The sequence below is a fragment of the Pelophylax lessonae genome (genome assembly GCF_965119305.1).
Source record: "Pelophylax lessonae genome assembly, chromosome: 4".
Taxonomy (NCBI): domain Eukaryota; kingdom Metazoa; phylum Chordata; class Amphibia; order Anura; family Ranidae; genus Pelophylax; species Pelophylax lessonae.
Genome location: NC_138771.1, coordinates 615558306 through 615630394, shown reverse-complemented (window position 1 = coordinate 615630394; position 72089 = coordinate 615558306). Strand labels below are relative to the sequence as shown.

Below are 72089 nucleotides of genomic sequence, written 5' to 3'. Positions count from 1 at the left end.
TGGCTTAGTTGATGTGTGGGCCTACTCGCACTGCATGAGGGGCTGTACCTTTTCTTGTGTATGCGCTCACCAATGCCCAGGACCAGGTGGGGCCTCGCTCATGTGGAACTCAACATAAAGGCAGAACCTCGGATTAGAAGTAAGCTGTACACCCCACGCAGGTGTGTAACAACATGCAGAGTTCTATTGAGAAATGCTCCATCCCATATCGCTGCACACTTTTCCTTCTAAATGTAACGTTTAGAGGAATACACCACTGAGCCTGTGTCCCGCTCCACCAGCCCAGCTTTCCTCACTCCCAGTGACAGAATGGGGTCCTGCTGTGATCTAAGCACAGACCTCATGCGCGCCCTTAATTAACTCCTTCAGCTCTCCCCTACCGTACAGCTAGGCTCATGGGGTCTCTGTGCCGAAGGTTTGATCCCAGTTACTTTTGGGGAAGAGAGGGAGCCAGAGCACCGACCCCCTCGCTCCTGGAGGACCTGCCTAGTACCATTCTTCACTGTGTGGCTGCTATTACATTTTCACCAGTCCATGGTTACCGATAGCATGCCAACTCCTCTGTTGAGTTAACCCTTTGTGGTGGCCTTCCATTCCTTCCTCTTCACCCCATATGTGCTTTATAGGCCTTGTTCTTTCGATACGTCATTTACTTCCATGCAACCCTTTTGAAAAACGTCAGTCCAGGCTTGAAACAGTTGATAATGCTTCACTGGCCTACTCAACAATACAGTCCAACAATGCAGTAACAGTTCTTTTCTAACTAAATAGACACAGGCTGCCCGGTGAGTACCTTCCCAAAAATAAGAGTCCATAAGAGGTGGAGCCCTGGCTCAGAAATTCTTTCCTAATGTGTACTGGAGATGTTGCTGGTGGCTACATCTTTAGGCTTGGCCTCCCGATTCTTCCCATGCAGGTCCCGGCAAAAACCTCTCTGAGCAGAGCCATCACCCTTTTTATCTACCGCACAGGGAGGAGGGCAGAGCCCAGAAATGCCCAGGAAAATGTAGAGAAATGTAAACCATTTATTGGAAAAATAACTAAAGTTCATATGCAAAGAAAAATTCACAGTAGTAATTACAGATGACTAAGTGCAGATGTAAGCCAAACTCACTTGCAGTTAATGGTAACATAGGCACTTAGACGTGGGTCCAGCAGGATGACTCGAATCCCAGGCACTCCGGGATGGTGAATGCAGGGATCGGGTGGGCTTATTTTAAAGCTTTTTTAGTGCTTGTTAAGAAAATGCAACTTTTTCAAAATGTTTATTGCCTTGTCATAGTTCTACTTCAAGTATCTGACTTGAACTTCCTATTTCATATGTTCCAACGTCTTATCAAGTAATACTGGGATTATACTGTATACTGCAGAATCAGTTCCCAAAAACTGGTATGGTTTAATGTTATGCAATCAGGGATGAGCTTGGCGTCAGTCTCAACTGGGTTCTGTCCAAATGTGGAAGTTAGTTGTGCTGCTGGCCAAATGAGCTTCAGGCAAGCTGTATACAAGTTATGGGTGCTCATGACATCTTTGACCTAATATGGTCACATGGCCAAATGAACACAAAGTCAATGATGTATTGAAGATCCCTGTCCCCTCGTTATGTGCAGCTATAGATCAGGGAATCTCCCACCTTCAGCTTATTGGGACGTTGGGGATGCCATCATATGACAACTTCCCATGGGTTTGGCAAACTGGGTTTGAACAGAGTTTAGATACATACCCAGCTCATCCTTTCATGCAGTCTACTATCTGTGAGCCCAGTGTATCATGGACTCATGTCCCCAAGCTGTCTCTGAGAATGTTGCAGGGAATGGTGTCATTATGTAGCATGTTTCTCTGCAGTATTCAGGACCTGCCTACCACTGAAGGAGGAATTGAGGACCAAAAAAAAAAATCAAAAAAGGGCATGTACTGTATGTAAAATAAATTTTAAAAAAAGGAAAGTCAGTGGGATGCACTTCAAAGAATGGGGGAACTGGAAAATTTTTAGGGGAGCTGTATTTGAACTTTAAAATGTAGCTTTATCAGCTTTATTTCCTACTTTTTATAGCAGAAGCTCTGGTCATGGTGCATCTAAGTAACAAGGAACCCAGAGCTGTGAACGGAGGAAAGATGACTTTACCATTACTGTAAAAAAAAGGAACTCCTTACGGTAAAGGTGATTTAGCTGTGATATTCCTTACCGCAAAAGCTGGCAATGACACATCTACTAAACATATCATAAATAGCTTAGATACCTTCATTAGAAGACATGGTATCCGCGGCTATATTTAGCTGAGGAAATTATAAGAGAGGTGAGACATTGATCCAGGGAACAGAGATGATTGCTATTCTTGTTATCAGGAAGGAATTCTACTTTCCCAGTGAGAATAAACTTGCCACTGACAATAAATGGAATTGCTTTGCTTTCTTTTCCAACAACATGGCTAAAGTGGTGCCGGAATTACACGCTTTCTTGGAAATGGTCCATGATACTGAACAGGAAACCGGTGACTCTCCAGGTATATTCTACAATTGTAAACGACCTGGCATAATGCACGTGTCAACTCAACAGAATTAAAGAGAAACCGTGGGTTGTTTTCAGTAAATGCACATTCTAAGGAACTCATGTAACATTTACCAGAAAGTAATCTTTGATGTGACTTTTAAGCTTTAATTCCCCTGCTTCTTCCCTTTTCTTCTAACCCATTGTTCAGTCCGTAGCTTTAACCTCCCTGGCGGTATGATTGTTTCGGATTTTAGGTGCTGAAAGCGGTACCATTATTTTTCTAGTAATTCTTAAGAACGAGCAGCCTAAACCAACTATTTACATATGATTTTCTTTTTTTTTACTGTGCGTTCTTCTTTATAACATCTCGGGTACGATATATATATATATATATATATATATATATATATATATATATATACAGTGGGGAACGGAAGTTTGGGCACCCTAGGTAAAAATCTGTATTAATGTGCATAAAGAAGCCAAGGAAAGATGGAAAAATCAAGAAAAGGCATCAAATTACAGATTAGACATTCTTATAATATGTCAACAAAAGTTCGATTTTATTTCCATCATTTACACTTTTAAAATAACAGAAAACAAAAAAATGGTGTCTGCAAAAGTTTGGGCACCCTGCAGAGTTAATATCTTGTACTGCCCCCTTTGGCAAGTATCACGGCTTCTAAACGCTTTTTGTAGCTAGCCAAGAGTCTTTCAATTCTTGTTTGCGGTATCTTTGCCCATTCTTCCTTACAAAAGTCTTCCAGTTCTTTGAGATTTCTGGGCTATCTGTCACGCACTGCTCTTTTAAGGTCTATCCATAGATTTTCAATTATGTTGAGGTCAGGAGATTGTGAAGGCCATGGCAAAACCTTCAGTTTACGCCTCTTGATGTAATCCCCCGTGGATTTGGAGGTGTGTTTAGGATCATTATCCATTTGTAGAAGCCATCCTCTCTTTAACTTCAGCTTTTTCACAGATGGCATCAAGTTCCCATCCAAAATTTGCTGAAATTTTATTGAATCCATTTTTCCTTCTACTCGTGAGATGTTCCCTGTGCCACTGGCTGCAATACAACCCCAAAGCATGATTGATCCACCCCCATGCTTAACAGTTGGACAGAGGTTCTTTTCATTAAATTCTTTGCCCCTTCTTCTCCAAACGTACATTTGCTCATTCCAGCCAAAAAGTTCAATTTTAATCTCATCGGTCCACAGAACTTGTTTCCAAAATGCATCAGGCTTGTCTATATGTTCATTTGCAAAGTTCAAACGCTGATTTTTGTGGTGAGGACGTAGAAGAAGTTTTCTTCTGATGACTCTTCCATGAAGACCATATTTGTACAAGTATGTCTTTATAGTGGAATAGTGTACCACAACTCCAGTGTCTGCCAGATCTTTCTGGAGGAATTTCTGGAATTGTTTTTCTCACAATCCTGCGAGCTGTTCTGTCTGATATTTTTCTTGGTCTTCCAGATCTTGCTTTAACTTCCACTATTCCTGATGACTGCCATTTCTTAATTACATTCCGAACAGAGGATACTGACATCTGAAAACGCTTTGCTATCTTCTTATAGCCTTCTCCAGCTTTGTGAGCGTCAACTATTTTCAGTTTCAGTTTTCTAGACCAGTGTTTCTCAACTCCGGTCCTCAGGGCACACTAACAGGCCAGGTTTGCAAGAAAACTGAAATACATCACAGGTGATATAATTTGCTGCTCAGTGATTGCAGTACTCTAGTCTGCATCACCCCAAGGTTATAATTAAAATCTGGCCTGTTAGTGTGCCCTGAGGACCAGGGTTGAGAAACACTGTTCTAGACAACTGCTTAGAAGATCCCATGGTGCTGATTGTTGGGGTGAGGTCATATGAGTCTGGGCATTTAAAACCTTTGAGATTGACATCACCTGGTCTTCCCAGACGATGATTGAGAACAATCCATGACACTGGCAGGTCTCAGCCTTGCAAAGGGGGCAGTGCATGCTATGAATTCTGCAGGGTGCCCAAACTTTTGCAGACACCATTTTTTTTGTTTTCTGAAATTTTGAAAGTGTCAATGATGGAAATAAAATCTAACTTTTGTTGACATATTATAAGAATGTCTAATCTGTAATTTGATGCATTTTGGAGATTTTTCCATCTTTCCTTGGCTTCTTTATGCACATTAATACAAACTTTTACCTGGGGTGCCCAAACTTTCGATCCCCACTGTATATATGTGTGTGTATATATATATATATATATATATATATATATATACATAAAAAGTACAGTAAAACTGCAGGAAAGGGCACTGGGGGGCAAACTAATGTGAATTTATTTTGTAATGTATCAGTGTGTTTGTGTGTTCTACTATTTGAATTTGCCACCGGTTCCACCCCCCTGTAACCGTCATGTCGCAGGAGACGGAAGCCGGGGCTCAGAGCATCAGGCGGAAGATCCGGCCGCCGCGCACTGCGGGGATGCATCGCTGGATCCCGGGGACAAGGTGAATACCCTCTCTTCCAGAATCCAACAATCTCCCTAGCGGTACCCCGAGTATGGCTCGTGGTTACCGCTAATGGCTCTGAAATTTCTTCCCGAGCCACACTCGGGAATACCACTAAGAAGTTTAAAGAAGGACTCCAGCTTGGACCGATGGAATTATGAATATAACATATCTGTGGGCTCCCTCTAGCATAGGCTTTCTCAACCTTTTCAACACAGTGGAACCCTTGAAATAAGTTCCTGGTCTCAGGGAACCCCTGTTTAAAGTTACTATAGCTACAAATCATAATAAAATAGTGTGATAGTCGGTGGGAAGAATGCTCCTCACACTTGTGGTCATTTGGAAAAATTATCCCCTTACAGATAGCTAAAAAGATCAATGTCAGTGGGAGCTTATTTGAGAGTCAGAATTTGCTCATTGCTCAAGGAACCCCTAGCAACCTCTGAAGTAACCCTAGGGATCTATGGAACCCTGGTTGGGAAATCCTGCGATAGAAACTGGAAATTATAGTAGTAGACACGTCTTCACCCTGTTTCTCTACCTTGTCCAATCAGAGAATACTGTGCATTCACTGAGAAACTGCAAAGTGATCTCTAAACATTACCCATGCCCAGCGAGCAACCTTCTGTGTTCACACTGCAGCAAGGCAGCCACTTAGCATGGGACCGGGAAGCTAGTGGAGATCACCAGAGACCAAATATTGCATTGACCCTAAGTTTCAGTTAAAGTGACAGCGGTCACCAGGACAAATAGAGAGGTTTAATCTCTACAGCAGAGGTTCTTGCCAATCCCCACTCTTCCCAAGACAAGAAAAAAGTTTCAAAATCAAATACACTGTATAGGAATGGCCTGGTGTATGGTAGTTTTGTGCATATTTTCTTCAATCACTATGGTCAGCAATTAAAAATTAGAATGTACCAAAAAAGAAAGTTTTCTTTTCTTTCTTTCTGGTAAATATGAAATATCGCATATGAATGCTGTACAGTCATAAGCACAGCCGACAGGTGGAGCATCTTCATATGTTTCCATGTTGAACTTAATACAAATATTAATTGAGTTAGCTCAGTGACTCTTCCCTTTCCTTGCCTCTCCCATCATACAGCTCCCTACCAGGGTTCAACCAAAGACAGCATGTCTAAAAGGAGTGAGCTTCTGCTGTGCTATCTTTCTTAAGAAAATACAAAATGGTATTTAGAGTTCTCACACCTTCATTCCTTTAGAATTACTTTTGGTAGATCTTTAAGTGATTAAGAGTCTGCCATTTTTAAATTAATCCATGGGTTTCTTTGTTTACCTGGGCTTTACAGTACATACTTATTTTTTCATTTATTACTGCCTGTAGGAGGGTGCAGGTGATTTTATCCACTGCAGGTGATGCTGATTGCAACTGCAACGCAGATGGGAAAGGAAATCCAGAGGAACCTGGTTCCTCTATGGTTTCCTTGGTCACAGGAAGGCAGCTACCTGATTGGATGGTTGCACCTCAGGAGACTTTAATGGCCATCTTGGGTAGGCAGAGTCTATTTAAGACCCCGGCTCCAGGGTTTGGCATGAATTTTGCGAGTGGCTGGAGTAGGGACAGGTTACCCGTCTGTCAGGGACAGTTCTTCATCAGGGAAAGGTTTCAGAGCAGCAGGGAAAGTGCAGGGAGACTTAATCCTTTTTGAAAGCTTCCCCATTTGGATATGGACCGATCAGGCTGCATTCCGCTCCTCGAGACAGATGCTTTTGGCACCCCTAAGTCTTACATAGTTACATAGCTAGTGAAGTAAAAAAAAGACATCAGTCCATTCTGTTCAACCTATGATGTACGTGTGTGTTTGCTGTTAACCGTACATTGTATACCCCTGTATGTTGTGGTCTTTAGGGTGCCCATCTAATAGTTTTTTGAAACTATCGATGCTCCCTGCTGATACGACTGCTTGTGGAAGAGAATTCCACATCCTTACTGCTCTTACAGTGAAGAACCCCCTACGTATTTTAAGGTTAAACCGTTTTCCTCTAGTTTTAGTGAGTGGCCACGTGTCTTATTGTATTCCCTTACTCTGAATAGTATGTTCCTTATGCTAGGGTCGCCAGTACAGTATTTGTACATTGATATCATATCACCCCTCAATCGTCTCTTCTCCAGAGAGAATAAGTTCAGGGATTGTAGTCTTTCCTCATAGCTGATGTTCTCCATCCCCCTAATTATTTTTGTTGCCCTTCTCTGGACTCTCTCCAGTTCCAGCACATCCTTCCTGAGGACCGGTGCCCAGAACTGGACAGCATACTCCAGATGTGGCCGGACCAGAGTCTTGTAGAGAGGGAGAATGATCTCTTTATTTCTGGAGTGAATCCCCTTTTTTATACATCCCAGTATTCTGTTGGCTTTGCTTGCAGCGGCTTGGCATTGCATGCCACTGCCAAGCCTGTTGTCTACCAGTACCCCCAAGTCCCTTTCCATCCTAGACTCACCCAGAGGTTCCCCCCTAGTGAGTAGCTTACTTTCTGGTTTCTGGCACCCAGGTGCATTACTTTACATTTTTCAACATTAAACCTCATCTGCCATGTAGTTGCCCACCCAATTATTTTGTTCAGGTCCGCTTGTAAGGTTTCCACATCCTGCATAGAAGATATTGGCATGCCTAGTTTAGTATCATCTGCAAATACTGAGATTGTACTAGATATCCCCTCCTCTAGATCATTTATGAATAAATTAAACAGGATTGGCCCCAGGACAGAACTTTGGGGGACCCCACTTTCCACACCCACCCAATCCGAGTACTCCCCATTAATCACCACCCTCTGTACTCTCCCCTGGAGCCAGTTCTCTATCCAGGTACTCACCTTATGGTCCATACCTACCTTCCTTAGTTTGAACAGTAAGCGTTTGTGGGGAAAGGTGTCAAAGGCCTTTGCAAAGTCCAGATACACCACATCCACAGGCTTTCCTTTATCTAGGTGGCAGCTCACTTCATCATAGAAGGTCAATAGATTGGTTTGGCAATTCTTTGGTCTCATTGCCGATACAACTTGGGAATGTTCCTGGTCTGGGTGGCTCCCCTCTGGGTCTGTTGTGTATTGCTGGACTGCTGTTACAGTATATTTTACTGTTACTGCACATGGACTCCATGTGTTTTCTGCCTGCCACTTTACGCTGCACCTACCCGCATGGCCATTAATTAGCCTTGAGCCTGTGTTCTCACTTGTGCGAATTGGACGTGAGTTTCTCTCCATACAATTCACATATCAGGAGCCTGTGACTGGCGCTCATTGGAGCCGTTTCACACAGCCCTGGGACGGCTGCAGAACAAATTGTACAGGAGTCCTGTGTTTCTTCTGGTCCTTTTCAGGTCTGGATTCAGCCACAAATTTGGACCAAAATTGGACCTGAAATGATGAACAGGGACGCATCGGACCCCTGCTATGAGCCGTTCTGCATGGAGGTGTGAACCTAGCCTGAGATTCAACATTCTTTATACCAGGGATGGCGAACCTATGGCACACGGGCCACAGCTGGCAGGCAGAGCCCTCTCGGTGGGCATGCGAGCTAAGTCCCGAGTCACATGACCTCTAGCTGGGCCGCCAATGATTGGTGCACTGAGAGAGATGAGGGTGGATTGAAAACCCCAGAGTCTGCAGTCCAGTAATTGCAGGTAGAGGGAGATCCTCTGCCATGTCCTCGGGGCAGGAGCTTCGCTACAGTTGACCCCAATCACCACACTCAGCTGACAGCCATCACCAGCTCTATATAACAGGTGGGTGGGCAGGTTGGGAGGAAGGGGCAGTGCTGTGCTTAGTAGAAAGTGTGGGCTGGTAACAGCTCTACAATGTACGGAGATTTACCATGTCAGTGACTTTGGTTCTGTAATCTGATGCTGGGTGGGTTGATGTAGTCTGAGCAGTGCTGGGTTTCACTGCTGCCCTTGGAGGATGGGGATTACTGGCGGCTCAGAGCGAGGTGTCGGGGGGGGGGGGGCGAGGACTCCTAGAGGGGCCATTACTGTAGCCAAACATGTGTGATCTCCTCCCAAGGATCGGACATATGGTGGGGTGAGTGGAGTTCTGTCCCCCCCCTCGTCTGGACGCAGTCACATGACCTCTGACACGCCACTCTGTAGACCTTTTGCAGTTTGGGCAATCAGGCTCAAAAAGGTTCGCCATCATTGATCACTGTTATATACAATATGTATTTAGAACATCTACTTTGAATTCCTGGAATATTAAAGAGTTCAGTGAGGATATTAAGACGTGTGATCATATTTATGGGATTACAGATATTAAGAAAGTAATATTAGTCTTCAAATGAAATACCAGAAGGATTATTGTAATACCAGTAAAATGCATTTGCAAGGATTGGCTTACTTCTACAACTAATGGATTGGAGCCAAAGTCAGTGCAGATATAAAAGACTCAAAGTAATGGAACTTTGTATTCATTAATAAATAATTTGATTCTTTTTAGGATGCAATTAAAGTTAGTACCTAAATATGACTTGATAAAAGCTTCTTGAAGTCCCTATACAGCAACATTTATGCCAAAGGAGAGGGGGTAGTGCAGGAAACCAATCAGGTATGCTGAATGAATGCAATTATGTTGACAAGGAACATTCTGATAGGTGGATAGAGCAGAATGAGTAAGTAGATGACCTCATCAGTCTGCTGCTGCTCTTTCACTGTCCGATTAGCAGGCTGGGAATTGAGAGAGGACACCACTGTATTTTCCTCAGTGTAAGTGGTATTATCATCCTGGCTGTGCTGTGTGATGGGGATGTGTGAAATCTCAGAAATTGAATCCTTTGTCAGGTAATACAGCTCCCTAATATGCATTTCATGTGCAGATTTTACTGCTGACTTGGAGTTCAGCTTTAATTTGGAAAATACAATGCAAGGGATGCTGGAAGCAGTCGTAAGATATTATTGGTAGTCCTTCTAATAACCTCTGGGGGTGCAATAGGAAAGAGGAAAGAGGGGGGGGGGGCGTGGCGACCACCAACTAGTATGGCCGCATCCCACCCGGCGAATCCCGAATCTACGGCCCGCAACAACTGCTGTTCACAACTCAGCTCTTCGGGAACGAGTGCGTGATCACTCCCCGCACACACCAAGGATGGCAAGACGGAAGACCGGAGCCCCAACAGTCCGCAAGCTCTCCGACTTTTTTCAGCCGGCGACTCCCAGTCTTCACCAAAATGGTGCCGGCTCCCAGCCATTGCCGCAGCGCGCCAGTCCTCTAGTGGCGGCCGCACCTGCATCATCAGACGGCGCCACAGCGAGCCCCGTACGGCACGGTTCACCGACCCAGATGCGATCATCCCGCACAGGGGACTCCTCTCCATCCACTCCCTCCACGCAAAGTCCTGCGAAATCCAGGCCTAGATGGGACAGCAGCCACGCGACCTATGAAGCACCGGACATGGAGGTGAGCACTCAATAATCCACCAGCCCTCTGCCTTGGGCCTATGTACCGCCTCCAGACCCCTTTGCTGCCATTGCCACCACAGGGCAGCCAGTGTCGGACACCACGCTCAAGGAGATGATGTCCATGCTTAACAACTCCATGCAGGCTAACATTGCTGCATCTGTCTCCTACTGCCAGAAAGAGCTGCATGGCTTGGGGGACCGGGTACACAATCTGGAAGACAAGATGGAGGAATTCACATCCTCCTATAATGTATTAGGAAAGAGGAAAGAGACCAAAAAAGTGCAGAGAGCAAAAAAGAAAAGATGAGGGGAAAAGAAGTGATGATAGGGACAACTTCAAGTGGAATTACACGTCATCTGAGCACCACAAATATAAAATGCTATTTTATTTATTTTTAATATTCAACGCAAGCTGGCCCATCCATCCATGTCGCCATGCTTTATTTTGCCATAGAATCACTTTGAAAAATACCCCCCTTGCATTTCTAACCGTGGCCATCTTGAGTAAGGGCAGATGATTAATGTAACATTTACTTCCTGGAATCTACCTGGCCTTAGCATAGGCATGCAAATAGGAGAGGGTGTGCTTAGCTGAGAAAGCCCCTCTTCCCCTATGAAGACTCCTGGGATGTGTGCAAGGGAGGATTGGGCAAGGGGGCAGGGGGGTAATTGCCCGCTGGGCTGCTCTGATGCCCCGTAAAAAGGCTGCACCACTCCTGCCACAGACATGCCTAAAGGATTCCTGGAGAAGAGAAGTAAAAAGTCCCCTCCGCTGACCTACTGAGTGCGGGAAGAAGACAAGGACAGAGCGCAGGCCTCCTCCCCCAGCATGGATGGTGTAAGCTGTGTCTGAGCAGAGGCTGGTTCCATGCCCCACTGGAGACTCTCCTCCCCTAGCCCCTAGCTAGCCATGACCGAGCTGTCCCAGCTCCCCCGAACCGCCCCCTGATGGGCAGGTTGGGAACTTGGATTCGGCTGCTGAGTAGAGAGTACCTGGAACGGAGCTTCAGGCTGGAATGGAGGTCAGGAGGAGATGGGAAAGAGGGGGAGTGGGAGGGTGGCCGAATCGCTGCACCATGGGTCTCTGGTTTGTACTTGCCCCTGGGCCAAAAGTTGCCAGTCAGACCCTGGATGTGTGACATCAATTGCCTAGGCATGGAAGCCAGGAAGTAACTGAAGAAATGTAAAAAAAAAAAGTTAAAAACAAGCAAATATTATTTACTTTCCTATCGATTAACTAATGCTAGCAGCATAGGATTTAAAAATGGTAAATGCTGATTGAGAGAGTGAAGTCTTGCTTTAATATTATTAATATGCTACAAGCTCCAAAACATTTCAATTTGAGTGCCTGGGAGTGTCCAGAGACCTCTGGGACCTTAACAACACCATGGTATCTGTTATCAGCACTGAGCTAAGGCAAGAGGTAAGACAGCCATCACATCACAACTAACTGGGCACCATCTGCCAACAGAGGAAGCGAATACAGGACAAACAGCAATCCCAGAGACATATGACAGATATATTTTGATCATGACAAACATCTATTGCTGAGTGGTACTCTGTAATTATATATTTTAAATTCTAGCAATTATTTTTGTGTATACATTTTGCCAAACATTTAGGTACATCCTAACATTCGGAGACACCATCTGCCAAGACAGGGATAGAATACAGGACAAATAGCAATCCCAGAGACATAAAAAAGAGATATATTAAGATTAGGACAAACTATCGCTGAGAGGTCCTCTGTAATGATATATTTTAGCTATTTTTGTGTATAAAGTTTGCCAAACTTTCATTACATTCCAATACCGGGGACACCATCTGCTAAGACAGGGAGAGAATACATGACAAATAGCAATCCCAGAGACAAAAGACTATATTGTTATAGCAACTCAGGAGTGGAGATATGGATAACTACAATTCTCTATTGCTGACTGTTTTTCTTTATTGAAATGTTTTACATTTTAACAGTAAATTTTGTGTTTAAAATTTGCCAAATGTTTCATTGCATTCGAACACTAAGGGGACACCATCTGGTAAGAGAGGGAGAGAATACGGGACAAATGCAATCCCAGAGGCAAAAGACTAGATTTTTATGACAACTCGGGAGTGGAGATGTCTTTATTAAAATGTTTTAAGGTTTAGTATTCATTTTTGTGTGTAATGTTTGCTAAATGTTTCCTTACATCCCAACACTAAACGGACACCATCTGCTAACATAGGGAGAGAATACAGGATAAATAGCAATCCCAGAGTCACAAGATTTGAGTGTTATACCAACACAGGAGTGGAGATTTCTTCATTTAAATGTTTTATATTTTAGCATTTATTTTCGTGTAATGTTTGCCAAATGTTTCCTTACATCTCAACACTCAAAGGGACACCATCTGCCAACAGAGGGAGCGAATACAGGACAAATAGCAATCCCAGAGTCACAAGACTAGAGTGTTATACCAACCCAGGAGTGGAGATTTCTTTATTGAAATGTTTTACATTTTAGCATTCATTTTTGTGTATAATGTTTGCCAAATGTTTCCTTTATGTCCCAACACTAAAGGGACACCATCTGCCAACAGAGGGAGCGAATACAGGACAAATAGTAATCCCAGAGTCACAAGAATAGTGTTATACCAACCCAGGAGTGGAGATTTCCTTATTTAAATGTTTTACTTTTTAGCATTAATTTTTGTGTATTATATTTGCCAAATGTATCCTTACATCCCAACACTAAAGAGACACCATCTGCCAACAGGGGGAGCGAATACAGGACAAATAGCAATCCCAGAGACAAAAGACTAGAAGATAGTTATCACAACTCAAGAATGGAGATTTTTTTATTGAAATATTTTTCATTATAGCATACATTTTTTGTGTAATGTTTGCCAAATGTTTCATTACATCTCAACAATAAAGGGACACCATCTGCTAAGAGAGGGAGAGAATAAAGGACAAATAGCAACCCCAGAGACATAAGACTAGATTGTTATAAGTATTGATTTGGATTACTACAAATGTCTAGCGCTGACTGATTCTCTTTAATGAAATGTTTTAAATTCTAGCATTCATTCCTGTGCATAAAGCTTGCCAAATTTTTAGATGCATCCCGGTGGATTAAATCTAATTTTATGCACAAGGTTTTCTTGGGTTTTGTTATTGTTTTGAATTTGGCTAGGTCTATTTTTGTTGCATGCCTGTACGCAGTGGCTGTGGGAAACAGGCGGAGGTCCCAGTGTTTTCCCGTACTGTATATCCTCTTCCCCAGTGGATAGGAAACAGCAGGAAGGATGCCCCCTGTGACACTCCACAGTATCTCCGCCTCTCCTGTTTTTCCGTCCATCCGGATATGCATCCTTCTACCTCACCTCACTTCAAGTTCAGCCGTCCGCTTTATCACAAGAAACAAAAAAATAAATAAATAAATCAGCAAAACTTTCCTACAAAAAAATAAATAAAAAATGAACCCTGAAATTTCTCTATATTCCTACATATTGTCCCAGGACTCTGGAATAAAATATGAGATTTGGAACATGATATCCAGGAGTTTATCTGTTAAAGAGAACTGACAGGGAGGGGTGCCAGTTAGGTGAACTTGTGGATTTGCATGGGCAAAAATACAATTTTGCTTTAAAATTGACCCATTGTTCTTCCCAATTCTTTCAATGTTTTCCAGTGATGGGTACACCAAAGGTTGCTTATACAAATATTTGCAAATGATGAAGAGCAAATGAGCTCCGAATCCCTTCACTGGTGATCCAGCTTATCGAAACCAGCATTATGGTTTTTAGGTTGACTGGTAGTAAAAAGGATCTTCCAAAACGGCCACATGGCCTTCTCAATGGGTCTGGGTGGTCAGCCCAACTTTACTGACTAACTAAAGTCCAAAGAAAGGGTTCTATATCTTGATAGCATGTTATGCCCACAACAAGGTCACACACCACACCATCAATAAGAGGTACGTTAGCCTAAGGACCAATACACTCTTCCAACGTTTTCTAGTACAGTGGTTCTCAACTCCGGTCCTCGGGACCCACCAACAGGCCAGGTTTGCAAGATAACTAAATTACATCACAGGTGATCTCATTTGCTGCTCAGTGATTGCAGTATTCTAGTCTGCATCCCCCAAGGTAATACTTAAAATCTGGCCTGTTAGTGGGTCCCGAGGACTGGAATTGAGAACCACTGTTCTAGTAGCTGGTTGCTCATACAAATGCCAATATTTGCAAGCAATGCAGAGCAATTGAACCCAGAATCACTTTACTGGTGATCCAGCTTATCCAAACCAGCATTCTGCTTTGTAGGTTGAATTCCTGCAGCTCTACCATGGTTCCAATGGTCCTGTGTGCTAAACTCCTCTTCAGTGACTAACTCAGGTTCAATGAAAGGGATCTTTTGCCATGATGAAAACCAAGATCAAGTGTCATATACATCATGGTATGCCAGTAGCCAAATTACTCTTCAAATATTTTCTATTGGCTGTAGAGATAGAGGTTGTTGATACACAGGGGCAGACTGGCAACCTTCAGCCCAGGGGGCAAGTACAAACCAGAGGCCCATGGTGCAGTGGCTTGGCCTGCTCCCACTCTCCCTCTTCCCGTCCTCCTCCTGACCCCCATTCCAGGCTGAAGCCCTGCTCCAGGTACTCTTTACTCACCAACTGTACCTGGGTTCCCAACCTGGCCAGCAGGGGGTGGTTGGGGGGAGCTGGGACAGCTCGGACGGGGCTTGCCAGGGGAGGAGAGACTCAAGTGGGGCATGGAACCGGCCTCTGCTCAGACACAATTTTCACCATCCCACACTTCTTCATCCCACACTCAGTAGGTCAGTGGCAGAGACTTTTTACTTCTCTTCACCAGGAATCCTTTAAGCATGTCTGTGTCAGAAGCAGTGCAGCCTTTTTACAGGACATCAGAGCGGCCCAGGGGGCAATTGCCCCCCTGGCCCAGTCCTCCCCTGTTGATACAAATCTCAATATTTGCAAGCAATTCAATTCGGAATCACTTCACTGGCGATCCAGCTTATCTTAACCAATGTTCTGCTGTGTAGGTTTAATTCTAGCAGTAAGAGACCTTCCCAAAGGGCCTTACCGAGCAACTCTATCAATGGGTTTGGTTGCTCTGACCATCTTCAGTGACTAACAAAGGTGCATGTCATGATAGCATGGTATGCCCACAAGGCCACACGCAACATCAGCAAAAAAAGGCTCATTAACCTAAAGGTCAATACACTCGTTGACATCTGGTCACCAAGAATGGGCAGGGGGGAGCAGGCAGGGGATCATCACAAACTCCTCATGTCAGAAGTGACCTGTAAGGAATCCAGAGAACCTCTTTTACAAGTTCAAAAGTTATTCAGTTCATCTGACAGAGTGAATCTGGAATTGGATGGGCTCAGTTTCACACAGTCTTGATTGCCGACATTCAACAACGCTGTTTATAGTTGTTTTATCACACTGCACAGCTGGATGCAAGAGGCGACTGCCAACTTAGGCTAAATGATAGTAAAGTTATCCAGCAAAATCTGTTTTGCAGATGGATTCTACCAATTGTTGAGGCTTTCAAACAGTTTTCTTTTGTTCAACATTTTGCCAAGAAACTACGGGACTGTTTCCCTAGAACAATGCATTACTTTCTATAGATAGAGGTTGTCGGGGAGTTTTTTTTTGTAATGCATTTTGTTACCTTCTTTTGCCAATATTTTAAAGTTAACTTTTCAGATTCCCATATTGATCTTTCTATAAGAATACAAATATTTAAAAAGAGGTGAATGACTAATATGCTGGTCATTTTCTGCTTTTATACCATTACAACTTGCCCACTGCCTAACGTACATTTGCTGTGGCAAAGTGGCCCTATTGCGCGAGATCACGTACCTGTATTTCATTTCCTGCAATAGCCACTAGGTGGCGCAGGTGCGATAATGAACTAATTGGACAAAGGGGAGCCAATCAGCAGGCCCAGCGAACCCAATCTCCGCCGGCCACCCCCAATCGTTCCATAGAGAGGCAGAACAGCGGTCTGCCTATGCAAACAAGGCAGATCGCCATTCTGACAGGGGAGAAGATAGAGATCTTGTGTTCCTGCTGAGCAAGAACATGGATCTCTGTCATCCCCCAGTCAGAGCAACCCCCCCCACAGTTAGCAAGCACCCCCTAGGGACACATATTTTTAGAACTGATCACTGTAATAATGTCACTGGTCCTCAAAAAAGTGTCAGGTATCCGATTTGTCCACCACAATGTCGCAGTCCTGCTAAAAATCACTAATCGTCACCATTACTAGTAAAAAAAAAAACAAATTTATAAACAAAAATGCCATATAAATATCCCATAGTTTGTAGATGCGATAACTTTTGCGCAAACCAATCAATATACGCTTTTTGTGATTTTTTATATACCAAAAAGATGTAGCAGAAAACATGTTGGCCTAAATTGAAGAAATTTGATTTTTACATTTTTTTTTATTGGGTATGTTTTATAGCAGAAAGTTGTTTTTTTTTTTTATTATTTATTGTTGCTCTTTTTTTGATTATAGCGCAAAAAATAAATAAAAAGCAGGGAAAGTTAACCAATGTAGAAATGCTAATGTACCCAGATTTAAGCCCACTGTAATGCAAAAAAAAAAAAAAAGTTTTATAGTTTTTTAGAATGCTAACATATTATTCAGTCATTTTTAAAATACTGGCCTTCTAACATCATTCCCTGCACCCAAAAAGCTCACAATCTAAAGCCACACAAACCCTTAAAATATCTATTTTCTTTAAAGCATCGGTCTGGTAAAGTCTTTAAAACTCCAGTTTAATCCAATTACAGCTTAACCCTATGCCCCCCCCCCCCAAACCCCCATTACCTCCCTTTCCCCACATCCTGTTCTTCAGGGTATGCTCACACAACACGTGGTGGGACTGCATCAGGTGGCTGTTCCAGCATTGCTCTGCTGCATGGCACAGTAAAATGCCTTGTCTCCCTATCTGCCCGGTTCACCCAGTGCAGTGGCATTGTGGTGGTGTGTGGGGAAAAAAAATACTGCGTGCAGGAAAAAAAATATACAGTATACATCAACCTTCAATTGAAGAGACAAGAACTCACTGCTCAAGGTGGTGTGATTGCCTGATGACTCACACCGGTGCATGCCCCGGCTCGCCTCCGTGAAAACTTGATAAAGGAAAAGGAATTGGCAGCACTCCAGGTTGAGTCAAAATCCAGATTTATTGACTGGACATCCAAGTATGACAATCGTGACAACGTAGACACGTTTCACACACTGACTGTGTGCTTAATCATTACTTAATCATGATTAAGCACACAGTCAGTGTGTGAAACGCGTCTACCTTGTCACGATTGTCATATTTGGATGTCCAGTCAATAAATCTGGATTTTGACTCAACCTGGAGTGCTGCCAATTCCTTTTCCTACATCAACCTACAAACAACTTTCAACTGGTCTTGTGACAAACAGGATTCTTGCTCTTCTCATCTGCCTTTAACATTGGGCGATGCTTACTGTTAATGACATGTGACCAGCATTCTGTAGAACAATCCACCATGATCCCAAGCCAGCATGATGACTTACCTACAGGGGTTGTGTCCATGATAGCCTGGGCTCACGGGAAGTGATTTAAATGGGCATCATTCCACCCAGAAAAAGACTGACACTGGACCACAGAGCATTGAATCTATGGGGGACAACCCTAGGGAGAAGGTGAATATTACAGCCATATTTGGAGTTTTTTTCTCTTTAAACTTGCAATTTATTTCTTCCTTTTTTAAAAAAAAACTGAAGATGAAGTCTTCATTAAAAAAATTTTTAAATGTACACTATATTACCAAAAGTATTGGGACGCCGGACTTTACACGCACATGAACTTTAATGGCATCCCAGTCTTAGTCTGTAGGGTTCAATATTGAGTTGGCCCACCCTTTGCAGGTATAACAGCTTCAACTCTCCCCGGAAGGCTGTCAACAAGGTTTAGGAGTGTGTCTATGGGAATATTTGATTTTTCTTCCAGAAGCGCATTTGTGAGGTCAAGCACTGATGTTGGAGAGAAGGCCTGGCTCTGTGCTCTAATTGATCCCAAAGGTGTTCTATCAGGTTGAGTTCAGGACTCTGTGCAGGTCAGTTAAGTTCCTCCACCCCAAACTCACTCATCCACGTCTTCATGGATCTTGCTTTGTGCACTGGTCCAAATCATTTGGTGGAGGGGGGATTATGATGTGGGGTTGTTTTTTAGGGGTTGGGCTTGGCCCCTTAGTTCCAATGAAGGGAACACTTAAGGCTTCAGCATACCATTTTGGGCAATTTCATGCTCCCAACTTTGTGGGAGGAGTTTGGGGATGGCCCCTTCCTGTTCCAACATGACTGCGCACCAGTGCACAAAGTAAGGTCCATAAAGACATGGATGAGTGAGTTTGGGGTCGAGGAAGTTGACTGGCCTGCACAGAGTCCTGCCCTTAACCCGAAAGAACTCCATTGGGATGAATTAGAGTGGAGACTGCAAGCCTTTGCCTTCTCGTCCACATCAGTGCCTGACTTTACAAATGCGCTTCTGGAAGAATGGTCAAACAATCCCATAGACACACTCCTAAACCTTGTGTACAGCCTTCCCAGAAGAGTTGAAGCTGTTATAGCTGCAAAGGGTGGGCCAACTCAATATTGGACCCTACAGACTAAGACTGGGATGCCATTAAAGTTCATGTGTGTGTAAAGGCAGGGGTCCCAGCACTTTTGGTAATATAGTGTATTTTAATTACATCTAGTCTCACTACCCTGATACATCTTTTTATTATAATCTTGTACTGTTCTGTACAGTGGGACTGGAAGAGAGAAGCACAGTGAGCCATTCAGTTCTACTGCTTTGCTTAAAGTGTTACTAGACCCAGGAGCCTGCATTCACTATATCTGATCTCCCACAGTACACAGAAAATGGAAATGCAATTATTTCAGTAAATATAAACTGCTAAATACCTTTTCTCATCAGCAGTATATAGCAGTCTTGTGACTTCTATCAGTGTCTGGGTAAAGCTTGTAGGATAAGTTCTTATTCTCCTCTGACTGTCCTATGAGGCTGCAGGACCCCTGACCCTCTCTAGCAATACACACTAAACTGAGCATCTGCAGAGTGACTCCAAAAAATCTGTCTTATCAGCAGATAGATTGGGGACAGTGGAAGAAGGGGAGGTTTAGAAAAGACAGGATTAAACAGCTTTTTTACACAATGCAGAGGATTAACCCATTAGGTTCCACTGTGAGTACACAAGCATGCTTTACTGCATATACAGACTGATTTTACTGTCGTGGGTTTAGTAACACTTTAATGCTGTCCTAACCGTGAGAGCTTACTGTGCTTTGATGTTCCTTCTTTGCCCAATCACGAGCCTGGAAGGCTGATCAGTAACCAAGCTATATCTCCCAACTGTGGAAAACCTAAGTGAGATCATTGACTTGCCTGTACCGTATGGCAGGGGTGTCTGGAACACAAGATGTGACTGTCTGAACTGAATTACAATTCACATATATGAACTGCAGCTGTATATTAACCACTTCTGGACCGAAAGGATTTGCTCCCTTAATGACCAGGCCATTTTTTGCGATTTGGCACTGCGTTATTTTAACGGACAATTGCGCGGTCGTGCGACGCTGTACCTGAATAAAATTGACTTTCTTTTTTTTTTTTAAAGCTTTCTTTTGGTGGTATTTGATCACCTGTGCAATTTTAATTTGTTGCGCTATAAACAAAAAAAAGCGACAATTCCAGAAAAAAAAAAAACAATATTTTTCACTTTCTGCTATATAACATTCCCCCCCCAAAAAAATGTAGAAATCAAAATGTTTTAACATTTTAGACCAATTTGTTTTCTGCTACATATTTTTGGAAAAAAAATCGCAATAAGGGTATTTTGATTGGTTTGTGCAAAAGCTATCGTGTCTACTAACTACGGGAAAGATTTGTCATTTTTTTTTTTTTTTAGTAATTGCGGCGATCTGCGATTGTTAGTGGGACTACGACATTGCGGCGGACAGATCGGACCCCTAACTGACATTTTTTTCACTTTTGGGGGGGGACCAGGGACATTACTACAGTAATCAGTGCTACAAATATGCACTGTTACTGTAATAATGACATTGGCAGGGAAGGGGTAAACACAGTGGGTGATCAAGGGGTTAAATGTAAACCTAGGGGCGTGTTTCTAACTGTATGGGGGAGGGGCTTTTGAAATTATCATAGAGACCTGGGATCCTATATAGAAGGATCACAGGGGCTCTGTGATCATTCCAGAGAGAAAAACGATCAGCTGTGTTTACAATAGCTGATCGTCCTCTCTCAGCGGGGAGCGATCGCGGGTGGCCGGCGGCAATCGGAGCCACCTGCCCTATGCATCGGAGTCCCCACTGCCAAGTGGGGGCAGAAGCACGCTGCCAGCGGTGTGCGCTCGCCCGCCAGCACCACGCGCGCGACTGACGTAGTACTACGTCGGTTCGAGCAGCCGAGCCAGTCTGCCACAGTAAAACTACGGCGGGCAGTCGGCAAGTGGTTAAGAAAGAAATAGTCTGCTGTTGCTGAGCTTTCCTTCATTAGCTGCCTGGCTTATGATTTACTGAGTAACTTCACTTTTGTTGAGAAAAAACATTCCCCTCTGGGTGATTTGTGTACGTTGCAAGGATTGTAACAAAATTTGTTGCAGATTCCTACCCTTTATTATGCTAGAGAAATGGTTGTTTGTTTGTCTGTGTCCATGTGAAAAGTGAACACATATGGGAGAGGTTTTGTAATTATCAATCAGCTGCTGCACCTGCAGGGTTTCAAGTTTCTTGAAGTTGTAATTTTTTGGGAAAATTAAGAAATTACAAAAATAGTTTATTTACAATTTTGTGCAGTACAGCGTCATCATATAACTGGTGTGGCAATGATCAGGGACACCTACTGGTGACTAGAGCAATACAATGTTACCATAGTAGCACTGTACTACTCTGGGGAGATGATCAGGGTTTTTTCTTTTTTTACACACTATGATTGCTTATAACAGTGATAAACACTGGTTTTAGAAACCATTTTTTCTGAAAGAAATCCATTCAGTGAGTGTGTACTATTGTGATTAGCTGTGATTGGGCACAGCTAATCACATGGTACATATAGGCTGTGATTGGCCTTGTATGTGTAGTCGGGACCGGACTACCGTAATCTGATATTGCAGACTCACCTTCTGTTCTTTCAGATTGTCTTTGTATCCCTCTAGAAAAGGAGTTCCCCCTTGCTGAGAATACCCGCCATAGATTGATCTGTGTGAACTGTAGAGGCCATTGGGTCCAACTTTCATGGTCTCAGTTGCCGGACCTGGATACAATATTTTTACCCTTCTGACATACACTGCCAAATCTTGGCTATACATCTTTGTAAGGTTTTATATTCAAGTTGATGGGCAGATGTTTTGAGACCTTGTTTTTACCTCACGTGTAAATGTGGAATGTATCATCAATACAGAACATAAAATTATATGCACAGTGTATCCCTGAAGAAGCAATATACGCTTTGAAACGCGTTGGGTAATCCTGCTTCTTATGTTCATTTGCGCAATCTGTACATATATGTATTGATATTATACAATGCTGCTATATTCCATGTACATTCTTTTATAGTGTGTTTTTTGGTGAAAACCATGTTACCCAACGACTTCCCCCTTCCCTTTCCTTTTTGTATACTAATAAAACTTTAATATTTGTAATACTTAAGTACTTTTATTCAGTCGCAATCCTTAGGGGAATATTGTTGTTTATTTGTATCCCTCTAGTGTTGGTTTCAGGATTAAATAATCATATTGCAGAGACTGGGAGAACGCCATTGTGGGAATTGTAGTCTTCTGTAAGGCTATGACTATGCAGCTGGAATGTTTTAAGAACTATCTTTCCCAGCAAGCTATGGATTACAGAGGAACATCTTGGGAGAGGCTATAAAGGGATCTGCTGAACAGGCCTGAGCCCTCTTGCTTCCTGGAACTCATCATGTGCACATCAGTCTGTTGTACAGAGAGCGAGATAGCAGACTGCGGCCTACTGCACACCGCCCCATCTGCTTGCAGACTCAGCCCTGGCGGGACGGATGTTCATTGCAGCATTGCAGACATCCTTGCAGCATCGCTGATGGGGTGGAGTTGGCAGGACACCCTGAGACAGCAGCGCGCAGCCATCTCGAGGCCACAGAGCGTGGAGGATTGCCATCACCTGTTTTCCCAGGACCCTCATTGATGGACATCAAGATTTGGTGAGAGGGCACCTGCTCAGAGTTCAGACCGCAATTATCACAGTTTTAGTTACAATGAATATAGACACTCTGCTATTGAATCAGCAACCAGATCACTTAGGATTATAATCAACTGTTCTGCATTGCTTGCTATACACTGAGTTGTATTGGAAACTGTTCATTTCGTGAGCTCCAACTGCCAGTGAAGACTTTAGCAAGGCCTTGGAAGTAGAACACTATCATATTACTGCTTCTTAAAGGGGACACATTACTGGCATCTAGATTACCGTATCTCTCATTAGGATACAGGTGGTATAGGCCGGCTTGGGGTTTCCCTTTAGTCTGAGTGCTTTTACAGTAATATATAATATAGTTTTCTAAGAGATCCATATACATATTCCAAGAGATTGTGTTTATTAATCTCATTTGGTGTTATTATAACCTGTTTTCTCACTGTCTTTTTGATGTCAGTTCAGCTGAACCCTGGCGGTATATCCAGGCGGTTTATACCCTAGTTGACTAATATAATTTTGCAAGTTCTTCTGAGTAAAGTTAAAACTCATTCGTATTGTGTCAGTGTGTTACTTAAAGGTATATACAACATGTCTGAACCTAGAGTGTCAGGAGGGCTGTACAGTTTACAAGGTCAAAGCAGTGCAGAAGAACATACCCTTACCGGCAACCCTCAAGGGGGTAGTGCTAAATATGTACCATTGTAATGTTCTGGTACCTTTGGGTACCCTAATTACTCTTTCATAAGTGTATGCGCCCCACCATTCTCTTTTGGTAAGGTGCGCATACACCTTTAAGACTGATGCTGTCATCACTGAGCGCCGGACTGGATGGCTATTTAGATCGCCGGCTCTCACTCACATGTGTTCGTTCAAACTGCTTTGTGCCTTGATGCTAACCTGTCTTGAAGCTCACATGCTTGCAAGCATACCTCGCTGTCGGAACCACGCTGCGCTGATCCCTGTATCCCGCTACCGGATCATCCACTCTTGCCGAACCTCTCCTCTTCTACATTGCTATTAGTGATAAGTACCCCACAGGGGAAACCTCTATAACCTTTATACTAAAGCTTACACTATCTAGCTCTGCATACTAAGGACTATTACTACATCTGCATTATCTAAGATTGCTAGCTCTTGAGCCTACTACCACCTGTTCTTGCACTGGGTTGATCTCTCTTGTATGTCCACCTGCTACTCTGTCATCTACTACCATACATGATTGCTAAACCTATCTGCATCCCATCTGCTACTATCTTACTTTCAAGAACATTTCCTTTCAAGTGTCTGTCATCTACCATCTCTACCCAACCTGTCTCTTCAGCCTATCATCACTGTGTTACTATATACATAAGTCACTCTAGGAAACATCTTATTGAGTGTGTGTATTTACTTGCTGAATTGAGATCATCCACACATGATGAGTCATTGAGAGTTGGGAATGGTGTCTCAGCGTTTCTCTACATGACTACTGAAGTGGAATATTTCTGCAGCTGAAAATCCACATCATACGTAAAACGCAGGAGCGTTACAACCATGTGATCATTGTTACCAATCACAAAGATCAACACGATAGTACACAATGAATGATATGAATGGAAGCTATCCATTGTGTACAATTGTCGTGTGATCTGCTGTGAATGCAGTGCTGTATCTTGGCCTAGGCCAACAAGGCCCAGGCCTAGGGCGGCACTTTGCAGGGGGGGGCAGCAATAAGCTGCATCCTGCACAAAAAAAAAAACAGCCTCCTCCCGGCTCGAAAAGGGTCCCGCTGACTTGCGCTACACTTTTTGTATAGTGCCGGTCTTATGTGGTGAATTGGGCCGAGGGCAGGGTCCAGGAGGCAAATCAGTCTGGTACCCCCATAAAGCAGTCACAATGCTACCTACCAGTACGATAATACCGGCCGGTTAGGACATTCGGATAGACCGCAGGCCGCCGACCACACTTAATACAACTGGCCCGACGGCTGCCAATGCTAATAAGTGTTGCACTGCAGCCAAATGCTCCGCCTACTCTCCTCTGCCTGATGGGCACCAGGCACTGATGGGCACTCATATGCTGCACTGATGGGCGCTAATAGGCTGTACTGATGGGCATTAATATGCTGCTTTGATGGCCACTGATGAGGCGGCAATGGTGGGTACTGATAAACTGCACTGATGGGCACTATTGAGGCTGCACTGATAAGCTGCAATGAGGAGGCTGCACTGATGTGCACTGATGAGGCTGAATTTATGGGAACTGATGAGGCTGCACTGTTAGACTGTGGTTGTGGTCTGTGGTTTACAGATGACAGGGCGGGTCATAAACATGAAGGGGTGTGGCCTTTACAGGAAGGGGTGGGTCATATTTAAATTAGGGGGTGCACAAGTTTAGTCAGGCCTAGGGCAGCACAAAACCTAAATACGCCACTGTGTGATTGGTCACAATGATTACATGGTACCAGAAGTGGCCTGAGGCATGATCCTGGGAGGACGGCACATGACGTCCACCCAGGATTAGAGGGCTCCTGCCCGGCTGTCATATTACAACAGCCAGGCAGGAAGCAGTTAAGAGCGCTACGTGTCATTTGTGTCTGCTACACCATTCCTCTGCTATTAGTACGAGTCACTTCTGATAAATGTCCTGACACGAGAGATGAAAAGGTGATAGGGGAGGGAGCTCCAGCACACAGCCTGTAATTGACACCCTCTGCTCTGTTCCCATGTGCTGTGTGAAGGGGGGGGGTTCCTTCTATCCAATCAGCTCTTTGAGCTCTCCTCACTCCTCTGCAGAAAGTAACTTCAACTCCCAGTTCCCTGTTTTCTGACAGCTCAGATAAGCTTTATAGATTGTGGACTTTGAAGGGCTGTAGAGCAGATAAGACTGCAGATAAACAGGTATACCGTATATACTCGAGTATAAACTGACCCGAGTATAAGCCGAGGCCCCTACTTTTACCACAAAAAAGATGGGAAAAATCATTGACTCGAGTATAAGCCTAGGGTGACAATGCAGGGCGGCGGGCATGGTACAGGAGAATGCAGGGTGACTGGCATGGTACAGGAGAATGCAGGGTACTGGCATGGTACAGGAGAATGCAGGGTGACTGGCATGGTGCAGGAGAATGCAGGGTACTGGCATGGTACAGGAGAATGCAGGGTGGCAGGCATGGTGCAGGAGAATGCAGGGTACTGGCATGGTACAGGAGAATGCAGGGTGACTGGCATGGTGCAGGAGAATGCAGGGTACTGGCATGGTGCAGGAGAATGCAGGGTACTGGCATGGTGTAGGAGAATGCAGGGTACTGGCATGGTACAGGAGAATGCAGGGTGGCAGGCATGGTGCAGGAGAATGCAGGGTACTGGCATGGTACAGGAGAATGCAGGGTGACTGGCATGGTGCAGGAGAATGCAAGGTACTGGCATGGTGCAGGAGAATGCAGGGTGACTGGCATGGTGCGCAGGGTACTGGCATGGTGCAGGAGAATGCAGGGTACTAGCATGGTACAAGAGGATCCGGGGTTGTGGGCATACTACAGGAGATGCAGTGCTGTGGGCATGGTACAGGTGGACCATGCCCGCAGCACTGCATCCCTTGTAGTATGCCCGCAGACCTGCATAATGGCAGGTAGTGCAGCTGTTTCACTTACCTGTTCCAGAGGCGCCTTCATTTTAAAAATGCCCCGACGCCGACACGTCATTGCGCACGCGCCACCGCCGTATACTTTCGGCTATACCCGGCCTCTCCCGAGCGGCGGCGGCGCGTGTGCGGTGACATGTATGCGCCGGGCGGCGCCATTTTTAAAGCTTAAGCACGTCGGAGCGGCCAGGGACTTTTTTTTTTTTTCTTGACTCGAGTATAAGCCGAGGGGGAAGTTTTCAGCACAAAAAAATGTGCTGAAAAACTCGGCTTATACTCGAATATATACGGTAACTTATGTAGGAGGATTTGTTTAATCTCTGTATGGCTATATGTAAGGGTTTACAACCACTTTAACCGCTTGCTGGTCACGTAATGCATATATGCGGCAGCAAGGAGGGTGGGCCTTATTGCACACATTTCACATACTGTATACGTGTCTATGGCGGCTGATTTTTCTGTGCTGATAGCACCCTTCCAGCACAGTGACCAAGCTGTTACCTACAGTTCTTGTTTCTTAGTTATAATCAGGAGCCGATGGGACATGCTCCCAATCTCATCATGACTGTGACAGCCAATCATAGTGGTCACATAATTGGGTCTGTTCCTCTTCCTTCCTTCCTTAGGGTATAACTAAACGCAGCATTTTTTTTAAAGTTTTGAAAAGAGTGGAGAGTAATTAGGACACCTGACAGGTTTTTATTGCCGTCTGTGTCACCCTTTTATATTTGTCCTGTTACCATTATCACGGAGAGTGAGAGTAAATCTACCAATCTGGGTTGTCGTATGTGAGATAGGGAAATACTGCGCTACCCTTTTCTAACTAAATGAACAGCTTAAATAATGGGTTAATCAACGGTGTGAATATTATAAATATTGTTATACTGTAAGTGAAAATAAATGAGTGTGGATCACTCCAATAAACTCAAATATATAGTGCAACAATTACCCATACAATATAATACAAAAACAATATATACAAATGGCAAGAATACGTGCAAAAATATTGATATGTGGCAAGAATACGTGCAAAAATATTACTGAGATTAATATAAATAAATATATTAGTGACAGTCCATAGAAACGTGACTAAAGTGCAAGGTGCTGTATAAAAAGTCTCTTTCGTGCAATTTGCGGTCGGTGGTGACTCCTGTGACCCTCTGTTTCACCCTTCAGTGCTCAAAGGTAAGGTAGCCCACTTACCAGATGTAGTGGATTCTTATGGCATACGCCAAAAAGAATCTATATGCGCTTGTGTGTATCTCCTGGTTTCAGATGATCCGGTTCCTTGTTGAGCCCATATAAACTCGGGATAAACAAGAAAAGAAAATGCTCCTCATAGTGTAAAAAGGTAACGACCTTTATTTTCACTCGAACACATTGTAAAACACACTCTTCATATTAAAAACATCCAGTAAAAAGTCCATAAAAACACTGTGGTAAAACCTCCAAAAACAGTATAAACACTTGTGCAAACTCGCAAGGAAAAACAGTGAGGGGTCACAGCAAAAAAGGGGGTGCCCGTTTGAGGGTCAAATAGTAGGTAGATTGCCGCTACTGAGCTCCTGTATTGCCTCGCGGCACGATATGACAGGACGCTGGTGTGGTTCCGCTGTTTGCGCCGTACCCGGAAGTGGTGTAACCGGCGTGCGGTCCAGCAGTAGGTTTGACCACTTCCGAAGACGTCATATCTCTGACGAAACGCGTCAAGTTGGTACGCACGCTGCCTCGCTCTGAGCTACTGCTGGACCGCACGCTCTTTTCTTTTAATGGTGTTATCGGGAACGATTTCAACACGGAGGACACATCGGAGGAATCCAACATCTGATCCTGGGCAAATGTGCAATAAAATCAAGGGCTTTTATACAATCTAATTCCGGTGAGTGGGGAACCAAGAGGGCACCTTCACCTCACAAGCACCTTTATTCACTTGGCACTTTGGCACCTTTTTGGATCATCAATAAGGACTTTATTCCACCATTTTTGCACTTTAAATCTTACACTTTGAATGTATATTTATTTTTTTAGTTTAATTATGCACTTTAAATTATTTCTATAGGAATTTATGCACCTTAATGTGATTAATATATTTTATCATTACATATTGAATTTACATGATATAGATTGGTTTCATTTTAAATAATTTTTGTCATTAATTTGTTGCTAGCGCTGCATAAATTTGTTTTCATTCAATTGTTGCACTATATATTTGAGTTTATTGGAGTGATCCACACTCATTTGTTTTCACTTACAGTATAACAATATTTATAATATTCACACCGTTGATTAACCCATTATTTAAGCTGTTCATTTAGTTAGAAAAGGGTAGCGCAGTATTTCCCTATCTCACATATTCCTAGATCACTATTTTATAGTGCACCTGATTACTTTGCTGCTTCCCACAGACACTATATATATATATATATATATTTTTTTTTGCACCTAGGCGCGAGTATTACCCATTTTTCCTCAATCTGGGTTGTCACCAGAACAGGAATAGGAGGGAAAAATTTCAATGGGGACACTAGGTTTGGTTACAATCAGGGATTACCTCACTTTGGAGGGATCTCCTGTTTTGGCTGTGGGACAGGAAATTAAGGGGAATCTTCCTAATGGCACAGATGGCAAAACAAAAGATAAAAGGTGACAGGAGTTACAACCCTCCCTTACTTTAAAAAAAAAAAAAAAAAGTAGTGTCTAGTTCTACGTTAGGACCCAGTTAAAGTGATAGTACACCCCAGCATTAAAAAAAAAAAAAAAAAAAAATCCCCTGCAAGGCAATGGCAAATTGTGCTAGTATGCGATGCATCGCATAATAGCACATAATGAAATACAGTAAAACCTTGGATTGAGAGTAACTTGGTTTAAAAGTGTTTTGCAAGACAAGCAAAATTATTTTAATAAATTTTAACTTGATAAATGAGCGATGTCTTGATATACGAGTAGCATCATGTCACAACAAAGGAGAAGAGAGGCGCCTCTAAGTGTAGCAATATGTTTACATTTAATGAAGGTACAACCTTTAACCACTTAAGCCCTGGAGGATTTGGCTGCTAAAAGACCAGGGGGTATTTTGCGATTCGGCACTGCGTGACTTTAACGGACAATTGCGCGGTCGTGCGACGCTGTACCTAAACGAATTTGACGTCCTTTTTTTCCCACAAACAGAGCTTTCTTTTGGCGGTATTTGATCACCTGTGCGATTTTTTGATCATGCGCTATAAACAAAAAAACAGCGTCAATTTTGCAACAATAACAATATTTTTCACATTTTTTTATATGAAATTCCCCCCCAAAAAAATGTAAAAATCAAAATTTTTTAACATTTTCGGCCAATTTGTTTTATGCTACATATGTTTGGTAAAAAAAATCATAAAAAGCGTATTTTGATTGGTTTGCGCAAAAGTTATCGCGTTTACTAACAAAGGGAAAGATTTTTGTCATTTTTGGGTGTTTTTTTTTAACGCGTAATGGCGGCGATCTGCGATTTTTTTTGCGGTACTGCGACATTGCGGCGGACAGATCGGACCCTTGACTGACATTTTTGACACTTTTGGGGTTACTAGTGACATTTCTACAGTAATCAGTGCTATACATATGCACTGTTACTGTAAAAATACACTGGCAGTGAAGGGGTTAACTTTATTGGAGAGGGAGGGGCTGTGTGTGTCCCTAGGGGCGTGCTTTCTACTGTGATTGGCTGTGGCTTGAGCTGTAGGAACACTGGTCAACGGTCCTACATAGTAGAACCGTATGATCAGTCTTCCTACACAGGGGAGAATGACAGGCGGCTTGTTTACACAAGCTGCCTGCCTTTCTCCCTCTCCCCCGACGATCGCTGAGTGACCGGCGGACATCGGGTCCACCGGTCACACGCGCGGGGGGGTCCGTGACCCCCCCGCTCGCTCGCTCCCCAGAGCCTCACAGGCTAGTGACGTACCCCTACGTCACTCTGCCTGTGAGGGGCTGACCGCCGCAGTATATAGTCGTGCGGCGGTCGGCAAGCAGTTAACAACTCACATGGTTGATGTTTAAAACAGGCACATCTAAATATGCAGGAATCTGGGGTAAAGCTGTCCACATAGACATAGAATTGTCTTTTTCAGGACGACCAGTTCTCTGTGTATGCGGACCACATACTCATGTGGTATCGATACATTGATGACATATTTGTACTTTGGGATGGTCCGCTGGATTTACTTCAAGCATGTCTTGTGACATGAATTACAACAACTTTAACCTCCAATTTACGTCTTCTAGTGAGTCCAGGGTCACTTTTCTTGATGTCTCCATCTTTAAAGATAATGAAAGTGGACAGCTATACCCCAGATGCCTGCATACTTAGATGTGCCTCTTTTATTCATCAACCATGTTAGTTGCTAAATGTTGTACCTTCATTAAATGTAACCATATTGCTACACTTACAGGCACCTTTCTTCTCTTTTATACACTGTAACACTGCTGGATTTTGCTTCTTATCCCCTTGTGGGGGCGCCATTTGTGGATGGACATTTTATGGTTACACAATTTATCACATTGCTAAAATCTTTTTATATGGACTATAAACTGAAGGACTTATGAATAAATGGTTGTGGAACGAATCATCTGAGTTCCCATTATTTCTTATGGGGAAATTCCCTTTGATGTATGAGTGCTTTGGATTACAAGCGTGTTTCCGAAACAAATTATGCTCGCAATCCAAGGTTTTACTGTACTTACCTTAGTACAAAGCCCTCCAGCGATGCGTGCTCACTGCTGACAGGGCTTCCATCTTCCCCCAGTCTTCCTTCTCAATTTGCGTGCTCCAGCTGTATGAGTGGCCAGGTCCGCAATGACGTCCCTCCCGAGCAAGTGCATGGGAGCACTCGGCTGCAGCACAGAGCTCTGAAGGCACGATAAACCGGACCTCCAGAGCGCATGCACCGATGACGTTATCGGTTGCATCCATTGTGAATATCTCCTCAACACCGCAAGCTTAGGAGATACTCTATTTACTGTACCTACAGGTAAGCCTTAGTATAGGCTTACTGGTAGGTAGAAGTTCGAAAAATGACTTTACTACCACTTTAACCACTTCCAGACTGCCTGCATATACTGCAGCAGGGCGGCCCGGCTGCGCAAAATCAAGAACATGTACACGATTTTGTGCACGAGATCTGAGGCCAGGGCCAGCTCTACCTATAGGCAAAATAGGCAATCGCCTAGGGCGCACTACCACCTAGGCCGCAGCCACGGCCTCTGTTCCAGTGAAGCCCAGGCATGGGTGAGCTCGGCTTTCCTTTCCTGGTCACTGTGAGCCCTGTTCAGTGCCGGCTGGCCTGGGAACACATCCGCTGCAGGTGCTGCAAATCCACTGTGTTCCAATGAGCTCCCCGCTGTCACATCTCCTCAACATACTACCTTAACAGGGCCGGCCCTGGGACTCCTTTGATCCAGCCTTACCCTCTGGTGTGGCCTGTGAGTACAGAGGAGGGGGCGGGTTGGGGCAGGGCTTGGGGGTGCTCGGTGGAGATTATGGGAGCATTGGGAGAGTGGCTGTTAGCTGACCTCCTGGCCAGCGGAGGACACAAAAGAGCTGCTAGATGGCGCTGGCAGGGGCTCTGAGTCCTAAACCATACTGCCTGCCCACTGCTGAGGAGAGGAGAGCCCTGATAAGATAGAGAATGAAGCCAAGAGGATCCTCCGATCTACATCAAGCTGTGTGTGTGAGGGATGGGGAGGGGGAGAAAGGGAGTGTGAGTAGGACAGGAGGTAGGAATCAGGTAGGTCAGTATAGTGGTCAGGTAGGTCAGTGTAGTGATCAGGTAGGTCAGTGTATGTGTCAGGTAAGTCAGTGTATGTGTCAGGTTGGTCAGTGTATGTGTCAGGTTGGTCAGTGTAGTGGTCAGCTAGGTCAGTGTAGTGGTCCGGTAGGTCAGTGTAAGGGTCAGGTAGGTCAGTGTAGGGGCAGGTAGGTCAGTGTAATGGTCAGGTAGGTCATATGTGTTACATGGGCAGGGCAAAGGGGGTGGAGTCAAGGGCAGAGCCAGGGGTGGTAAAATGAGGTTTCGCCTAGGGTGTAAAAAATCCTTGCACCAGCCCTGTCTGGGGCAGGCTAAACCCTTCCCTGCCAGTGTCATTTATACAGTGAAAGTGCATTTTTTGTTAGCACTGATTACTGTATTGGTGTCACTGATGCCCAAAAAGTGTCACTTAGTGTCAGATTTGTCCGACGCAATGTCGCAGTCCCACTAGAAACTGCTGATCGCCGCCGTTATTAGTAAAATAAATAAATAAATAAAAAGTCCATAAATCTATCCCATAGTTTGTAGACGGGATAACCTTTGCGCAAACCAATCGATTGCGCTTATTAGGATTTTTTTTTTACCAAAAATATTTAGCAGAATACACATTGGCCTAAATTAATGAAGAAATTCGATTTTTTACATTTTTTTTTTTATTGGATGTGTTTTATAGAAGAAAATAAAAAATATTGTTTTTTTTTCAAAATTGTTGATCTTTTTTTTGTTTATAGCACAAAAAATAAAAACCGCAGAGGTGATCAAATACCACCAAAAGAAAGCTCTATTTGTGGAGAAAAAAGGACATCAATTTTATTTGGGTACAGCGTCGCACGACTGCGCAATTGTCAGTTAAATCAGCGCAGTGCTGTATTGCAAAAAATGGGCTGGTCAGAAAGAGGGTAAAGCCTTCCGAAGCTGAAGTGGTTAAAGGGCCGCGAAATCCAACTTAATTTTGCCTTCACCCGTGACCTCAATGCAATTCACCAACGCGTGCAAAATTTTACCAAAAGATCACATTTTTCAAAAATGTTTGGGGTAAATGAATCCTCTCAGATCCCTGTCCATGACAGGTGCTCTTTAAAATTCTGGCAGCCATGCCAGTCTCCTAAACCTTAAATGGCCCCTATATCTTCAGCAGGCCGTGCAGTGCGCGCACATTGAGCATGTGACTGCCGCTACAAGCGACACCTGTCAGTGGGTAGGATGTCTGAAAGCTTTTATTGGTCACGAGGTGGCACAGCTGGGTGAGTTCCTGAGTTGACTTTGCAGCAGAAGAACATATGGCGGGGTTAGACATGGGACAGCGGTAGATTGCAGGGTCCCAGGACGATGAATTATAGGGTGTGGACCACTCACAGCTCAGATTACAGCTGCATTATTCTTTTTCCTCTCCAGCTATCTCCCTTTCCTCTCCTTCCTTCCAAAGTCTGTCTCACCCTTTCCCCCCCCTCCCCTCCTTCATCATACACCGCTGTCAGCTCCACCTCCTCTTCCTCTCCCTTTAACTTTCTCTGCTCTTGCTAAGTTTCAAGTCACTCCAGAGAGGGCTTGCAGACGGGGGCTATAGGTGACCGAGACTCAAGGGCGCAGCGAGTGCCAAGAGCAGGGTGGACGTCCTCTCTTGTAGAACCAGATATAGACACGGTCAACTTCCAAGTCGTGATTCTCTTCGCCTGCTACTGCTGCTGCTGAAAAGATGCATCTCACCCCCGGTGGAGCTCCAGATTGGTGCCCTGACCCCAGGGTCCTCAAGGTGACGGTGGGGGGCCACTGCGTCCGCAGAGAGCCCAAGAACAAAGCCTCCAGGGGGTCCAAGAAGTGGCTGATATTGCTGGACCTGCTGTGCCTCTTCGCGGGTAAGTTGGCATGTATGTCAGGACAATCAGAGCATTCTGTAAAGGTGTCACCAGAGTAGAAGGTTCACATTGTCTGGTCAAGCTTTGTCCGATCACATGCAAGGGGAATTCCATTTTATTTGAATTCACCTGCATGTGGTTGAGCATTAAAAGGAAACGCAGGTTTATTGACGTAGAGACATTTGGACCGGCATGCACCATATGACAACTTACCAAACTCTTCTTGGCTAAAAAGGGGCAATGTAGTCACCTAAGCAGCAATGGAGGAATAGGGAGAGCCACCAATATGGGGAGCCACCTGCAGATAGTCGCAGCACTGTGGAGAATAATAAGGTGTACTAACCTGTCCAATAGCTTTTTCCCAATCTCTGCGGTCTGTTGCATAGACGCTGTGGGGTTGATTTACTAAAACGGTGAACACAGAATCTGGTACCGCTGTGCATAGTAGACAACCAGCTTCTAACTTCAGCTTGTTTTAAACTTTGAGAAAAAAACTTGGAAGCTGATTGGTGTCTATGCAGAGCTGCACCAGATTTTGTTCTCGCTAGTTTTAGTAAATCAACCCCATTGACTCATTCAACCAACCCAGGACCATCCATGGAAACCTTTAGTGAAGTTTCTACTCCTTTAGTAAATCAAACACAATTATACAGAGCTAGGTACACAGTGCTAAAGTTGGCCATACACATTACAATCTGATTGTGCAATCACTATGTTATCTTGGTTAGGTTTACTAATACTATAATGTGAGGACCTATCTAATCAATACAGCTTGAATTTAATCAGGCAGGACAATACACTGCATAGTTGTTAGTAGATCTAATTGAGATTGTATCATTAGATTGTAACGTGTATGTTCAAAATAATCTACAATAACCAACTGGATACTAATATTTATAGGTAAGGTTGATTCAGGGAATATCCGATCTTCTCTCGGGGGATCAAAAATGATTTTTCTCCCTGCTGAAACAAATTGGATCATGCTTTATTGTTTTGTTTTTTCTGTCTTCCTCTGGATCAACTGTGGGTATAGGATTGTATGTATATGTGTGTGTGTGTGTGTATATATTATATATATATATATATATATATATATATATATATATATATATTTTTTTTTTATATATTTTTTACCTTCTATTGGTTGAATTAGGTGGATTTGTGTTATTTTTTTAACCCAAGCTAACTGTGTAACCAGCTTTGACTTCAGCTAACAGTCTATCCAGTGCAAAATTGATAGATATTGGCTATTATGGGCATGGGTTTAGTGAATAAGCCCATTTTACACTGTTGCAGTTTAAAGCATGCAACATCCCCATAATAAAGATAAAGGGGTTGATTTACTAAAGGCAAATAGACTGTGCACTTTACAAAGTGCATTGCATAAAGCACCGTTAACTGATGCCATCATTCCAAATTAATATCAAACAGAACGCACAATAGAAAAGTAAGACTTTTAAAGGCCACAAAGGAGGGATGATCATAAACAATTATTAAAAAATAAATCAAAATGTATTGATTCATCAAGCTAAAAAATACACATAACATGATAGAAACAATAAAATGCAGAAAAATATTCCCATTGGAATATCATGGATACAACATACCAAGTTACAAAAAATGTCCCTGATAGCAAATCTGTAGGTCCTCAAACAGCTGAGCCGACGTGTTTCGCCAAGGGTTTCTTCAGGGCTAGAGAGACCTTATCTTTTTTTTTTATATCTTTTTGTAGAAAATGTCTATAAGGTCTCTCTAGCCCTGAAGAAGCCCTTGGCGAAACACGTCGGCTCTTTGAGGACCTACAGATTTGCTATGAGGGACATTTTTTGTACTTGGTATTTTGTATCCATGATATTTCTACGGGAATATTTTTCTGCATTTTATTGTTTCTATCATGTTATGTGTATTTTTTAGCTAGATGAATCAATACATTTTGATATATTTTTTAATAATTGTCTATGATCATCCCTCCTCTGTTGCCTTTAAAAGTCCTACTTTTCTATTGTGTGTTCTGTTTGATTTACAAAGTGCAGTTGCTCCAGAGCTTAATAAATGCGGTAAAGTTTCACTTTATAAAGAAGATCCAATCACGTGCAAGGAAAATAAAAAAACAGAATTTTTCCTTGCACGTGATTGGATGATGAAAGTCAGCAGAGTTTCTGCTCATTTAATAAGCTCTGGAGTAACTGCACTTTGCAAAGTGCACAGTCTATTTGCCTTTAGTAAATCAATCCCATAGTCTGTTCCCATCTAAACACTGCATTTTGAAAAATACAACATGGCTGCAGCTGCTTCTTTCTGCATTTTAGTTTACTGGAAGTCTGTCAAAGTCAAAGGCAGTGCAGGAAAAATGCTTCCAGCATGCGTTTTACATTGGCAACAGGAATTGGTCAATGGCTGCTTAACCTATTCACTCAGTGAGCATTTTAATGTCTAGAACAGGGGTCTCCAAGCTTTTGTAACAAAGGGCTGGTTTACTGCCCTCTAAACTTTAGGAGGGCTGGACTGTGGCCAGTGGGAGTAGAATATGCCCTGGCATTGGTGGGAGTAAACAATGCCATAGGCTTGGTGGTCAGTAGGAGTAAAGAAATTACAGCATTGGTGTCAGTGTGAGGAATAGCGCCCTATCTCTGGTGTCAGTGGGAGGAATAGTACCCTATTGATGGTGTCAGTGGGAGGAATAGTACCCTATTGATGGTGTCAGTGGGAGGAATAGTGCCCTCAGGGCCAGATAAAGGCAAGCAAAGGGCCACATTCGGCCTATGGGCTGCACTTTGGAGACCTCTGGTCTAGAAGGCTGCCATGGTTGACAGGTTTACCAGATTAAATATTTAAAGCTCAACTCCAGGAATGATCTGTATTGTATAGTTTGATTGGTTCAGCTTGCCACAAAGCATGGATATCTGATACCCAATGGACCACTGGGGAAGCTGGAAATCAATGTAGTAGTCAATGCTACCACAGTGATGACCACGATCTTCCGGGTACGGTTCTGCTCAGGTTCTGTACAAGGCTTCCCTTCTGAGTATAGTGGGTTGCTTGCACTGCCATCATTCATTGAACATATTTCTTTCAATGAATAGAAGGTGCTCTGTAACTGGATGAGGTGGAGATCATGACACCAGCACCCTTCTTCTCCACCATGTCCAATCAGAGAATGCCTTGTAAACACTGAAACAAAAAATACAAGGCAGAACCCCCTGTTTGCAGAGGGGAAGCCACTCACACAGAACCCCAGGAAGATGGTAGCTATCACTGTAGGAGTGCCAACATGTAGCTTCTCCAGCATCCCATAAAGTTGATGTATACATTTTTACATAGCGCCAAGCTGGAATGTAAGGCTGGCCATAGGTGGATTAAAATTCGAACAGTTCAGTAAGGACCGACCAAATTTAATCCATGTATGGCCTTCCCTTTTGACAGAAGTCAAACATTAAATTGAATTCTGTTGAATGGAAACATTGGAAAACTTTTCTCTATCAGCAACTTCAGCCAATTGGTGTATTCGGACAGCAGAGGAGTCCTCGCTATCAGACTACGACGTCTCAGCAGAGAGAATTCTTCTATCCACCTCGCTTGTGTGGATAGGGGAATTCTTCATTTTTTTTTTCCATCAGCATGCTACCTGATCAAAAAAAAAAAAAAAATGATCTGTGGCCACCTTAACCTGGGGTTCAGTTTTAACGAAGCTACTAAAGAAACAGCCAATAAATGGACAGCCTGGCCAAGCTTGTGGTTAACAAAGATCTAACTGGACAACATTTAGTTTGCAAAAGCAAACCGTTTCATTTTTTTATTTTTCATCCTGCAGAGCTCAAGTCATTTCTTTGCCAAGTTTGGTATTTAGCAATGTTTGCTCTACAAATTAGTGAGTATGCCAAGTATGAGCCATCAGACAAAGATATGGAAACTCCACTAATAAATGGGGAAATTAAGAACCTTGATTGGCCAACACAGTTATTTGAGAATGCCAGCTGTACCAGATTTTGCATTCCCCTGTTTTAGTAAATCAACCCCTATGTGCCGAACATAGCCTTCATCAGGCTGTAAAAAATCTTCAGCTAAAACCTGATAAGACACCTGAAATGTGTAGTTCTGCAAAAAGCCAGCGTTTACAGAAGTTTGTATTAGGGTTAAAGGGTAATAGTATACACTAAGAGTCGGTCCACACTAGCGCGACTTGTCAGCCTGACAAGTCGCGCTCCCTCGCGGTCTATTGACCGCTACAGAACCCGTTCTAATAGGAGCGACACAAGTCGCTCCGACTTAGAAAAAGAGTCCTGTACTACTTCGGGGCGACCTCGGAGCGACTTGCATAGACTTCTATTATGTGAAGTCCCTGCAAGTCGCTCCGAAGTCGTGGTGCATGGGAATGCACAAGTCGCCCCTGAAGTAGTAAGGAGTAGTGTGAACCGAGCCTAAAAATTGCTATATATAATCATATGAAATGTTTGGTGTTTATTATTGCTACTACAGCTGTTGTTTTTTTTCCTTATAACTGACTTCTAGACCAGTTTTTTTCAACCAGGGTGCCCAGGCACCCTGGGGTGCCTTGTGGTTTCTTTAGGGGTGCCTTGGCAAAATGCCTAGAAATTGCCCCACAATTGTATACAAGCCAGCAGGTGGATGAAGCCTGCCTTTTAGTTTCCCACAGCCACAGGTTTTCATTGTGCACCATTATGACCTCCTAGCCGCTGGCGTTCTAACAGCCAATGGCCCTCCCTTGCCCCTCTTTGTTAGCACTGGGGTCACATTAGCTGAGAGATGGAGAAAAACTGAGGGAGAAGAAAAACGTTGGAATACTAGTCAGTACCAGTGTGCAAAAGTGTACTGAATTTGGAAGAATAAATCACCTCTATCGATGGGTGTCCTAAGTTTGTGGGTGTTGTATAATGTAGAACTATTAGAATAGTTTTTTACATTTTAGAATGGGGTGCCTTGAGATTGTCCATAAACACTGTTCTAGACCATCCTATCCAGCACTTGCTTGCTGCATTGATAGAAGGAATGGGGGGACTTATACAAAGGTTCTGAGATCTGAGATGTTGGAAAAGACTGGGGAGCTATTAAAGCGGTTGTAAACCGGAAAAAAAAACCCTGCAAGAGACAAAGGCATCATTATGTATTACCTTACCTTAGACCGAAGCCCCGACACGGACCCCCGGACACCGCTGTGGGAGCTGACATGATCCCTTAGCGTCTCTTCCGGGTTCGGCGGCTCCGGCGCTGTGATTGGCCGGAGCCGCGATGACGTCACTCCCGCGCATGCGCGCGGGAGTCATTTTCCGGCAAGCTCCCGGCATGGAAAGCTGAAGGTCCGCCGGACCTTCAGAGCGCATGCGCCGATCGCGTGAGCGGCTGCATGCAGTGCAAATATCTCCTAAACCGTGCCGGTTTAGGAGATATTAATTGTACCTACAGGTAAGCCTTAATATAGGCTTACCTGTAGTTAAAAGTGTCAAAAAGCGGGATACTACCGCTTTAAGGGAAAATTAATGAGCTATGTAAATAATATAAAAAGTTTACTCCTTGCACTGTTGCCCTTCCCTTTCCTGTCAATCTCTAAGCACAGCATGGGTACCTAGTAGTGTACCAGGATCTAGTTCAGGGGTCTTCAAACTATGGCCCTACAGTTGTTCAGGAACTACAATTCCCATCATGCCTAGTCATGTGTGTGAACATCAGAGTTTTACAATGCCCCATGGGATGTGTAGTTCCTCAACAGCTGGAAGGCTGTAGTTTGAGGATCCCCAATCTAGGATGTGGTGGTCAACTGTGGCCCGAAGGGTTCAGTTTTGAAAAGCTGGCCAGTGGCCTCTGGTGCGCCTCAGGTTGTCCACCAGAAAAAGTAACGATGGAGGTTGGAAAGCCCTTAAATTTTAGTAATTTTCTTCAACAAGGATAAATGAATTGAAAGGTGGTTCTACAATAAGAAGAAAGTAAAAAACGAGCCTCCCAGTGATTAAATCAGATCTGATGGCATCACCTCTTCACACATCAATGTCATCACCCCTGAACTGAGGAAGTGGCAATTTAAAACCATGTGTTTTTGTTTTATTTTTTTGGTGAAATAAAGAAATTTGATGTTCATTAAACAAGACAACTCTGACCCATTCTTAGACAGATAACAATGGGTGCCTCACCGATCGGACCACCAAAGGGATATTTTTGCAACATCCTTTCAAACTAGTAGTGTAATGACTACGCTGACAGATGTCCTGCTACCTGACAAAGGCATACTTTATGTTTAGATCTGTTAAGAGCTGACACTGCCAGATGCAATAGAGGTCTTAAAGGGGTTCACCAAAAATGCCCTGTTTCTCCTTTGCAGTGCTCACACCTTTCCTGGTCTTCGAGTTTGGATTGATCGCACCGGTTCATCGAGGATTCTTCTGTGATGACAACAGCATCCGCTTCCCATTGATACGAGAGGAGACAGTGAGCGACACCATGCTTGTCAGTGTGGGTTTCATTGTGGGAGTCATTGTAAGTATCCCATGTTTGAAGCTCCATTTTTAAATACAAGCACAGTGGGGCGGTTGCGTATGGTACCACCAATGTAGGGTTATAAGGTTATATTATGGGACAGTTACCCATCACTGTATATTTCTCTATTGTACATCTCTTTCTTACTCACTTTTATTCTTTCTTTCTTTCTTTCTTTCTTTCTTTCTTTCTTTCTTTCTTTCTTTCTTTCTTTCTTTCTTTCTTTCTTTCTTTCTTTCCAATGGTTTTGCACAGACCAGCCCCAATTCTTTTTTCTCTGGTCCCCCGTCGGCGCTCTTGGCTTCTCTTCCTTGACCAGTGCCCCCAATAGCAAGCCGCTTGCTATTAGGGCACTGATCTGTGCTCGCCCCCAAACTCCACTCTTTGCCTCCATAAGACACATAGAGCCGAAGCTTGGCCCCACCCCTTCTCTCTTCATTGGCTCACTGGCTGTGATTAACAGCATTGGGAGCCACTGGCTCCCTCTGCTGTGTCTCATCCAATGAGGAGAGAGAGACCCAGGACAGCCAAGGCTCCCGTGCACATTGCTGGATTTAGAGGGGGCTCAGGGAGTATTGGGGGGCTATAGGGGGAGCAGCACACAGAAGGTTTTCTACCTTCATGCAAATGCATGAAGGTAAAAAGAACCTTTAGACTTTTCAACCACTTTAAAGATTTTGAAAAATGGGGAGTCTTGTGACTGCTCTCATCATTTCCTGCACACAATTCTCCCCTGATGTTTGTTTGCTGATTTTAGCCACATACGAAATGGAAAAGCTAAGATATATACAGAAATGGAAAGTTAAGATAAAAAAAAATGATCCCATTTTATAAATTTTGAGGTTAACGCTACCTTCTTCAACCCTGCCATCCTAATAAACACAGCCCTGCCCTTTACCAGCTCTATGTCTTATTTTCTTGCTCTTTTCTGCTCCACCCTACAGTGGCAGCAGACCTCTTACTACACCCAGCTACGTCTTAAATATCAGAGTAATTTTAGCAATGAAGTGTGCGTATATAAATAAATACAGTACAGTAAAACCTTGGATTGCGAGCATAATTGTTGAAACATGCTTGTAATCCAAAGCACTCTTACATAAAAGCGAATTTCCCCATAAGAAATAATGGAACTCAGATGATTAATTCCACAACCATTTATTCATAAGTCTTTCAGTTTATAGTCCATATAAAAAGATTTTTAGCAATGTGATAGGTGGTGTAACCATAAAATGTCCATCCACAAATGGCAGTCTCCACAAGGGGATTAGAAGCAAAATCCAGCAGAGTTACAGTGTATAAAAGAGAAGAGAGGCGCCTCTAGTCATAGCAATATGGTTACATTTAATGAAGGTTCAACATTTAGCAACTCACATGGTTGATGATTAAAAGAGGCACATCTAAAGCCTCGTACACACGCGTCGAAAATTGGCAGGGAATTTTCGTCCAACGTCCGATCTGCCGATTTTCGGCTTGTTAGTATGATGCTTCCGACAACCGACTCTGACTTTTCGGCCGAAAAAAATCTGGCCGTCAACACAACGGCCGATTTTCCGTCAGACAGTACAGATTTCGTCAGGCAAAGATCTTATGAGCAAGACTGGGCATGCTCAGAGAAGAAAGAACACAAAGAAAGCAAACCAACACATGACATCACTTCTGAAGTAGATTTTTGTTGGGCGAGAAAATTCGTGTGCAGTCTAGGCACATTCCAACCAACAAAACACCACTCTGGACAAAAGTCGGACGATCGGTCGGCCGATAATCGTTGCGTGTGTACGAGGCTTAAGTATGCAGGCATCCGGGGTAAAGCTGCACCACCGGCTCTCACCGCTGTCATTCTGCAATCGTGACCGGGAAGACTACGCTGCAGTAGAGCGATCTGAAACTGAGGCTTGAAGTGCTCGTGGAGCGCAGCGTGGAAGGGATGACATCGATGGCAGTGCAGAGGGTGGTCTATGTGGACAACTTTACCCCAGATGCCTGGAAACTTAGATGTGCCTGTTTTAATCAACCATATGAGTTGCTAAATGTTGTACCTTCATTAAATGTAACCATATTGCTACACTTAGAGGCGCCTCTCTTCTCTTTTATACTCAGTTGTGACATGACGCTACTTGTATATCAAGACATCGCTTGTTTAACAAGTCAAAATGTATTGAAAAATGTTATGTGTCTTGCAAAGCCCTCCTTAACCAAGTTACTCTCAATCCAAGGTTTTACTGTATATTGACATCTGTGATGCTGTTTGGATGTTACATTTGGAAAGCATAAAGGTTTAGCGCTGAGCAGTGCGGGGGTGTACCAACATGGCCTCCCCCACCTTCCTACTGCTGGGGTCCAGCTTGTTACAAAATGTAACATCAAAAAAGCATCACAGATGTCAATATACTATATTTATTTATATCTGCTCACTTCATTGCTAAAATTATTTTGAAATTCAAGAGGTAGCTGGGTGTAGTAAGATGTCCGCTGCTGCTGTCCTATCACATTACCGCTACCCGTCAGATCACAAAGTGTTTGGGACGCATGTTGGAGCGCATAGCGCATGCGCAGTAAGTATTTTTTGGTCGGAACGTCACGATCTGATGGGTAGCGGTAGTGTGATAGAACACCGGCACCATCCTGAATCAATGCAAAGCGTTCTGTGATTGGACAGAATGCAGAAACAGAGCAGTGACGTGTTCCAAAATAACAGAATGTAACGTTTCTAGTAAACATTGATGTTCAGCTTGTGCTAATAAGTTAACCTGTAATATGTTTTAGCAGGGCCTACAGGGCAACTGTTGTAGCCTGAGCCTGCATTCACATCTGTGCAGAACATATTTTTGGCCCTTCTGAAGTTTTTTTGTGTTTTTGCATGTGTAAAAAGGTTTTTATAGCATTTTACAAGCTTTGTGCAAGTGTTTTTGCATGTGTGTTTTCAGCTGTTTATTTCCTGGGCTTGGCAAGGGGAGGAAAGCAGTTCTAGAGGAGAGCAATCATCATACATGTCATACATTGATAGAATCAGACAAAAACACATCGCTCTAAGCCAGGGATCCTCAAACTACGGCCCTCCAGCTGTTGCGGAACTACACATCCCATGAGGCATTGTAAAACTCTGACATTCACAGACAGGACCAGGCATGATGGGAATTGTAGTTCCTGAAAAACTGGAGGGCCGTAGTTTGAAGACCCCTGATCTCTAAATGGAAACGTTCATCAGGTGCCTAGGCTGTGGTGATCTCTCCAAACACAGTGGAATACAATGTCAAGCAAAAGGACAGCCGGCAACTCTGTAAATCTTCAAATTCTTTATTGTCACACCTCATGGAGTAAAATAGACAAGGTGGCTAACGCGTTTCGGCAATGAGCCTTGGTCACAGCACACACAACATATGAAAATACACACATATATATATATATATATATATACATATACATACACACATAATAGGAGGCTCCACCCCCCATACCAATCAATTAGTAATTGAATCAAGTGCTGTGCTGACCAAAAAGGTTTAACAGCCGTTACAAATCGTAGGAGGGAAGTAGTCTCCAATGTGTGCTCGTTAAAGCAGATGACAGCCATGATGGAACAAAATATATGATACATTAAAATACATGAAACATACACATACACAGGTCATGTAGTAATTCACGTAAGGAAAAGATCCACATCATAACGATGATTCATTCCCAAAAGCATCCTTGTTTGGAGGTTAAATATCCACCACACCTCCCGGGACAGGAGCTTGCTGTGGATATCACCCCCTCGGGAGGACAAACCAACCCTTTCTAGTCCTTGAAAGGTTAAGGAAGTCCTATTTCCATGGTGCAAATATTTATATACATTCGACAAATTCTTATCATTACTGTATGAGGCTCCATGGAAGTGTTTACTTATTCTGGTCCTCAAGGGTCTTGATATACATCCCACATATTGTTTGCGACAATACATATGTATATAAATGTTTTTTCATATGTTGTGTGTGCCCATTGACAAAACGCGTTAGTCACCTTGTCTATTTTACTCACTGAGGTGTGACAATAAAGTATTGGAAGATTTACAGAGTTGCCCGCTGTCCTTTTGCTTGACATACATTATAGGAACTCCCATTGTAGACTGTAGGGGCAAAAACATCTGCATTAACTAAAAAAAAACAACTCATATGCTTTTTTGAGCATAGGGTGTAGAGTTTAGGGTTGTTGAGCCTACAACTTGTTGATAGGATTCCACAAGTCAAGTGTAATCAGCCATAGAGAAACAAGGTGGGAAATGCCCATATGTTATTGGAGACTAAAGTTTTCCTTTCACGTTCGCTCCAAAGCATTTTGGCAGAATGATGAATTAATGTAGAAATCTCTCGAATTCACTCGTCATTGATTGGATATTCTTAAATAATTTTTTATTTTTTACTAAAGAGCTTGATAATGAGCTGTGACTTCTTGGGAACTGTCCCATCCATTTGACCAGTCGTGACCCCATATTTGTGCCATGTGAAAAAACCGATGGAAACACAAATGGGGCCCCAGCCAAGTGGCAGCCATATTGTTTTATCATGCACCACAAATACATTTTCTCATCAACCCTAATTGTAAACAGGTCTTTAATAATAGAATGTGACACAATGGCTAATATTGTTTAAAAGGAAAAAAGACAAAAATCTGCTTCCTCCTTCTATGTAACACTCAGCGGCTGTTTATATGATATTGGCCGGTGGCCATTGCAATGGCTCTGATTGTGTTTTTTTCCTCCTTTGGCAGATCATCCTGGGAGAATGTCATTGGGTCAACAAGCAGCGCAGATTGGAGTCGGGTCCCAAGGAGGGATACTTGTCCAGCATCTACCGGCAGCTTCTTCCCTTTTTATTTGGAATGAGCCTGGGACAGCTGTTGACGAATGTCGCTAAGCTGAGCATAGGTCGTCTGAGGCCGTACTTCCTAGCCGTGTGCCAACCAATGGCCGTCAATTGCACAGCGGGATTCGTAGAGGATTACACGTGCACAGGGGACCCCAGCGCCATCACGGAGGCCAGGTGAGGACATTTAAACCTTATTTACATTCATCCTGCCTATAAAAGTTAAAGCGGATTGTACAAACACATTGTAAGGTGTATAAGCAGCCTAAATATACTTCTACATGGATGCTTAACCACTTAAGCCCCGGAAGATTTGGCTGCTCAAAGACCAGGCCCTATTTTGCGATTCGGCACTGCGTGACTTTAACGGACAATTGCGCGGTCGTGCGACGCTGTACCCAAACAAAATTGACATCTTTTTTTTTTCCCACAAACAGAGCTTTCTTTTGGTGGTATTTGATCACCTCTGCGATTTCAATTTTTTGCGCTATAAACAAAAATGAGCGACAATTTTGAAAAAATAACAATATTTTCCACAATTTTTTATATGAAATTCTCCAAAAAAAAAAGTAAAAATCAAAATTTTTTAACATTTCAGGCCAATTTGTTTTCTGCTACATATGTTTGGTAAAAAAAATTGCAATAAGCGTATTTTGATTGGTTTGCGGAAAAGTTATTGCGTTTACTAACTACGGGAAAGATTGATGTCATTTTCATTGTTTTTTTTTTTACTAGTAATGGCGGCGACCTGTGATTTTTTTCGCGGGACTGCGACATTGCGGCGGACAGATCGGACCCCTGACTGGCATTTTTGACACTTTTGGGGGGACCAGTGACATTACTACAGTAATCAGTACTATAAATATGCGCTGTTACTGTAAAAATGACACTGGCAGGGAAGGGGTTAACTTTATTGGTGATCAGTGGGTTAAATGTATCCCTAGGAGTGTGATTCTAACTGTGGGGGGCGTGGCTTGTGATGTAACCCCAGTGACATACGATCCTACATAGCAGGATCGCATAGTGTCTGCACTTACATCAGGGAGAATTACAGACGGCTGTGTTTACATCAGCCGCCTGCCTTTCTCCCTCTCCTGCGGGAGATCGCGAGTGACCGGCGGACATTGGAGCTGCCGGTCACTCACGCGGGGATCTCAGTAAACAAGCAGGGGCGGGAGCACGCCTCCGGCGGTGGACGCTCGCCCCCCACAGGCGGCTGAGCAAATGACGTACCCCTACGTCACTTTGCCCAGCAGCGGCCGCCTGCCGCAGTATATATGCGGTGGGCGGTCGTTATGTGGTTAAAGATGCCACATTTTTAGGCATTAACCTCCCTATTCCCGAGTGTGGCTCGGGGTTAATTTTCAGTACCAAAAGCGGTAACCCCCGAGCCACACTCAGGATTACCCCCAGAATCCCACTCACCTTCCCTGCGATCCCCCGTCGTCCTCCTCCGCCGTCCTACCCGCCATCCTCACACTCTCTCCCCGCTCTGTGCACGGCCGATGCCGGCACTTGCCTTCCGGTTCCCTTCCCTGCAAGCGTTGCGACGCAGGGGGTGGAACTGGCGGCAAATTCAAAAGTGTAAATACACGAAATGACATGATAGAAAGCTGTGATCCTAACGGATTACACTGTATCATGCCATTTCACCACAGAATCGCACCTGGTGACTTTTCCAGTGCCCTGCCTGTGCAGTGAAAGGGGAGCACACATGGGGAGGGGGGTGGTATCAGAAGCAGGCAGAACAGGGAGGGGGATCGGTGTCAAAGAAGCATCTACAGAAATGATGCCCTGTGTCTGTGTCTCCCCCCGCAGCAGCTGAAAGCTGGCAGGACAGGGAGAAACTGGCTTTCAGCTGCTGCAGAGAGCCTTCCTTCTGTAATTTCCCCTCCTCCCGACCACCCTGATTTCCCGTGTTGTTGGGCCCCCCCCCCCTGTGTGCCTGGGCCCCCTACAGGAGGACCATCATCGGCCCTGGATGGACCTATCATCCGCCTGCTCAGCAGGGATCAACGGAGCGATCCCTGCTGGGCAAGTGGAATCTGTCCAAATGGATCCGCCCCTTGCGAAAGGGGCCTTAAGCTGGCTACACACTACAAATTTTATACAATTTTCTTGTACAACATTACTTTAGATTTACTAAAATTATATAATATGAGGTCAAAGCTAAACTTTCAAATTGAATGCAATCAGGCAGACCCCTGCACTACATAGTTGAAGGTAAATCTAAAGGAAATTGAACAAAAATTGTACAATTTATATTCAGCTTTACTGGCTGGGTCACCAGAGGAAAATAAAAGAAAGAAAACGAATGCAGTCATCATCACATCTAAGAATTGGCAACCTGCAATATAATAAATGTTTGCCTTTGGGTTCAATACTGCTTTAAGAGATGGTAGCAGATGTGGAGGAGAGAGAAGTTGGAATGTGGAGTAGAAGTGACCTGACTCGGTGCATTGTCCCGGCACAAATTGCCCATAGCCGGTAATGACAGTGATGCCTTTGTTCACAAACACATGGACCAGTGTTCAGTCTATTCCCCCGGAATACTCAAAGAACAACGGGATATTTTTAGTTGATATCTTGCGGTGAAGTTTCGCTGAAACAAACATCTTGCATTGATATTGTGGAATCCCCGAAGGCAAGAGATTCCAGAGAAATAATAAAACCGCTTCCTCCCATTATATCCTTCTCTACCACATCGCTGCACGCCATATGATCCTCAACTCATAATGTTTTGGTGACCTCGCTGTTCCAATTAAAACCATTTTTTACTATTGCCTTGTCCCGGAACGATGAAGTCTCTCCTCGTCTGTCTGAGTCATGTCGAGAAGAGTGATGGAGAGAAACGATCGAAAAGTGGCAGCTAATGAGCTTCCTGTCTGGTTGGGGTTACTGTAAAATACGGTCTCTATTAGTAGAGAGAGAGATGAGTAAGAAATAGAGACAAAGGACGGGTATTCCCCTAACTGCCGAACATTTAATCACCCAATTTAACCCTTTCGCTGGCAGAGACATTTTTTTCTTCTTTTTTTGCCCTTATGTTTAAAAAAATTGTCTTATGGTCCTTTCACACGAGCGATCCAATCAGAATCGCCTGTTAGTTTTTTAGGCGGATTTGATGCTCCATGCATCCCTATGGGGCAGCGAAAGTCAGTGGAGACATATCCGCTGCCATCCGCATTCGATCCTGTCCGTGAAATCCGGACGGATTGAAACCCTATTTTCCATTCGTCCAGGGGATTGGATCGGATGGGATCGGATGAGAGCGGACAGGTGGTCCACTCTCATCTGATTCCCCCATAGAGATGTACGGGGCTCTGACACCTCCCTCTCCAGACACAGAGCGGAGAGGGAGCTGTCACCTTCCTGCTCAGCGGGGGATCTGTGTATCAACCCCCCACTGAGCAGCATGGATCCACCTACGGAGGCAGACCGTGTGAAAGAAGCCTTAGGCCAGAAGAATAGTTAAAAAAAAACCCAAATAGTAAAAGCAGAGACCCTGAAGAATAATATAGTGATAGTTCCAAATGTTTATTAACGCAACTGTTAGATCAAGTGCACATTTTTGGTAGAAAATGCATTTTACTGCACCAAAAACACAATATATTACCCATTTGTTGCACAATATAAAATGAGTAAAACGATACCCAACATGTCATGCCTTACAGTAAAAATGTGGTCGCCGGTAAAACGATGACGAACTTTGATATCCAAAAGTTTCCATAGGGGACGCTTTAAGAGCCCCCCACAGGTCATCAGTTTAGAATTAACAGTGTATATCGGAGATATAATTATTGCTTTCACTCCGGCATACACTATATTAATTAAAATAGTTAAAAGAAAAAAAAAAGAAAAATGAAAGGAAACAAAAAAGTGTTTACCAGCAATTCATTAATATATAGCTTCTAACATGATTATTGGCTCACATTAATGATTATAATCATAAGAATAATGTAACTTTAATGACAATTTTGTGACAATTATATATATATATATATATATATATATATATACACAAGTATTTATATATATTCAATATGCTTTAACCAACCTTAAAGTCAATTTGTACAAGTCACGAATCATTATATACATCAAGTTTATATATAAAAAAAAATGTTATCATAAAAAATAAATAAATAAATATATATATATATATATATATATATATATATATATATATATATATATATATATAAACTTATATATATATGTATATATATATATATATATATATATATATATATATATTTTTTTTTTTTTTTTTTATGATAACATTTTTTTTTATATATAAACTTGATGTATATAATGATTCGTGACTTGTACAAATTGACTTTAAGGTTGGTTAAAGCATATTGAATATATATAAATACTATACAGTATATATATTTATATATTTATATATATATATATATATATATATAGAGAGAGAGAGAGAGCGAGAGAGAGAGAGACCTCTAGAGATAACATTTAAAGTGAATCTAGCACTGAATATATTTTTAATTTTATAACTTCCATGCTAAGTAATATGCATTTAGAATTTATATATATATATACACACACACTATATTGTCAAAATTGGGACGTTTTCCTTTACACACACACATGAACTTTATTGGCATCCCAGTCTTTGTCCGTAGGGTTCAATATTGAGTTGGCCCACCCTTTGCAGCTATAACAGCTTAACTCTTTTGGTAAGGCTGTCCACAAGGTTTAGGAGTGTCTATGGGAATGTTTGACCATTCTTCCAAAAATGCATTTGTGATGTCAGGCACTGATGTTGGACGAGAAGGCTTGGCTCGCAATCTCCGCTCTAATTCATCCCAAAACTGTTCTATCAGGTTGAGGTCAGGACTCTGCGCAGGCCAGTCAAGTTCCTCCACCCCAAACTTGCCTTGTACACTGGTGCGCAGTCATGTTGGAACAGGAAGGGGCCATCCCCAAACTGTTCCAACAAAGTTGGGAGCATGAAATTGTCCAAAATGTCTTGGTATGCTGACGCCTTAAGAGTTTCCTTTACTTTACTGGTTTGCGCAACAATTATTGCGTCTACAAACTAGGGTAAAGATTTATGTCATTTTTATTTATTTATTTATTTTAATTAGTAATGGCAGCGATCTGCGATTTTTAGCGGGACTGCGACATTGCGGCGGACAGATCGGACCCCTAACTGACATTTTTTACACTTTTGGGGGGACCAGTGACATTACCACAGTAATCAGTGCTATAAATATGCACTGTTACTGTACTAATGACACTGGCAGGGAAGGGGTTACCACCAGGGGCGATCACAGGGCTAAATGTATGCCTAGGGGGTGCTTTCTAACTGTGTGGGGGTGGGTTTGCTGCATGAACACAGAGACCTGTGTTCTTAAATAAGAGGAACTCAGGATCCCTGTGTTTAATACTGACAGAACAGCAGTTTGCGGTGTTTACAACGGCAGACCACCCTTTTGTCTCAATGGGGGGGGGGGATCGTGGGCGCCCAGCGGACATCGCGCCCGCTGGTTGACCTCCCCTGTAGCCAATCTGTGCATGTGCGCGCCTCCCCAGCAGTCCTGCAAACCCATTGTACAGGTACGTAGTTTCGCGGGGCAGAGCCGACCTGCCGCAGTATAAGTATGGCGGCTGGTCGGAAAGCGGTTAAGTACAGCGACTGAGAACTGTAAAATAAAATGTTTTATGATTAATGAAAGGAAAGGAAAGTGAAGAGTAGCAGGTGGTGGGAGGTGGAGCGGAAAGGGCTGTGCAGTAATAGTACTCTCGTTTTAGCTATAGTGTGTGATTTTCCATTATTAGGACTGTTCTTCTACTGCTGGTCACGCTGCAATGCTTTTTTTTTTTTTTTATATTTGCATCTTTATAGTAAAAATGAACTGAAATGAAGTAATCACACCTATTTAGAGTACTTAGAGGTCCTTGCAGTGTTAAAATAATTTTGGTAGTGCAGAAATTCCATGGAGAGGGCAGGGGCTGGGAGCTTTACAGTTATATAGTTATATAGTTAGGTACAGGGCTTTTTTTCAGCAGGAACGTGCGAGAACGCAGTTCCGGCACCTCCAGATCTGAATGTATGTACTGGCAAGGGGTATTGGGGTGTGCTAGAGGGTCTTTTGATGCTGGCTGCTGTGAAATCTATTGTTGCTGGAAGGGATCTATTTCTGCAGAGAAAGGGGGCCTATTGTTGCTGGGGAGGTCTTCTGTTGCTTGTGGGGGATTAATTGTTGCTGGGGTTGATCTTATGTTGGTGGGGGGGTCAGTTGTTGATGAGAGGGATCTACTGACAAGGGAGGGGTCCTTGTTGCTGGCTGCTGGAGGGTCTATTAATGCTGGCTGAAGGGGATCTATTTATGAAGGGGGGTTTATTGTTGCTGGTGGGGGGATCTATTGTTGCTGGGGTAGGTCTTTTGTTGCATCGGGTCAATCGTTGCTGGGAGGGGTCTACTGTTAAAGGAGGGGCCTCATGTTTCTGGCTGCTGGAGGGTCTATTAATGCTGGCTGCTGGGGAATCTATTGTTGCTGAAGGGGATCTTTTTTTGAAGAGGGGTCTATTGTTGCTGGTGGGGGGATCTATTGTTGCTGGGGTAGGTCTTTTGTTGCATCGGGTCAATCGTTGCTGGGAGGGGTCTACTGTTAAAGGAGGGGCCTCATGTTTCTGGCTGCTGGAGGGTCTATTGATGCTGGCTGCTGGGGAATCTATTGTTGCTGAAGGGGATCTATTTTTTGAAGGCGGTCTATTGTTGCTGGTGGGGGAATCTATTGTTGTTGGGGTAGGTCTTATGTTGCAGGGGGTCAATCGTTGCTGGGAGGGGTCTACTGTTAAAGGAGGAGCCTCATGTTTCTGGCTGCTGGAGGGTCTATTGATGCTGGCTGCTGGGGAATCTATTGTTGCTGAAGGGGATCTATTTTTGAAGGGGGTCTATTGTTGCTGGTGGGGGAATCTATTGTTGTTGGGGTAGGTCTTATGTTGCAGGGGGTCAATCATTGCTGGGAGGGGTCTACTGTTAAAGGAGGAGCCTCATGTTTCTGGCTGCTGGAGGGTTTATTGATGATGGCTGTTGGGGAGTCCATTGTTGCTGAGGTTGACCTGCTTTGGTGTCCTGATCTACTTTACTGCCTTTGTTGTTATCATTAACAAATTCCATACAAAATACTTTGCGCCACAAAATGATACTTTCTGTACGTTCTGTATTCTCTAAAAGGGGTGGTACTGGGAGGTGAATAAGGGGTGGAACCTAGGAATGGTGCTCGGAGGTGGGTAGTGGGCGGAGTCAAGGGTCGATTTTGGAAGGGAGGAGTTCCTGCACTTTATCTCTGAGAAAAAAAGCCCTGCTTAGGTATGAACATCAGCAGGAGAGGTAGAGTAATTCCTTGATATAATCAGCTCTGTGCTTAGAAACCTGTGCAGACATCTTAGGGTTAGAACATCTCAATGGTAAAATGCTTGAGGATTCTAGTGGAACTCTCAGGGGACAGCAGGAAAAAGAGACAAACGTTATATTTGCAAACTTGCTTAATTGGCCTATAAAAAATCAAATGAAAGTGCTTCTGGTGAGTGATCTCCACTTTATGGGACAGAGATTGCTTTATGAGTCAGAAAGAAACAGACCGAAAAATAACTTTCTAAGTTAATGTATTTCCTGCCTCCCGGCTGTGCCAATAAATAATTATTTGTTAATTAATAGGAGAGGTGACGAGTATAATAAAGCAGAGGAGGAACAATCCTCTAAGAGGCAAATGTGATAACCCCCCTAGCCAGGGCTGCTGTTAGAAATCATCGGGCCCCGAACACAGGGCCACTGATAGGGGGGACCACCGGTCCTCAAGTAGGGGGCCCCCAGCACACAGGGGGGGCCCGATCAGTTGAGGGAGTCGATGCGGCCGGGCAGAGGGGCAATTACAGAAGGAAGCCCTGTAGCCAATCGGCGCATGTGCGCGCCTCCGGTGGCGCGTGCACTCCCCTCTAGCGGTCCCTCTCTGCACCAGCTGAAAGCCAGATTTCAGCTGCTGCAGGGAGAGACATAGACACAGGGCATCGTTCCAGAAATTGCTTCCCCGGCACCGATCCCCCTCCTGCAGAGCTGCAGGCTTCCCTGTCCTGTTAAAAAAAAAAAAAAATTCAATATTGTAATAAATAATTTTTAAAAAGTGTAAAATAAAATAATTGTAAACATTTTTAACATTTTTATTAAAAAAAAATATTTAAATTATAAGATTTTTTAAATGTAAAAAACAATAAGAAAAAAGGGCTAATTCACACAGGTTCTCTGTTATGCGTGTGTGCGCTAATAATGATTTTATGTGTATTCTTAGTGAAAATATTGTCTTGAGATATTCAGAGGGAGGGGGGGGGGGGTGGGGGAGGGGGGTCCTGCCAGTTAGGCTGTACGGGGCTCCATGATTTCTAACGGCAGCCCTGCCCGTAGTTTTTTTTACACAAAAATAGATAAAAAAATAAATAAACATATATATTTTTTAAACGTTAAAAATGTTTACTGCTATTTTATTTAACAATGTTTTTTTAAATTATTTATTACAATGTTTGTAATTATTTTTTTTGCAATTTGTTATTTTTTTACAGGACAGGAAAGCCTGCAGCACTGCAGGAAGGGGGGGGGGGGTGGCGTCACAGTGAAACGGGGCACACAGGGAGGGGGGGTCAGGAGCAGGCAGAACAGGGAGGGGGATCTGTGTCAGAGAAGCAATTACAGGAACGATGCCCTGTGTCTGTGTCTCTCCCTGCAGCAGCTGAAAGCTGACAGGAGGGGGAAAAACTGTCTTTCAGCTGCTGCAGAGAGCCACATAGGGCTTCCTTCCACTGATTCTCTGTGCTATTGGGGTTCCCCTGGAGAAGGACTGGTGGTCCCCTCCCCCTATCAGCAGCCCTGACCCCAGCTGCACTAATAGTTTTTCCTGTTTTCAGGGGAGCATTTTGCATTATTCAGAGGTACAGTGATCGAATTTGTAAACGATCACTTTGTAAAACAACCCATTCTGTTTAAAATTGAAATGAAATGCAAAACATTTTTGTATAGATATAAAAAAACCATTATAAATACCTTTATTTACCTTTTTATAGGTGATCACATTCTCTCTGTTCTCAGCTGCATAAGAGCTGGGGGGAGGAGAAGCAGCAGCACACTGAGCTTCCCAGTAAATGGCAGTGGGGGGGAAGGGGGTCAGGGCCAGTGTGCAGTGGTGTATTTTGGTTTTGTCCTGCCCTAGGCAAGACTAAAATTGGGCGCCCCCCTCCTATGTAAATTTTCCCCACTCCTTTTTTAACAGATGTGGCTCCCTACAAAATTGAAGGACTAAAAGTCCCAGCATGAAACCCTGAGATCTCATGAGAGGGGGGGGGGTGAGAGGGGGGTGGGTGAGGGAGAGAGAGAGGAGGGTGGGTGAGGGAGGGAGAGAGAGGGGGATGAGAGAGAGAGAGAGGGGGGTGAAAGAGAGAGAGGGGGGATGAGAGAGTGGGGGGTGAGAGAGAGGAGGGATGAGAGAGAGAGAGAGGGGGCAAGAGAGAGTGGGGGGATGAGAGAGAGGAGGAATGAGAGAGAGAGGGGGATGAGAGAGAGAGAGGGGTATGAGAGAGGGGTATGAGAGAGGGAGGGGGGTGAGAGAGAGGAGGGATGAGATAGAGAAGGGGAGTGAGAGAGGGGGATGAGAGAGAGAGAGAGTGAGAGAGAGGGGGGATGAAAGAGAGAGAGGGGGGATGAAAGAGAGAGGGGGATGATAGAGAAAGAGAGAAGGGGTGAGAGAGAGAGGGGGGATGAAAGAGAGAGGGGGATGATAGAGAAAGAGAGAGGGGGTGAGAGAGAGAGAGAAAGAGGGAGGTGAGAGAAAGGGAGGGAGAGAGAGAAGAGGGGTGAGAGAGGGGGGAGAGAGGGGGGGGTGAGTGAGTGAGAGAGAGAGAGAGGAGGGGTGAGAGAGAGGGGGTGAGAGAGGCGGTTCTAGCAACCAGTGGCCAATAGAGTCTCAGGTGGAGGGGGGGTGGCTTTTTTTGCTGCCCCCCTGCAAAGTGCCGCCCTAGGCCTGGGCCTTGTTGGCCTAGGCCAAAATACAGCACTGCCAGTGTGATCATTGGAGGAGAGCAGGCTGAGTATCTCAGTAGTAAGATAACAAACTATTCTCCTTGTGGGTAGGAACTCAGTAGTGAGATGCCAAACCACTCCGTCAAGGATGACCATATTCCTTGGAATATAAATTGAATACAGCACTGTCCAGATAGCATGGTCCAACAGCAAGAGCTGGGTGAAGCCTCCGCTGTGGGTTCCAGAACAGCATTAAAATATCAGCAATGAGTCAAGTCTTGCCTCATCCCCACCCAAAACTTCAGACTAAACCCCACTGTAAATATAGGTTATTCCACACCCCTCAGATATACTATCACCTAACCCAATTAAATGTGACCACTCATCTACCATTTTTATTAAAAGAAAGATGGGTTTTTATATCTCTCCTAGACCTCATGGGTGGGATCTCAGCTGTGAGATGTCAAACCACTCCCCCAAGGATGTCCATATTCCTTGGAATATACAAGGAATGCAGCAATGCCCAGATAGCATAGCCAGACAGTCAGAACTGAGGGAGACCTCCCATGTGGGTTCCAGGAGAGTGCTAATAACTTGAACCTTGCCTGACTCCCACCAAAACCTAATCTAATAGACACATGAATTTATAGTGTTTTAGATCAATTATTTAAAGTTTGACTTTTTTTTTTTTTTTGCAACAGTTACTAGTAAGTCATTTTTGATTCATTTTTGATAAGACTTTCACAGCTTTACTTATTGTTATGTGTTTTGATTACTGTGGTTCGTATGAAGATATATAATTGTATATGGCCATCTCTACTTAGGGGAATGTGGTTAGAAGTGCTGAATAATGACAACTGTGAAAATCAGCTTAGAGAATCTGTTGGTTCCATCTATATCCGTTAATTTAATGCAATCACTATGCAGCAGACTGCGATTTCCCTTTGAGGCTTTCACATCTTCCTGGCATATGTTAGTATTGTCAGCTTGATGCTGGATGAAAAGGGCTGGTCAACAAAGTAGTCACGCAACCATTTTCAGTTGGCTGTTGATGGCAAGTCACATGACTCTCCTATTCCTTACCTTCTTATATTCTGTTGCAGACTGGCTTGAATCCATGTGTTATATTACTATACTAACAGTCTACTTGTAGCTCCAAGTAGAGCTTCCCATGCAAAAATTCCATGTTGTTTCCATTTTTGCTAGATTGCTAGATATTTGTTTTAGTATAATGCCAAACTTACAAAACCCCATAAAGTTAAGTGACTCATACAGATTAAGGACATTGGGAAAACCCTATCATCTGAGCATTCAGGGCAGCCTTTACCAAGCAGGGTTCCGTACACAATCCTTTGCCCAGTATTGATCCAGAGGAAGGCAAAAAAAAAAAAAACCCACTGGAGTTTGTAGGGTTCCCTGAGATCAGATGTGTGTTTTATAGGTTCCTCCATTTTTAAAGGGTTGAGAAAGGCTGACTTAGAATAACCATCAGCAGCATTGTTCAGTGGAAAAGACAAAACAATTCATTTTATTTTAATTTTATTTTGATTAAAATAATTAGAAGGAAAAAAAATATTAAAAAATAAATAAAATAAACAAAAAAATGTTTACAAGTAATTCCTTATTATATATCTTCTAACATGATTATTGGCTGACATTAATGATTATAATCACGAAGAATAATTCAACTTTAGTGACAATTTTGTGACAATTATATCTATTCAATATGCTTTAACTAATATTAAAGTAAATTTGTACAAGTCTGCATAAATAATTTATTTGACAAATCACTATATACATCAAAAGTATGAATAAAAAATAAAAAAAAAAAAAAATAGACACATCACTATATACATTAAAAGTATGAATTAAAAAAAAAAATATATATATATATATATATATATATATACACATCTATATATATACACACATCTATATATATATACACACACACGCCTGCCTTTACACACACATGAACTTTATTGGCATCCCAGTCTTAGTCTGTAGGGTTCAATATTGAGTTGGCCCACCCTTTGCAGCTATAACAGCTTCAACTCTTCTGGGAAGGCTGTCCACAAGGTTTAGGAGTGTGTCTATGGGATCATTTAAACCATTCTTCCAGAAGTGCATTTGTGAGGTCAGGCACTGATGTTGGATGAGAAGGCCTGGCTCACAGTCTCCACTCTCATTCATCCCAATGGTGTTCTATTGGATTGAGGTTAGAAGTCTTTACAGGCCAGTCAAGTTCCTCCACCCCAAACTCGCTCATCTATGTCTTTATGAACCTTGCTTTGTGCACTGGTCTAAATCATGTGGTGGAGGGGGGATTATGGTGTGGGGTTGTTTTTCAGGGGTTGGGCTTGGCTCCTTAGTTCCAGTGAAGGGAACTCCTAAGGCGTCAGCATACCAAGACATTTTGGACAATTTCATGCCCCCAACTTTGTGAGTCCTGACCTCAACCTGATAGAACACCTTTAGGATGAATTTGAGCAGAGACTGTGAGCCAGGCCTTCTTGTCCAACATCAGTGCCTGACCTCACAAATGCTCTTCTGGAAGAATGGTCAAACATTCCCATAGACACACTCCTAAACCTTGTATACAGCCTTCCCAGAAGAGTTGAAGCTGTTATAGCTGCAAAGGGTGGGCCAACTCAATATTGAACACTACAGACTAAGACTGGGATGCCAATAAAGTTAATGTGCGTGTAAAGGCAAGCCCAATATTTTGGTAATATAGTGCATATATGTATATATATATATATATATATATATATATATATATATATATATATATATATATATACATATACACACACATATATATATAAATTATTAATACATATTACTTAGCATGCAAGTTACAAAATTATAAATATATCCAGTGCTAGATTCACTTTAAATGTTATCTCTCACGCTTAGCAGACCTCTTTACCTTCTTTCACTTAGTTCTTAACTAATATGAAAAGCAGGCTTGCAGCAGGCAGGGTTGTACAGTAAAGTGTTGGCTAATATCACCTTACATACAGCAGAAATGGGCCTCAGCATAGATTGTATAGACAAGTAAAGGTCACAGAGGCTGAGTCAGACTTCGGGGAGATGCCGAGCGAAGCATTGCGAAGGAACATTCTTTAAGTTTGCAATAGATACTCATCTCTGTCACAAGGACTGAGTTCCCATTTCTCAAAAAGATGGGGTAAAACAAACCAAAAAAATATCTAAAAAAAAATGGCAAAATATTGCATGTATAGAAAAACATCTTTTGCTTATTTTTACCCATCTGGACTACAAAATCCCACCCTATCGCCTCGTTTCTATGATATAAGACGGCATGTTCTGTAGTCCAGCAGGGGAGAACTGGGTGGGCAGACAACGCTACCTAGGATTTCACTGCAGCAGGGGCTGTGTTGTCACCACGCTAGGAGGTCTCAGGATTTCTGGCTTGATATTGGTCTGCACTCTTTGAAAAGTGATGCAGACGGGGAAATGTGTTGCACAGATGAATATTTTTTTGTTTTTTTTAAGATTGTACGCTGGAAATCTAGTTAAAATCGCTCAAACTGCCTAAATGTGGAACTAAAGAAAAAATGATTTTTTAATTTTCTTTTTTCATTTTGGATAGAATTTTTTTTTTGCCCACGTCCCATTCAGGGAGATTTCCATTCATTTCCTGTCCCATAGTCAAAATAGGAAGTGGAAAGAAATCTCTCCCAATTGAGGAATCAATGGTTGTTACCAGAACTAGTGTCCCCAATGGGGGGTTTCTTCTCGATTCCTGTTGTGGTGACATCCTAAAATTTTGGATTATTTTTGCTTTCAGTGATAATGGTAAACAGGACACATAGAGAGGGGGAATCTCCCTAACGGGGGACTGAGAGCAATAAAAACCTGGCAGGTGCTTTAATCCTTCTCCACCCCCCCCCCCCCCGAAAAAAAAATAAAAAAAATAAAAAGAAAGAAAAGTATTTTCTTTATTTAAATTGTATTATTTTTACGTGTGTGGCCAGCATCAGACTTCCGTAGTTTTAAAATGTATTTTATTTTATTTTTTTCAGGAAATCGTTCTATTCTGGACACGCTTCTCTCGCCATGTACGCCATGCTGTATCTCTCGGTGAGTCTTCACACACTATGACCATGCAGAATCTCTTGTGACTCAGGTTACCTAATATTGTGGAGAAGAGGAAGTGTGACCGTAAGCTCAGTGGTCTATAGTGACAGTAATTCCTTGCCAGCCAATCTTCTTGGTCATCTGGGTTATAATGGTTTGGGGTTTTCTGCAGCTCCACAGCCACCAACATCTTCTAATAGATGAGGACAGAAAGACCACAAAATTCTTCCCACTTCTCATACGGCCTGACAACTAGGGATGATCGAACGGTTCGGGTCCACCATCGGTTCGGCCCGAACATTGGGTGTTCGAGGTTCGGCCGAATTTAGAACTTTTTGCCCAAAAAGTTCGGAATTCGGCAACCAGAACCGCCCAAAATGCAATGCTTCAGGAAATGGGCTTTAAAAGCCCGTGATTGGACCAGAACCATTAGCAAAAGCCAATTGAGGGGGCAGGAGAATGCTAGGAATGTGATTGGAGTGACTAGGGGGTCCCTAGACCAATCATTAGTGAATACGCCCCCCAGTATATAAGATCGCCCCCGCCATATTCCCAGCATTGTTATACTGGACATGGAAGAGAGTGGAAGCAGTTCTGTTAATTTTACTTTAAAAGTGTCATTTAGCTATTTTTAGTGTGAGGAAAGGGATATCTAGTGTAGTTAGAGTGCTCCTTTACACTTAAGTTAGCTTCAAAAATTTAGTTTCTGTAGGGAAAGTGTTAAGTGTCAGGGGACCGTAGTGTAGTGTAGGGTTAACTGACAGTGACTGCTATGGCAGGGTGACAAAACCCTTCCATAGCAGGGTGACCGCTATAGAGAAATGATCATTTCTCTGAGTTGCTTCGGGACAGGTATGTGGCTTCTCACCAGCAAGCATTTTTTATGCTGCAGGGGCTGCCACTGCCAGTGTTTTTTTGAGGACATGTTTGATGTCAGATATGACATCTGAATATGTGTATAGGGGGAATATATAGACATATATGTCTGAATATATACCCCTAGACATATATAGGTGTGATAGTAGCAGAAATAAATGCTTGCGCTAATGAAATCATTTACAGTAATATATTTCTGCTACTATCACACCTATATATGTCTAGGGGTATATATTCAGACATATATGCCTATATATACCCCCTATACACATGTTCAGATGTTTTGCCTGCCTCAAAAGAACCCCAAAAAATGCCAAAAAAAACTCTAGCGTCAAAAAAAAAAGATGCCCAGGTGTGTTTTTGCTGGCATTTTTTGGGGGGTTTTGGAGGCAGGCAAAACATCAGAACTTGTGCACAGTACCACTATACACAAGTTCAGATGTTTTTCCTGACTGCAAAGAACCCAAAAAAATGCCTGCTATTAAACCGGCAAGGTGTTACAGCAGAGAAGCCATATTCCTGTGCTTAAAGTTTTCTAATACAAACGATCTTTTTTTTTCTGGTTCTGGACATGCTACAGAGCTGAAACTTCACAGGTACACTTTTTAGACCCCCCAGATACTAAATCCAAAGAATCAAAAAATCTCTTTTTTTTTTTTTTTTTTTAATTTTTCAATAATTGGCTTTTTTATCAAAAATGACAATTTTTAAGAACTTTTTTTTGTGTGATTAATAGTTAATGGGGCATGACCCAGAACCCTAGGCACTTTTTAGGGGCATTTATTGGGTTTTAGGGCTTAAAAATGGTGTTTTTTGATTACAGAAGTTCGGGTCCCATTGATTTCAATGGGGTTCTGAAATCCGGGCCGAACTTTCGTGAAGTTCGGGTGTTCTGGTCGAACCGAACTTTTCAAAAGTTCGATCATCCCTACTGACAACCTCAACAAAGGATCTCTCATTTTAGACTAACATTCTAAAGCAATCTTAGCAATCACTCTGCATTCAGTAGATTGGGAATTTAACACAATTATCTTATATATATATATAAATATTTTTTTTAAATTATTATTTAATAATAATTATTACTATTATACATACAATTTTGGCTTTCACTGATTTTTTATATATATATAAATATATATATATATTTATATATATATATATAAATATATATAATTTATGGATAAAGAAGGAAATATTTAAAGCTCAGCTCCAGCCAAGACATTTTCTTTTGGTTTGAAGAACAGGGAAATGCCTTTCTTGGGAAGTCTCTGCAATAGACAAAGGATCCAGGGAATATCCAAATGTCTTCTGGGGGATCAGGAAGAATTTTTTTCCCCCCACTAGAACAAATTGGAAAATGCTAGATTTTTTTGCCTTTCCCTAAATCTGGGGTCTCCAAATCATGGCCCAGGGGCCACATCTGGCCCCCTACTAGATGGTATCTGGCCCGCAGCAGCTGCCCAGGAAAATACCCCTCAGGTAGCTGGCAGTGGATGTGCTGGTCTGTGTATCGTAATATGGAGATCAGGATATCCACTGCCAGCCAGCCATGACCCTTATACATCGATATATGGAGGGACTATTCTGGATGTAAGGGGGGACTCTGCATGGCACACATGGAATTAAGGGGGGACTCTGCTTGGCACACATGGATGTATTGGGAAATCTGCTGGGCACATATAGATTTAAGGGGGGACTCTGTTGGGCACATATGAATGTAAGGGGGGACTCTGTTGGGCACATATGGATGTAAGGGGGGACTCTGCTGGGCACATATGAATGTAAAGGGAGGACTCTGCTGGGCACACATGGATGTAAGAGGGACTCTGCTGGGCAAACATGGATGTAAGGGGGAACTCTGCTGGGCCCACATGGATGTAAAGGGGGGACTCTGCTGCGCACACATGTATGTAAGGGGTGATTCTGCTGGGCACACATGGATGTAAAGGGGGGACTCTGCTGGGCACACATGGATGTAAGGGGGAACTCTGCTGGGCACACATAGATGTAAGGGGGGACTCTGTTGGGCACATATGAATGTAAGGGGGGACTCTGTTGGGCACATATGAATGTAAGGGGGGACTCTGTTGGGCACGTATGGATGTAAGGGGGGACTCTGCTGGGCACATATGAATGTAAAGGGAGGACTCTGCTGGGCACACATGGATGTAAGAGGGACTCTGCTGGGCAAACATGGATGTAAGGGGGAACTCTGCTGGGCCCACATGGATGTAAGGGGTGACTCTGCTGGGCACACATGGATGTAAAGGGGGGACTCTGCTGGGCACACATGGATGTAAGGGGGGACTCTGCTGGGCACACATAGATGTAAGGGGGGACTCTGCTGGGCACACATGGATGTAAGAGGGACTCTGCTGGACACACATGAATGTAAGGGGGGACTCTGCTGAGCACACATGGATGCAAGGGGGGACTATTCTGGGTATACATGGATGTAGGGAGGGGACTCTGCTGTGCAAACATGGATTTTAGGGAGGACTCTGCTGGGCACTCCTGGATGTAAGAGGGGACTCTGCTGGGCACTCTTGGATGTAAGGGGGGGGGGAACTCCCCTGGGCACATATGTATGTAATGGGGGGGAGCTCTTGTGGGCACATATGTATGTAAGGGGGGGACTCTGATGGGCACAAATGAAAGTAAGAGGGGGACTCTGATGGGCACAAATGAAAGTAAGGGGGGGGACTCTGATGGGCACTCCGGGATGTAAATGGATATATTTTTTTTAAATAAAACAGTTTTTTTTTGGCCTGCAAACATTTGTAAAATATACTATGTGGCCCTAAAAGGTTTTGGTGACTCTGGATCAACTGTGGGTATAGGATTTATAAAATCCTTTTCTACAGAGTATAGATCTGTTTTTATCCCAAGCATGCGTAGATTCACTTACTGTTGACTTAAGCTGGGCTCACTACCTCTTCTGGAAGTCTGTTACAAGCATCAACTACTCTTTCAGTAAAACACTGTGGGGTTTATTTATCAAAACTGGAGAGTAAAAAATCTGCTGCAGCTCTGTATAGAAACCAATCAGCTTCCAGTTTTTTTTTTTTTTGTCAAAGCTTAATTGAACCAGCTGAAGTTAGAAGCTGATTGGTTACTATGCAGAGCTGCACCAGATTTTTCACTCTCCAGTTTTAGTAAATGAACCTCAATGTGGGATTCATTTTAAACTTTCCCCCTGTAGTTTGAGGTCATGTCCCCAATGTTGACACTCTGCACTGACTAACCCAATGTGACTCACAAACTCATAACCTTGTGTCTGACTTTTGTGACTCCGATGTCATGTTCAGGATATTTTGCAATAAGTTTAAGACATTAGGAGTTTTCTCTCTACCTGAGAAATCTGCATTGCAATGTGTCATATGGTGCAATGCCAGTATGGGGACATTTAACTCCTTGCCACTGTCCCTTTAAGTGGACAGTCTCGCTTGGGTCCAGTAGGAGGGGCTCCTGAATAAAAGTCATTGTAATTGGCTGCACAGTGATGTCTTTATCAGGAGCTGTCCTACCAGCTTCCGATCATTGTTAGCTGACCGCAGTGCAGTTGGTGACATTTAAAAGGCAGCTCAGAGTTAAGACCCAACTCCATGCTGTGTGATGCCCCTGGAAGACAGTTAATAGGACAGTAAAACGTGCAATAATCAATAGGAACCAATCAGCATTCACCTTTCTCTGGCTTGATTGCCTTAAACAGAAATGTAATTGGTTTGCCAAAAGAAATTCCCTTTTGCTGTCCATACTGAAGAATAGTTACTCATACAACGTGTCCTCTCCAGTTTTATCTGCAGGTACGGATGGCGTGGAGCGGGGCCCGCCTCTTGCGTCCTCTTGTTCAGTTTGTATTGATCCTTGTGGCTTTATATATCGGATTCACCCGCGTATCGGACCACAGGCACCACCCTTCCGACGTGGCTGTTGGCTACCTGCAGGGAGCACTGGTGGCTTATTGGGTGGTAAGTTGGAACTAATTTGACCAGTTAAACAAACCTTTACCTGTCTCTCCATGTCAGGGTCTACAGAGTGGGTAAATTCATGAACAAACCAGACATTTAAAAAAAAGATTTACAATCCCAATATAAGTGCGATAATTCGCAGCAAAACGCATGTTTTACCGCACCTTTACAAAAGAACCATGACTTGAGGCTATTCATGTTGACGTGGCGCCATTCATAGTGTGCATTGTGGAGCATTGCATTAGAGAACTAGTGCGCTAAAATGAAATATAAATTAAACGTTTAAAATGAAAAAAATAAAGATTAAATAAAATTAAAAATGAATTAAAATGAATTTGGTGCAAAATGAATGGGCTATCTTTATGTGCCATAATGAAAATGCGTTAACAGTGATAAGGAAATCAACAGCCTCTGCTCACATGAAATGGTTTTATTTTTTGACATTTTTTTTTAGAAGAGGAGTTACAAAGTACAGATTAGAAAGTAAAAAGAAACAAAGAAACTGCGCTCTTACATCATAAAATACATATCGCCATAGTGAATAAACAATAGTGAATAGACAAATAAATAAATACATTCATTTAAATGATAGAAAATACATAAAAATTGTGAGGTCCATATATAATCCCACACGTGAATAATGTCCTCAGTGAGTATAGGAAAGGTTCCTCTCCACCAGCATACAGACGCACTATACACTTACCAGACTTAATTGACCCCTATTACAGGGAATCAAATTGTGCCTATGAGAAAATCCAAGATGTCATACATGCGGTCACAGGAATGATTTCAAACTGCTGCTATCATCCATTAATATGTGTATAAATAGTGTATTCAAAACTCCAGTGTTGCCATATAGAGAGGAAGAAACACTCTCATGGTGCAGTATTTCAAATCATTTATTTAAAAAAGAAGTTTGTATTGCACTTACATCAAAGAAGACAGGGATCAGCATGAATTGTATAGGAATTGCCGGTTTGCACTCCACCTGCTTTCCAGCTGACCAAAAATGACGTATCTCAAACACTACCCAATGCCATTTCATCAGTCTATGTCTGACATCCTTAGGGGTAACCCCTGAGGATGTCAGACATAGACTGACAAAACGGCATTGGATGGGGTTTGAGATACCACCCGAACACCAATGAATGCACATCAATCATTAACAATAAACGTTCATTTCTGTTCTGTTCAACATATCAGCTAGACCAAGAGTGCAGTAGAACATTAGGAGACTAAAGTTAGCCATACTCCATTCATAAGAAAAGTCAGATTTGTTTGTGAGAGAATTCAATGGCACCATTACAGATTCAACATATATTTCATAGGATATTTTATTCGTCTGCCATGCCAATGTGTTGAATTGCAATGTTTGGAAATACTGGATATACTGAATTGTTATTTAAACCTAACGTTAGCATATAAGCACCTAATATTGTCATTTAATCCTAACATTAGCATATACGCACCTAATTTTGTGATTTGATCCCAACATTAGCATATAAGCACCTAATTTTGTTATTTGATCCCAACATTAGCATAAAAGCACCTAATTTTGTGATTTGATCCCAACATTAGCATATAAGCACCTAATTTTGTGATTTGATCCTAACATTAGCATATAAGCACCTAATATTGTAATCTAATCCTAACATTAGCATATAAGCACCTAATTTTGAGATTTGATCCTAACATTAACATATAAGTACCTAATATTGTGATTTAATCCTAACATTAACATATAAGCACCTAATATTGTGATTTAATCCTAACATTAGCATATAAGCACCTAATATTGTGATTTAATCCTAACATTAGCATATAAGCACCTAATTTTGAGATTTGATCCCAACATTAGCATATAAGCACCCATTTTTGTGATTTGATCCTAACATTAGCACATAAGCACCAAATATTGTCATTTAGTCCTATGTTAGCATATAAAGCACTTAATACGATTTAATTCTAGCGTTAACACATAAACACCTAAAATTATAATTTAATCCTATCATCATATAAGCACATAATATTGTAATTCAATTATTAGAAAAAGCCAATAATATATACATATTTTTATTTTTTTATTTTAAGAAAATATGACCTTAACGATTATGGTAGAATTGATCGTTTTTTTTATGCCAAAAAATCAAAAGTTTCTGCAGAAAAGCCAGGAGTGACAATGCGTGCGACAGACAGATAAGTCGTTACAGACAATTATAGACCCGGTGAAATCTAAACATAGATGGGACTGTCCCCTCCCTGTCCCTTTGTCCAGGTTATTTCTGGGAGAGTGGGAAATAGGAAATCTTATATAAATGAAGAATGGGTGGCTTCTCCTTCTTTTCCCTGCCGGGGTCTGTGAACCGTGGGGGGAGGCGCTATCAGGAAACGTCTGTGTATCCTGTTAAATTCTGCACAGAGGATGTTCCCTGAGCCATGATGAGCCACACAGGGTTAGCCTGGAAAAGAGGTATCCTGGCATTAAGGAGTTAAAGAAGAACTCTGTACATAATCATTGTGTAAATACACCAGGAGAAGATATATTGCTGCACAGGTTCTTTATCTAACAAAGCTCATCGATCAATATCACCAGGTAAAGGGTACTATAGATCATATGCAATGTACACTATAGCAGCAAATACAAATGAATAGTAAACATTGATATTACTACATCAAAATACAACAGTAGCTCCAACGTTTAAAAAAAAAAACAAATAGCATGCTTTGTCAATGCCGCGGTATAGAAGGGAGGTGGCAGCCTTTGATTGGATTCTGGCTTTTGGCATAAAAACCTTTAAATAGTACCATTTGTTTTTAATGTCCTATTTAGACTATACATTCCGTTGATAAAGAAAAAAATAGTTATTATAGGTTTTGCTAATGATTAAATGACAATATTAGGTGCTCATATGCTAATGTTAGGATTAAATGACAATATTAGGTGCTCATATGCTAATGCTAGGATTAAACGACAATATTAGGTGCTCATATGCTAATGCTAGGATTAAACGACAATATTAGGTGCTCATATGCTAATGTTAGGATTAAATGACAATATTAGGTGCTCATATGCTAATGTTAGGATTAAATGACAATAGTAGGCGCCTTTATACTAATGTTAGGGCTAAATGTCATTATTGGGTGCTCATATGCTAATGTTAGGATTAAATCACAATATTAGGTGCTTATATGCTAATGCTAGGATTAAATCACAATATTAGATGCTTTTATGCTAACTTTAGGATTAAATCACAATACAGTAATCCCCCGCTACATCGCGGTTCAGTTTTTGCGGTCCCGGTAATTCGCGTTTTTTTTTGTAATGTTATTTTACTATATAAATCATTAAAAATGAAAGTTTTTTGTGTTTTTCATAGCTCTTGCTCTGTCTCTAAGTATCTTTTATGTGTTTAAATGAGTTTCTTTTGTTTTAAAAGTGTGTTTAAAGACCTTAAAATGCTTCTACACGTACAGTGACAGTAAAAAAATCATGCCTACAATGCATTTTAATAGGGTTTTTCTATTTCGCGGAATTTCACTTTTCGCGGCTGGGTCCGGAACGTAACCCCCGCAATGGAGGGGGGTTTACTGTATTAGATGCTTTTATGCTGACTTTAGGATTAAATCACAATATTAGATGCTTTTATGCTGACTTTAGGATTAAATCACAATATTAGGTGCGCATATACTAATGTTAGGATTAAATGTCGATATTAGGTGCTCTTATGCTAATGTTAGGATTACATGCCAATATTAGGTGCCTATATACTAATGTTAGGATTAAATGACAATAGTAGGTACCTTTATACTATTAGGAGTAGGACTAAATGTCAATATTAGGTGCTCTTATGCTAATGTTAGGATTAAATGACCATATTAGGTGCCTATATACAGGCATACCCCGCTTTAAGTACACTCACTTTAAGTACACTCGCGAGTAAGGACACAGCTTGTTCAGCTTGGCATGACACTACTCCCGGTTTTTAACATTGGCGTCTATAGGAAATCTTGGTCAGCTTGACATGGCGCTGCTCCCAAACCATAAGTGACAGGGATACCAAACGTAGGGAGCACCGAGAGGGGACCCAGGACTATAACATATCCTGTTTGTGGCTGGCCAGCTTGCCTAGGTAATCTACCATGTCATAGTCCTGGATCCCCTTAACATGCTTCCCAAGCTTGGTGTCCTTGTCACATGGTTTGGGAGCAATGCCATGTCAAGCTGACCAAGATTTCCTATGGAGCTAGTGTATTTACATGCATTGAGAAATGAAAAAAGGTATTGCTTCACTTTAAGTACATTTTCGTTTTACATACATGCTCTGGTCCCATTGTGTACTTAAAAGTGGGGTATGCCTGTACTAATGTTAGGATTAAATGACAATAGTAGGTACCTTTATACTATTAGGAGTAGGACTAAATGTCGATATTAGGTGCTCTTATGCTAATGTTAGGATTACATGCCAATATTAGGTGCCTATATACTAATGTTAGGATTAAATGACAATAGTAGGTACCTTTATACTATTAGGAGTAGGACTAAATGTCAATATTAGGTGCTTATATGCTAATGTTAAGATTAAATCACAATATTAGGTGCATTATATGCTAACTTTAGGGTTAAATCACAATATTATGTGCTTATATGCTAATGTTAGGATTAAATCACAATAGTAGGTGCCTTTAGACCGCATTCACACTGAAGCGGCACGACTTCTGCACAACTTCGGGGGGCGACCTGTGAAGTCCCGCGCACCGTGACTTGCGCGGACTTCACATAGTGGAAGTCAATGCAAGTCGCCTCGAAATAGTACAGGACTCCTTTTCTAAGTTGGAGTGACTTGTGTCGCTCCTATTAGAACGGGTCCTGTACCAGTGCATGGACCGCGACTTGTCAGGCTGACAAGTCGCGGTAGTGTGAATGGAGCCTTATACCAACAGTAGGACTAAATGTCAATATTAGGTGCATATTTGATAAGGTTAGGATTAAATGTCAATATTGGGTGCTCATATGCTAAAGTTAGGTTCTTTGTTCTAGGAAAATAACGGACAGAGGGTGGAGATGGGGGGAGGTAGGATAATATGTGCCCCCCTCTGAGCTGTATTTGTTGGGCTGAAGGACACAGACATCTGCCCTTGAAGATGATGTTATGCTCTTATTTGCACCAGAGCCCTTCCTTCACCAACCAGGGTTCCTCCAGAGGTTGCTAGGGGTTCCTTGAGCAATGAGCAATTTCTGCCTCTCAGATAAGCTCCCACTGACACCAATGATCTTTTTAGCTATCTGGAAGAAGGTAATTCTTCCCAATGTCCACAAGTGTAAGGAACATTCATCCCACTGACCATCCCACTAATGTATCTTGAGTTGTAAATATAGTCATTTTTAGCAGGGGTTCCCCGAGACCTGACAATTATTTCAAGGGTTCCTCTGTGTTGAAAAGGCTGCTTTAGAGTCTGCCTTTACATCAGAATCTGCCCTTCAACTCAGAGTTGAAGGGCTGATCTACACATCCTGGACCATCTTTAATTCAGTTGTCCAACCTTCCTTTAGAGTATCCATTTACATCAGAGCCCCCCTTCGCTTTCGAAGTTTCCCTTTACATCAGAGTCCCCCTTTATCATATGAGTTTTCACTTTACATCAGGAGCCCCACTTCACTTTAGAGTCTACCCTTCACATCAGAGTCCCCTTTTTACATCAGGAGCCACTCCCTTCACATTAGATTCCTCATTCCCACCCTCCGTTTAAACTGGCAATACGCTAGTAGATTTTAGTTCAAAATGTTTTATGTTTAAGAATGTTAGTTCAATTTGCTAATCATTAGTGGGGGTTATTATTATTATTATTATTTTATTTAGGTATAGCATCAATATTTATTATTGTATTTATTACATGATTAATATCATTATTAATATTATAATGTTATATAGTTGTATTATCAAAATGTATTATTGTATGTATATAATAATAATAATTACATACAATATTAATATATGATACATACAATATTAATAATGATAATACAACTATATAACATAATAATAATAATAATAATAATAATAATAATAATAATAATAATATCATAACAATGACATAAATACATTATGTCATAAATACATACAATATTAATATATGATACATAATATTAATAATGATAATACAACTATAAAGCATAATAATAATATTAATAATGTCATAAATACAATAATAAATATTGATACTATATCTAAATAAAAAAAATAATATTAATATAGTATTAAATACAATAATAAATCATGTAATAATAAATACAATAATAAAAAATATAACTATATAAAATAATAATCATGATAATAATAATAATAATAATAATAATAATAATAATAATAATAATAATAACAACAATATTATTATTATTTTATATAGTTATATTATCATTATTTATGAATGCATTTATTACCATTATATTATTATTTTATATAGGTATAGTATCAATATGTATTATTGTATTTATTATTATTATTATTATTATTATTAATATGTTATATAGTTGTATTACCATTATCTATTATATTGATTTTATTACATGATTAATATTATTTCTGTTGTTATTATTATAATTCAGAAATAAAACAAATATCATCATCTTGTCTTTAGGCTTTCCACGTTTCCAGTTTGTTTCGGCGGACTCGCTCTCAGACGGTCAGCGTCCCTCCGCGTCCCGACAGCCCAGAGACTTTCACAAACTGTTAAGTGCTAATTAAAATCATCAAGAACTGTGAAAATCCTCGATTGTGAGGATGGAGAAGACAAGACGGCTCTGCAGAACTGGACTGTGAGAGTTTGCTGGGGGTATAATGGGGTTCAAAATTAAAACTTGAGCCCCCCCTTTAAGCTCGGTGGACAGAGAGTCACTGCAATGTGACCCCCGAAACTCATATTCAGACATTTCAGAGCCAAGAGACATTTCTAGAAGACGCCCAGCGTTTTCCAGCATGTGATAAGCTACATTCAAATACTATAAGCAGAGATGATCCTTGTCCTAGGAAGAATGCAACAACCAATCAGAATGTTTCTTTTACTGATCAGACAGTACACTGAGATATGTTTTCCTGTTACGTGTTACTGCACTTTACCCATCATTGCTCCTCCCTACATTACCTCTTTGAATAAGCCTTAAGGGCACTCCACCCGTAAAATGTTGGCTATTAGGTGGAGTCTGGCTGCTGATCCACCTGCTGATTTTTTTATACTTCTTGGAGAATCTGTTGGTAAGATTTCCCCACCATGTGTCTAGACTCTAAGAGTTTTGGGGATTCCCATCCCACCAATCCAGCAGGATCGGTGGTGCCATTCAGAAACCCAGTTTCTTTATGGCACCTCGTTGTACCAACACAGTTACTGCAGGGAGATAAGGGAGGAAGAAGGAGGTTTAACTCTTCAGTATCTACCCAAAAATAGTAATTTCAGTTTTGGATGGAGTGACACTTTAAGAATAAAAGTATAGCACTATAAAGTAATGTTATAGAAGGACTTTGGTGAGAGAAACATGTGCATGAAGCGATTATAGCGACTTCTCCTTACCTACAAGAAAGACGTTCTATCAGGACTGCCCATGTAATATGGTTACCTTACCCTTAGAGGTTGCTCACTCATGCAGCAGTGCTTGTCATTCATCTGAAAAGTGATCCATGGTGAATTGCTTTTCAGCCTTTCCTCATTGCCTCTTTAATCCCTTAAAATGGTGCACCACCACGCCACGGTTGCACTATCACACCATTGTTGCACCACCATGCCATGGTTGCACCATCACGTCATGGTTGCACTATCACGCCACGGTTGCACCACCCCACCACGGTTGTATCATCACACCATGGTTGTACCATAACGCCATGGTTGCACC

At 42.5% G+C, this 72089-nt stretch overlaps 1 protein-coding gene across 1 annotated transcript; it reads left to right on the top strand.

The window, feature by feature from the left end:
• Window positions 1-33301: 33301 nt before the first annotated feature.
• LOC309554833 (phospholipid phosphatase 3-like) lies at window positions 33302-71071 on the top strand. Its single transcript, XM_082256551.1, has 6 exons — window positions 33302-33889; window positions 40221-40375; window positions 45122-45393; window positions 59303-59360; window positions 64031-64207; window positions 70844-71071. Exons 1-6 carry the CDS (start codon window positions 33730-33732, stop codon window positions 70937-70939), a joined length of 918 nt encoding a protein of 305 aa, XP_082112677.1. The 5' UTR covers window positions 33302-33729; the 3' UTR covers window positions 70940-71071.
• The last annotated feature ends 1018 nt before the right edge of the window (window positions 71072-72089 follow it).

Excerpts from the sequence above, each read along its gene's own strand:
- LOC309554833 (XM_082256551.1), top strand. The coding sequence starts at position 33,730 with ATGCATCTCACCCCCGGTGGAGCTCCAGATTGGTGCCCTGACCCCAGG. Across the intron at positions 40,376-45,121 it reads GTTTCATTGTGGGAGTCATT|ATCATCCTGGGAGAATGTCA; the intron begins GTAAGTATCCCA and ends CTCCTTTGGCAG. Across the intron at positions 59,361-64,030 it reads ACGCCATGCTGTATCTCTCG|TTTTATCTGCAGGTACGGAT; the intron begins GTGAGTCTTCAC and ends TGTCCTCTCCAG.